Source organism: Protopterus annectens, chromosome 3.part0 (assembly GCF_019279795.1).
Source record: "Protopterus annectens isolate FY-2018-M chromosome 3.part0, PAN1.0, whole genome shotgun sequence".
In the NCBI taxonomy this organism is placed as follows: Eukaryota; Metazoa; Chordata; order Ceratodontiformes; family Protopteridae; genus Protopterus; species Protopterus annectens.
In genome coordinates, this window is record NC_056731.1 from 1,104,989,147 (window position 1) to 1,105,061,235 (window position 72,089).

Sequence of the window (72,089 nt, forward strand, 5' to 3'; positions counted from 1 at the left end):
AGGGGAACAATGACCTCTTTTTTCCTGGATGAGAAACCTTTTGTGATGAGGTGTGCCACATAGAAGGATTTCCTGAATACTGTGGCGATGTGATTATCAAAGGAGAGACTACTGTCCACCTGTGTCCCAAAGTCTCTTATCACACTTTCTGTGTTAAGTAGACTACCACCTATGTGGTAGTTCATGGGTACTGAGTTTTTACCAAAAGGAATGACAATGCACGTTTTGGCATTGAGCTTGAGGCCATGGCTTTGACACCAGGCATCTGTCTCAGCAAGGCCCTTTTGTAGGATGTCCACATCTTTTGGAGTTTTGATTATGGCTCCTAGTTTGCAGTCATCTGCGAACTTCATTAGCCAAAGACCTTCTGTGTTGGCCTGTACTTCAGAGAAGTAGATACCAAACAGGAGATGAGCCTGGACTGAACCCGGTGGTACTCCACTTGTCACTGGTCTGAAGCTGGATTTGGAGTCTGCTACTTTCACAGTGTGGGTTCTGTCAGTGAGCCAGTTGGCAACCCATCTTGTGACAAAGGGATTTATACCTAGTTTAGTGAGTTTATCTATAATTCCAGAGTGGGGGATGGTGTCAAAAGCCTTGGCAAGATCTAGATAGGCTGTGTGAACCACCTTACCCTCATCTACGGCTTTGGTGACTGCTTCAAAGAAGTCTATCAGGTTTAGGAGACATGATCTGCCTTTTACAAACCCGAACTGGGTGGGATCCTGAGTTTGGAGATTACCAATGTCATTGTTTATAAGTTCCATGATGATGCGCTCCATAGCCTTGCAGACCAGGCCCATTAGGCTAATGGGGCGGTAGTTTCCGGGGTCTGTGGTGGCTCTCCCTTTGTGGAGTGGGATAACTGTCACTGTGTGCCATTCAGTGGGCACATTGCCTGAGGTGAGGCTATGATTGAACATGGTACTTAGGTGGGGTGCCAGTTCGTTCTGTAGTTCATATAGAACACAGCCTGGGATGTCGTCAGGTCCCATGGATGCTGTGCTCTTGGCTTTGAATAGTGTGTTTTTTTACCTGTGCAGCTGTGATTACAGGAACTTTGCATTCTTCTGGTATAGAGATGGGCCCTTTAGGGGATGACAGAGGGGTAAAGTTAGCAGTGAACCTGTCTGCCAGGATGTTGGCAATATCCGTTGGTTCTGTATATTTAGTGCCATTGTGCTGTAACTCAGAGCAGATCTGAGTGTTGCCATTGAGATTCTTGACATAGCTATAGAATTCTTTGTGGTTGTCTTTAGAGTCAGTGGCGATTTTGTTTTCATAACTAGCTTTGGAGGATTTTATGAGGGATCTCAGCTTCTTACTGAAGCTGACCAGGGAGTTTCTCGAATCATGGGATTTTACTCTTTTTTGCAACACTTTCTTTCTTCTGTTGTAGAGTTTGTTTATGGCAGGGGACCACCAGATTGGCTTCCTTTTTTTGGAGGATAGCATCTAGGGTTCTGTTAGGGATTGCATGATCCATGCACTCATGTAAGTGCTTATAAAGTGCATTTGTGTAGGATTCAGCAGTCATACCTCTATTGTCCGTCAGCATGGGTGTCGTGAAGTTTGCCACTTCTGTCTTAAGAAGCGTGAAGTTGGCTTTGGAGAAATTTTTTACTGTTGTTTCCCTAATGGGGGTGGGGGAGGGATGTGGATGTCTAGGGTGATTAGCTTATGGTTGGATCTGACCAACGAGGAATTGACCTCTGGTGTGGAGCACCGGTTGCCCATGTTGGTAATAACCAGGTCTAGGATTTTGCTGCCCTGGTGGGAGTGTGGATAAGTTGATCCATGGCATTGGAATTTATGAATTCCAGAAAATGTTGAGCACAAGAGTTGGTACATGAGTAGTTTTCCCAGTTAATAGTAGGGTAGTTGAAATCACCCATTATTAGGGTGTTAGGTTGTACCCTAATATTTTCCAGTGTATTAAGAAATGAGGAGTGGGAATCCTGGGGCATGGTGGGGGATCTGTAGCAAGCTAATATTTGGATTGCGGTCTTGCCCAGAGTTAGTTGCACTTGGATAATCTCGGATGCATTATGCTGAGCAACTAGCCTGGAGATGTGGATATCCTTAATGAATATGGACACACCTCCGCCTTTAGTGTTTCGGTCCAAGTTAGGTGGCCGAAAGGTGTGGTATGAATTATAGCCTGGTAATGCAGGGGTACTCTCTGGAGCCTTGAACCAGGTCTCTGTCACTGCACAGATGTCGATGTTCTTCATTTTAAGGAGTGCCTCGAGAGAGTGCATTTTGAGGTTTAGACTTCTAGCATTGAGTAGCAATACCCTCAGATTCTTCTTGCCTGTACCTGTTAGGGTGGTGAATTTGTCATTTGAACCTTGCCTAAAAAAGGCACTATAGGGGTGGCTAGAGCCTTAGCCAATATCCGGAATCCCAGGGGTGACAGGTGCAAGCCATCTCTGGCAAAGCATCGTGCCTTGTCGATCATGTCATCCCAGGCAGACAGATACTGGATCCCCTTAGAATGACACCAGAAGCTTAGCCAATTGTTGAAGTCAATCATTTTGTCCTTGTACTGTGGTATCATTCTGGGTAATGTCAGGATGCTACTCAGGGCTAGGGTCATACCTGCCTGGGCTACAAGATCGGACAGCTCCTCCATGTCCCTTTTCATGTAGTCCAAGGAGGTACGTCTCAGGTCATTCACACCAACATGGACAATGACAGAGTCATATTTGTACTTGTTGTGGAGTGACCTGAGTGCATGTATTATGTGGCGGATCCTGGCACCTGACAGGCAGCTGACAGTAACTTTCTCCTTGTTTAGCCTGGTGAGTGGAACATCAGTGTGCCTGACTATAGAGTCACCTATGACTAGGGTTTTGGGTACGTTGTTATGCCTTATGGGCTGTGGTTGAGTGGCACACTGAGTTTGTGGGCTATGTGTCATTTGGGTTGTGTTGGGGGGTGGAGGTTGCTTGTGTTTCTGCTTTTGGAGGTCCCTGTTGCTTGGGCAGGTTTTTACTGAGAGCCTCCGTGAATGTAGGTGTGTGTTTTGTGTTTCTATGTGTGTGTTTTGGTGGTGTAGGTTTTGAGGGACTATGTGCTGAGTGTGGTGTGGTGCAAGTGTTTACCTTCTCCTCTTGACTGTCTTGTCCAGTCTTGGGTGAAGAGAGCTTTGCTTCCAGTTTGGCTATATAAGTGCATCTCTCACAGGTTGTAGTGTTGGGTGGTAGGAGGAGAAGGTTGTCTGTGTACATGAGGCAATTACTGCATTGCCCCAAGATGCCCAGATTCATCAGGTAGACAGGAGAAAACACCGGGAGCTGACCCTTAGACATGCCTGGATAGGTACTTATTTGTTAAGTAGTAGAAACTGTTTTCCTCTAGACAGTGAGGAAAGTTGAGTGCTGTAGTAATTTGTAGCTTATTTAGTGCTTACAATAAGTTCTGAACAAGTGCTGAAACAAACAAATTGGCTAGTTCTAAGAAACAAAATTAAGCTAGAAGGCTTCCCTCCAACACAGAAAGGCTCGGGCCCTAGAAGCCTACAAATAGTCCTGGACACAGCAAATCTATATCCAGGCTAGACTACCCACAGGAAAGGCAGGAAACAAGCTTAGAAAACATTTTTTTTTGCTTATGCTTTGTCATTTAAGAGTTATGTTATATTGGTAGAATTTCTTGTTGCTCTGGAAGAACGTAACTCCCAGATATTTGGTTTCTTTAATTTTTATTGTATCTATTAGTGGTATTAATGAGATAAGTTTGTGTGGCCTCAAGGGGAAGATATTAGTTTTATTAAGGTTTAATTTGTAGTTAGACATGATTGAAAATTGTTCAATTGCAGTTATTATTTTGGTTATGTCTGAATTTGGTGTAGTGAAGTATATGTTCAGATCGTCTGCGAAGGCGGTGATATATACTTTGAAGTTATGTGCTGAAGGGAGTTATGATATGTATTTTGTTTAATATATAAAAACGGGTTCTAGGTATAGGTTGAATAGAAAGGGTGATAGCAGACATCCTTGTCTTGTTCCGTTTTTTATCATAATTCTATTTGACCATGTTTTATTTATATATAGGGATGTGTATGGATTGCTATAGAGAATTTGGATTATCTGAATGAAATTGATAGGTATGTCAAAATAAGGTAATGTTTGAAGTAAAAATTTTAGGTTGACAACTGTCAAATGCCTTGTGGGCATCTACTACCATTGCATAGATATTAGTATTCCTCTGATTTGCATCCAGTGTTAGAGTGTTATCGCTGGTCTGTCTTTGTGGTGTGAACCCAGATTGCTCTGGAGGAATTATTTTCTCTATCTATTTTTTTAATCTATTTGCAAGTATTGTGGTCAGGATCTTTGTATCTATGTTTAAAAGGGAGATGGGTCTATAACTATCTGGGTTTTTGGGGTCTGCATGCTCTTTTAATATGAAAATAGTTTTGGAGGCATTGAAGTGAATATCATTTATGTTGCTATTTATTATATAGTTCAGCACATAGTACAATAGTTTAGCAATTAGGGGAGTGAAAGTTTTATAAAATTCTGAAGTAAGTCCATCCGGTCCTGGGGCCTTATGTGATTTTAAATGTTTAATTCTTGTGCTTATCTCATTAATGTAAATAGGTTCTGTTAGTTTTTTTTTTTGTTGATCTAAGTCTAGTTTAGAAAATATTAGTTTTTGAAGAAAACGGTCTCTACCTTCCTTAGAGGTTTGTAATGTTTGTTCTCCATAAATTTGAGAATATATTTGTTCGAATACTTTGACAATTTCTTCATTTCTTGTGTAGTTTTTGTCCCTGTAATTTACTTCTGATATATTTGAGGTGGTTTTATGTTGAGAGAGGATTCTGGCCAAAGCTGTGGATGGTATTTGGGCTTCCTCTGTGTAATTAGCCAACATTCTTGCCTCATAAAATGACAGATTTCTGGTTTCTAACATATAGAGGTCTCTCTGTAGTTTTGGGAGATCAACTTCAGTTTGGTTATTAGGGTTATTTAGTAGTTCTCTTTCAAATCGTTCTATTTTCCCTTTCAATGTATACTCCTCTTTTAGTTGTATTTTTTATAATATGCTGTTTTTTATGACTATTCCTCTGCTTTGTGTTTTGGCCGCAGCCCATTCTATGTCTATTGGGACTTGGGATCTGGAGATATTTGCAAGGGAAGTCTTTAATATGTCTTCAACTTCTTTTATTACATCTATTTTGATGAGCAGGTTAGGATTCAGTGACCAATTATGACCTCTATTTGCTAGCTACAATTTTTTGTCCCAGTTGATAAACAATGTAACTTTGGAATGATCCGAGAAAAATCTAGTGTGTATAATTGTTGTTGGATCCATGTTAATGACTATGTCTGAGATTGAAAAGAAGTCTATTCTTGACCACATTTTGTGGCACTGCTAATAGAATGTGAATTTCCTGGATTTATTATTGTTATTCTCATATTTAAAGGGTTATATAGTTTAAAGTCTTAAGTTCATTTAGAGCTATTGTGGCTTGTTTATTATGTGATTTAATCGGGTTATATTTGTCCTTTTCTGGGTTTTGATATGTGTTCCAGTCACCCACAATTATTAGATAGTGATCTTTAAGTTGGTTTAGAATTGGGTAAAGTGACATAAAAAAGTGATGTTGGTTGCTACAGAGTGCATATAAATTAAGCACCATTATAGGTTTTGGTAATCCAGGGTTGGTGAATGTTACGTAACACCATCTCCCCTCTTTGTCAGCCTTAGTTTTAAGTATCTTATCCTTAAATTGATTTTTAATTATTATGGCAACACCAGCACTGTTTGTTTTACCCCTGTTGCTATGATTTGTCTTATCCATTTTTGTACCAATTTCTGTCCATTGTTCTGCAGTTAAATGTGTTTCTTGTATTAATATAAGATTGGCGTTGGTTTTTAAGGTAAGATGCAAAAATAATTTTCTTTTTTCTTTATTTTGGAGTCCTTTAACATTCCACGTCTCTATTTCTCACATTTATTTGTTACGTATGTTCATTTTATGACTTGTATGTTAATTTGGTTTTATGGTCTTTGTATGTGATGCTGTACAGTGTTTTTGGAAAGCATCTAACTATTCCTGTCCCTTCTCTGTACCTACCCACTATATTCCCCTGATTATTCCTGGTCCAGGGGTAAAGTGAGAATTTAACATATACTTCATTTCCCTCTGATTTTTAGTTGTGTTTTCTCTTTCTGTGTAGGTTTAGAGCATGGTAGCCCCCTTACATTACTATATACAATACGGACAAAGCTTAACAAACTAGTTCCCTAAAAAATACTGTTGCGAAATATCCATAGTCTCTTCCTTTAAACTATTATACAATTATAGTATTGTGGTTAAAGCACAGAACTTATAGATTTTTAGCTTATGACTTGTTCCTTCTAATAATGCATTTTTAAACAACACTTTAGTAATCAAATCCTCAGTTAGCTATATCAAGATATACAACAATGTAGCATGAATTTTAAGTCAGACTTGTCTTGTTTACATTTTCCTTTTTCTTATTCTTTTTCCTTCCCATCTCCTTTAAACAGTTTTTTTCCCCTACTTCGGTGCCTATACAGACTTCTGTGCCAATCTGTAACAGTTTCCCAAAAAAAAAAAAACATTATTGGCACCTATAATCAGAAGTAGGAAAATGAGGGGAAGAGGAAAAAAATCTTTTCAGGCTTAGCCAGATATATATTCTGTCAAAGCCTACATATTTAGGTTATTTTTATGTTTTCTGCAGTCAGATAGGTTATGTTTGTATGTTCTTGCAATTTCCCTTCTCTAAAATGCTTTTACTCCCTACTTACATTTATTCAAGTCAAACATCATTATTTATGTCATACATCCTTAAGATAGACTGATTCTGACAGTCTCTCATCTAGTAATTAAGGTTGGATTACTTATGATAATTCTTAATAAGAGATTCAAAGATTTATTGGTTGTTTTAGTAAAGCTGTACCTTATTCTTCAGATTCTTGCTTTGTAGGTTTCTGATCACCTTTCAATCTGGTTTTACCTTACAAGCTGGTTTAGATCGATTTATGTGTGTTTATGGCAATATTAACTTCTTAGTCTTGCTGTGTCTTCATTTTAGGTCCTTTGGGTTTGTAGTGGAGCCATTGAGATCGAATGGGGAATGATTTTGCATACCAGAGTCCCAAGAGGTGGTTCCTTCCTATAAATCGTGCATTGGAAACGACAGTTGTATTTTAGTTCCTACCTGGTTTTCTTTTCCCTTTCCTGTGTTCCTCATGGCTCCCCTTGTTGATTTAAGGGCCTAGGTAGTAAGAGGAAGCTCTCAGGGTTGATTTCCCATCTACAGTGATTGTGATTCAGTCCGTTTTTCTACTCAAGGCTCATTTACAATTTTTTGTTTTATTTCATTTCTGGAGGTAGAATCTGCTTAAAAACAGTTAGAAATGTCTCTTTTGCCTCTTTGGGGTTAGTGACCATGTATTTAACATATTTAACATTGAAAATTAGTAGATTTGGACATTTCATCTGGAATTTGATTTTCTGTTCTATTAGAAACCTGCAATATGGAGACAGAAGTTGCCTTGCTTGCCTTATGTGGATGGGAAGGTCTTGAGCAAAGGAAATTTTATTATTATTCCAAGTGAGTTTACCATTCTTCTTGGCTTCAAGTAGGATTTTATTTACATCTTGGCAGTTTAATATTTTAATATAGACAGGTCTTGGTCTCAGTGGCGATTGTATTTCACTCAGAGCTCTGTGGGCCCTCTCTATTATCACTTGTTGAGTTTCTTTAGGGTCATCTAGCAAGAGATTTTATTATGAGTTTGATAGTTGGTATTAGATTATTATGTGACACAGTTTCAGGGATTCCCCTGATGATAATATTGTTTCTTCATGACCTTGCTTCAAGGTCTCTTATTTTTGTTTGTAGGTTTTACAGATCTTTGTCATGGGAATCAGTTCTTTGAGCAATATAGTCTATTTTTATTTCATGGTTAAAACCTCATATAAAAGATGTGGAGATAGTACCACCTAACTACTCCATTATCAGAACAGACAGAGCCCAAAAAAAAGGTGGTGGAGTAGCTCTTCTCTACTTATCCTCTCTATGCATTACTCCCTACAATAAAGCTATTCCCCAATTCAACAACGCAGAATTAATTCTAGCTCAACTTCGATTAAATAAACACAAAAATATATGCATAGGCTCCCTTTACATTCCCCTGGCAACAATATCTCTGTACTTGAAGATATCCTCTCCTGGTTTTCTACCAATATCTCTAATGAAACCATCATCATGGGAGACACCAACATTATTTGGTCCTCCATTCAGTCCCCTACCCCCTCCCTTAACATCAACCTGTATAACTACTCTCAACTCCACTACTAGGCCCTCTAAAGACTTTACTAATGGCAGTATTCTAGACTGGATCTTAGTCTCTCACCCCCCACTACTACCCTGAAAGTGGAACTCTTCCTGACTCCCTTAGCAAACACCTTCCCATCTTTCCTAGACGTCTTCATTCTCCCTTACATGTTACCCATAATTACGTCACTTACAGATACCAAAAAAACTTCAATCCAGAAGCCTTCTCTGACTCCCTAAAATCACTTAACTGGGACCCCCTAAAAACTCTACCCCTAGAAAATGCTATCACTCACTTTAATTCTACTTTCCTAAATCTTTTAGATACTCATGCTCCCTTAAAAACCAGAAGGATAAAAAACAAAACTACCCCCTGGCTAACAAAAAGCACACTAACAACCATGCGACTTAGAGACAAAGCCTGGACATGCTATCAAAAGCACAAATCTCCCACTACCCTCAATGAGTACAAAACTCTTCATAACACAGTTAAAAAGCTTATCACAGCAGACCGTCAAAACTACTTCTCCTCACTTCAAAGTAAACATACAACCGACCCACAAAAATTCTGGAAAGGTATAACCACCCTCTTAAAACCTGGTATAACTGAAAACCCAATCCCTAGCCCAAATGTACAAGACAATGATCTTGCCACCCAATTTAACTCTTTTTTCATTGACTGTATCTCCAAACTAACCTCTTCCTTCTCTAACAACTATCCACCTCCTACTTCCACTTGTCCTCTCCCAACGCCCCCCCATCTCCTCTCTATCATTCTATAACCTCTCAACCTACAACCTCTCAACCCCTTACATTCTCCCTGAAACCAATCCCTACTTCTATCATAAAAAACTCCTACAGAGGCTGAAACCATGCACCAATGCCCCCGATAACATTCCCTCATATTTCCTCAGCATAGCTGCTGAAACCATCGCCCTCCCAATCAGTATCCTAATCAACCACTCTATACAAGAAAGTCTTGTTCCACAACTCTGGAAAAAGGCTTTTATCATTCCCCTTCACAAAGGAGGTAATAATACTAACATCACCAACTTCCGGCCCATCGCCATCCTTTCTCCTATTTCAAAAATTCTAGAGAAATGCATCCATCTTCAACTCCTTCCCCGTCTATTAGACAACAACCTACTAACTCCTACTCAACATGGATTCCGACCCAATTATAGCACTATGACAGCCCTCCTATCATTCCTTGAAACTGTTAATAAAGCTCGAGATTCTAGTCTTACTGTATCTACCATCCTACTCGATCTCTCTAAGGCCTTTGACACTATCTCCCATAACCTACTACTTACTAAACTTTCTAAGCTAAACCTATCATCTTCAACTCTCAATTGGTTCACCAGCTATCTCTCCAACAGGCAACAAGCCATCAAGTGGAAAAAAGCCACCTCCTCCTTCATTAACACCCCCACAGGTATCCCACAAGGTTCCATATTAGGCCCCCTCCTCTTCAATATATTCATTAATGATTTTTACCGCTCTATCCCCAATGCTAACATCATCCAATATGCAGATGATTCTACAATCATCTGTGCTGCCTCTCCCATCCCAACTCTCCTAAAGCTGACTCAAGATGCCTTCTCCACCACAGAACAGTGGATGAAAGACAATCATCTTGCACTTAATGCAGCTAAATCAAAACTAATGATATTTATCCCCTCTAAAACCAACACGTTTGATAGACAACTATTCTCAATTACCAGTCAAAATAACACACCACTTCAACTGGTATCTGATACCAAACTACTAGGAATTCAAATTGATGACAAGCTTAAATTTGACTCCCATCTACTACTAAACATTAAAAAAAAACACCAAAAACTTGTCCTGCTCTACCGACACAAGCAATACCTCACCTAAGCTACCAAGCTCACTCTCTCTACCACATTTCTCTTACCCTCCCTTCTCTATGGTGCCCCTCTTTTAACAAACCTACAATCATCTCTCAAAACTAAACTATCCACTTGTTATAATAAAATAGCCAGATTTGCCACTAACAACAAATCTTCAACCCATCACTGTGCACCATTCCACAAACTAAATTGGCTTGAACTTCCCAACTACCTCTCCTATACTCAGCTCACCTATGCATACAAACTCATTTTTCAGCCATCCCTCTGTCCCTCCCTGTCCACTACCTTTAAAATACACCACACACAAATACTTCTCAGATCTACTAATCAAAACCTAATAGAAGTCTACAGACCTCTTTGTCCCCCAGGACAAAACCTCCTGTCCTTTTCCCTAGCACCGCTATGGAACTCCCTCCCTCCCTCCATTCGTACCATCACTAGCCTCCCTACCTTTAAAAAATCACTCCACTCCTCCTAACATCCACATGGGAATGTTCCTGCTCCCATCCCACATAATCATTCTCCATTTTCTACAGTCTTCCATCTCATACATTCTTTATTGAAGCTAGTAATCAATTTCTTAATTATACCTACCAATCTGAAAGCCTTCTGCATCTATCTACTCACTTCCTAATCCTACTTGAACAATGCTCTCAACAAAAAAAAAATTGTAATTTTGTTTTTTAGTATTTTTAATTGTAACCTCAGTATTTTCTTATGTCTTGTAATCAGAAATTGTTTGAAATGTAAATCTCTGTAATCTTTGTGTAATCTGTATTGGAGCTTTTCTCCCCAGGACTCCATTGAAAAAAGGGTTCTTTTGGCCCAATGGACTATCCTGGTTAACTAACTGCAAATAAATAAATAAATAAATAAATACATTTTCTAGTCATTTTGCCTCAGATGTTTCCATTCTGGTTAGTATTTGGTTAAGTGAATCACTAAATGTTTGAAATTGTAAAGATAGTTCCTGTAATGCTTGTTGTATAGGTAGTAAAGCAGTTTTAATGTCTTCCAGGTTAGCTGGCTGGTCTGTCTTGGCTTTATTTGTAGATTTAGTATTGTCTGGTTGTTTATTTGTCCTTTGTCTTTTTGGGGTTGTATCTTTATCCAGTGAGGCTAGTACCGAGAATTTGGTCTTAGTTGTTATGGTGTTCATATTATTTTCTTCTTTTGTCATTCTACTTCTTATTGCTGTTTCAGACTTTGTATATGAGTGCAGGGACTCAGCACCACACATCTTCAGTTGTTTTCTAAGATCTTAGATAATCATGTTGTTTTTAAAAGAAATCTGTTGCTTTTTTCTTCCTTTGATTGCTGCTTGTTATCTGGAATAGATGTTCAGTCTTATTTCTGTGTTTTTTTATTATGTATTGTCTTTTGAGTTTATTTTAATTCAGGGTATTGCAGAGAGCTAGGTGCTAGCAGTGCTCACAGAACAGCGGCCATCTTGAACTCCGAAATATTTGTTGTTGTATTCTTACTAAAACAGGTTTAATTCTTACAGTATTGTTAAGACCAGGTTCAAACTCTGCACATAATCTAATAATCCATTCGTACTCTTTATTTTCAAGAACATTGTTTAAATCACCCCCGGTTCCTTTAGGAACCGGGGGGCTTGACAGTATAAGTAGGAACCCCAGAGGTGAGCCATGGTAGAATTTAATTGATGAGAGGGAGACACTGTGCCAACTTGAACTACCGGCTAATGTGTTCCCTGGTCTTAATTAATCTATTTTAATAGCCAGTACTTTGAGGCTTTTCTCATATAAATTATAGATATATTTTAGGGTGAATGTTTTTAAATACATTTTATGGTTTATTATGTTGCTTTAATGTACTGTTTGATTGGATTTCATGTGATTGAGTGGGTTTTATAAGCTTTCTTTTGTATATTGTAACTTAAGTCTGAGGAAGTAAGTTTTGTTCTGCTGAAAGCGCTTAATCTTGGGTTATTTAAATATTTTTATTTCAGTGTCTGCAACCTTCTTGAGGGCTGCTTTGGTGTTTTATTGTTGAGGTTTCTGGTTATTTTATTTTTTTATTTTTATTTATTTTCCATTTGTTGACTGGGCTAGTCTAACTGGATACATGTCCATTTTCAGTAGAGGCCTGGGGAGATAAGCTCCAAGATCACAATTCAAAGACATTTGCAGGTAAATACAATTTAGCAAATAATAACAGGTAATTCCACAAGTAAATCATAAACCATTCACATACATATAACAAATAATAAGAAAGAAATCACTACAACAAAGGTAGTATCTACAAGAATAAACATCTCTTTGTTATTCAGGAAACTGGATATAGTAGAGAGAGATAGAGTGTAAGCAGTAGCTAGTAATAAAAGGAGGAAGTTAGTCTGGGTTAATACAGGGGCATAGCCAGTGTGTTCTAAGATATAATTTCAGTTTAGATTTGAAAAGTGATATTGAGGATAGTGATACAAGTTCACTGGGGAGTAGGTTCCAGTTGTGCCCAACAGTATTAGAGAACAGAGAGTCTCCAGCCAGGTTTTTGGATTTACATCTTGTAACAAGTAGTTTATTTGAAGAGCATAAGGTATTAAGATTTTTGTAGGGGGAAATGAGGGTTGAAAGTATTGGAGTATTAGTAGGTTGGTAAAGGGTCTTGTGGGCAATGGTAAGTTGGTGAAATTTTAGTTGATTTTTGTAACTCAAGCCATCCTAGCTGCTTTAGATTATAACAGTGGTGGGTTCTAAATGGATTGCCAGTGGCAAATCTGGCAATGTTGTTGTAGGAGTTTTCAAGTTTGCTGATGTTATTTTTAGACAACTTAGTATATATTGGTGAGGCATAGAAGAGTGTAGACATTAGATGGGTATGGGCAATAGTTATTCTGGCTGCTGGAGTAAGGAATGGTTTGATCCTATAGAGGGAGCCCAGTTTTCTATTTACAGTTTTTATTGTGCTGTTAATATAAGTGTCAAAGTTAAGATTGTTGTCAATTGTTATTCCAAGGTGTTTAGTAGTTGGACTGGGAGATATGAGTGTACCATTGTGAGATGTGACAGTGAAATCTACTGTGGAGGACTTCCGGGTAGGAGCGAAGATCAAGAGTTTTGTTTTTTTGGGGTTCAAAAGGAGGCAACGCTGAGTAAACCATTGTTCTACTGTATTAAATGCCTTTTGGGTTAGGGACTGTAGTTCAGATGGTGAGGAGGCTGGGCATATTAGTGTGGAATCATCTGCATACTGAATACAAGTAGCTAGGGGAATTACTGAGTGATGATTGTTAATAAAATTTGAGAACAACAAAGGTCCTAATATGGATCCTTGGGGGACACCAAGGGTAATGAGGAGGTGGGTAGATAGATTATTATCCCATAGCACAGCCTGTTGTCTATTGTTCAAGTAAGAATGGAACCATTTTATAGCCAGTGCATCTAGTGAAAGGGATTTGAGGATATTGAAAAGTATCTGATGGTTGACCATATCAAATGCTTTTGAAAGGTCAATAAAGAGTGCAGAGGAAAGCATACTGTTGTTACGGTTTTTATTAATGTAGTCAGAAAAGGATAATAGGGCAGTGGTAGTACTGTCGAATGACCTAAATCCGTGCTGACATTTAGAAAGCAAGTTATTTTGGATAAGGTGGTCTAGAAGTTGTCTATGGATGCATTTTTCCATTGTTTTTGCCAGAGGAGAAAGTAAGGCTTTGGGGCGATAGTCTGACAATTCGTTGGAGTTACCACCTTTATGTAGGGGGATAATGTGAGAGGTTTTCCAGATAGATGGGATGTTGCCTTTGATTATGGTTCTGTTAATCAGGATGGAAATATGATAGGCTATGGATTTGGCTGTTATTTTGTAGTTTGCCATTTGGCCCAGCATTTATTTCTAAGTAAGATTTTGTGCCTGGTTTCTTTTGTAAGCCATGGGGCTGTTTTAGTCCTAATTCTGATAGATCGGGTTGGTGCATGGTGGTCTAAAATGGCTAGGAATTTAGAATTGAAGTAATTTGCAGCTTCCTCTAGTGGGAGGTATTTTAAGGGTGACCAATTACATGCCCCAAGTTCACTTTGGAAGCCATTTGGGTTAAAGTTTTTATTGGTCCGAGTTGTTCTCAGTGTGGGTGGGAAGGGTATATTGATCTCATGCCTGATGATATAGGTAAGTGGTCACTCACATCATCAGGGAGGGTCCCTACATCATATGGTTGGTGATGGTTATTTGTAAGAATCCAGTCTAAGATAGTTTCTTTTTTATTGGGTTTATTTATCCTGGTTGTGGAAGCAATGGTTTGAGAAAAAACATGTAGGTTAACATGGGTAGTAGGGTGTTCATTGCTACAGCACTTCCAGTCAATATTAAAGTCACTGAGGACTATAGTTTCTTGTGGGAAGTTTAGTGATAGCCAGTTAAGGATATTTTCCAGGGTGTTGGTGTTATTACCAGGCGGCAGATCGATACAGATGATATAGATGGATTTATGAGTATTAAGCTGTAATTTAGCTGTAAGGATTTCGGCATTATTGTCCTGAGGTGGCTTGTAGTCAGAAGAAGTAACTTGAAGCCCTGCTTTGTATAGAATAGCTACCCCCTCCCTTCTTGGCAATACAGTCTTGCCTTAAGATATTGTATCCGGGTGGGATGACTACATTGTCTTGATTGACAGGTTTTAACCAGTTTTCTGTCAGGCATAGGATGTCAAATGAGTTAACATCCAAGAGGGTATGGAGTTGAGCAACTTTATTATTTATGCTTCATATATTGAGATGTGCTATTAAGAGTGAGTTGGGAGGTTTGGTGGGGGTTAGTTTACTAGATGGCTTAGGGCTATGGGCTTGGGTAGTAAAAGTATTCCTTGGACCTAGGTTTGGATGAATGCCTCCATCTATTAATAAGTGGACATTTGATCGAGATTTAAGATTTTGGGATATACAGTGTTGGTTTAGAGACTTCCTAGTTTTTAGATAGTTATACCTAATGTGGGCTAGTCTGTGATACTTTGCTAGTAGGTAGCATGGTATAGATGTTATGTTTATGTGGTTTAGGGAGACAACAAGAGATGGTATGGTTGTTTGCTTTGAGGGATAGTGCAATTGTGGACATAATGGTTTTTCAAAGGAGGTTAGAAAGTAGGCTATAGTTAGAGAAGGTAGAAGTATTATAAAGAGGAGCGGCTTTAAATATCCTGAGGTAGGCAGTTTAGTCATTGGGAGAATTTAGTTGTAAGGTACAAAGTAGAAGGTAAGGAGTAGTAATAAGACTGGTATGTGGAAGGTAGGAGTTTTGGAGGGAGAGGAAAGGATTGGTTAGAAAAGGTGGGGATAGGTTAGGGTCTTGTGGAGTATTTTCTAGTGATTGGTGCAAAGGTAAAGGGGTGTGGTAACCTTGTAATTGGTTGAGATGGGAAGAGGGTGCGGTTATGTAGGATAAGGCTAGGAGTATTGGGGTGGGTGGGAATAGGGGGCAGGGTAGGGGAGTGGAGTGAGCTCGCAGGGCGAATGGAGCAGGTAGAGGAGCAGCTTCAGGAAGAACAATCAGTAAAATGCAGAATACTGAAGGTAAGTTGAGTGTGGGTAAGTACAGAGATAAGTAAATCAGTGGTAGTGAATATCAGGATAGCTGGGTGTAGGCAGTAAGAGTAAAAGGATAAAGCAGGATATCATTAAGAGCTAGTATAAGACATCAGAGATGTAATGTAGAAACACTGTAAGAAAGTGGGATAAGTAAGTCAGGTAGGACTGGAAAAGGTTGCCACCTAGTGGTCAGAAATAATATTACAATGGTAGGTTTTAAAGGGAGTTAGCTGTTCTAGGACTAAGGAAAGAGGTATTTACAGCTAAAAGGAGGCTAGAGTAAGGGAATGGGAATGTACGCCAGTTACAGGACTGAAAGGGGTATGGCTGCTGGCTGTCCTGGCTGGGATGCATGCATTAAACCCCAGAAGCAATAGTTACAAATATAGGTTCTACTGCTAGTTTATGGGACAACACATACTTTCTTCCTTTCGTAAGAGGATACAGGGAATAGAAGGCAGTGTGAAGAGACCTCAGGAACTATGGAAAGGGTCCTTTGTCATGAGGCAGGCAGATTCTTATTTACCACTGCAGTATCAGCAGTTTGGAGAGCAGGGTATTTCTTTTTTCCTTTCGTGAGAGGATACAGGAAATAGAAGGCAGTGTGAAGAGACCTCAGGAATTATGGAAAGGGTCCTTTGTTACCAGGCAGGCAGATTCTTATTTACCACTGCAGGATCAGCAGTTTGGAGAGCAGGGTATTTCTTTCTTCTTTTTGTGAGAGGATACAGAGACTAGAAGGCAGTGTGAAGAGACCTCAGTAATTATGGAAAGGGTCCTTTGTCACCAGGCAGGCAGAGTCTTATTTACCACTGCAGGATCAGCTGTTTTTAGAGCAGGGTATTTCTTTCTTCCTTTCATGAGAGGATACAGGGAATAGAAGGCAGTGTGAAGAGACCTCAGGAATTATGGAAAGGATCCTTTGTCACCAGGCAGGCAGATTCTTATTTACCACTGCAGGATCAGCAGTTTGGAGAGCAGAGTAAAAGTCTTGTACCAAAAGTTATTGGTTTTGTTACTATTGATGAGTTTTGTTTTAACTTTTATCACTAAAAAATGGCATGACCTCTTGTAAACAAATTAACTGATAACATTAAGAGAACAAGAGATGTGTAATTATATGATTATACAACAGATATGCATAGAGTCTTTCTTAACCAGCTAATCAAAGGACAGCGCAAATGCGGTCTGCCACTACCATAAATTATGCAGTTAAGTTTCCCACATTTGGGAAAATCACAGGGGTCAACCCCTTCAAAGTGCAATGGAGGAGCCTTACCCTGGGAGAACAACCTTCTTGATTGTGGTCTCTCCCCTGCCAGGTAAGTAGGAGTTGCTTAGTTATATTATGGCAGATCTACATCTGTACCCTACTTTACAAACACGGTGCTACTTCAAATTTCTTCATCTTTTCACAAATATTGTATAATCACATTAAGCAGAGTTCAGAAGTCTAGTACTACCCAGTAATTAAACTCTGGTGCACTACCATTTCTCATGGAGTAGTTCTTTCTAAAAATCTGCATTGCTTTACATCACATCCTAACAGAAACATAGGCTGCCCTGTTTGTCTTGTCTAGCAAGCCAACAGAGATAGAGAGAGCTAGAGAGAGCTACCAGCAGGAGACATTGTACACACAGGCAAGCTGACAGGCATAGGTTCATAGGTTCATAGGTTTATACTAGGCTATCTGCCCTAAGGCATTTATAAGCCTAGCCCAAAGTTTTGTGGCTTACGCCACCCCTTATATGAAAAAATACTGTGCCCATTAGTTTGTTGTGCCTCTCTCCAGCAGTGACACAGAGATGATTCCCGGGGTAAACCTACGATCTCCCATCCACAGGTCAAGATTTCTCTTGAACAGAGCCAGCGAGGTGCTCTGCCTCACATGGACCGGGATTTTATTCCACAGCATAGGGAGCCTCTGAGTGATAAATCTATCCCTCCAGCACGTCCTATTTATATCCGTGCTAAGGTTTAAGTCGCTTGCTCTAGTGGTTTTGGTGGATTTGGATTTTTTGAGGTGGAGCATGTCCATTAATTCTGGGTTGGACATGGCCTTGTATGTCAGGCACATGTCACCTCTGAGCAGACGGTATGCGACTGAATAGAGCTGGAGTTTCTTCAATCTGGCAGCATATGACAGATTTTTGGAGTCCCTTTATCCATTTGGTGAGGAACTTTTGGGGTCTCTCCAATTGCTGCAGATGTCGGGTGAGATACATCCCGAATGGGGCATTGTACTTGATCATTGGTCTGATAAGTGAAGAGTACAGAGGAACAATGACCTCACTAGATCTGGATGTGAATCCCTTCATGATCAGGTGGGCAATGTAGAAGGTCTTTCTAACCACTTTAGCAACGTGAGTGTCAAAAGAAAGGCCACTGTCAACCTGGGTCCCCAGGTCCCTGATAACCTCTTCTGTGCTTAGTGGATTGCCACCTATATGGCAGCTTGGGGTTACCTTGTTTTTCCCGAAGGGTATGACTATACATTTTTTGGTGTTTAACTTCAGGCCATGGCTCTGGCACCAGCTATCTGTTTCCGTGAGTCCCTTCTGAAGGATATCCTTGTCCGATGCACTTTCCACTATGGCGCCCAGTTTGCAGTCGTCTGCAAACTTTGTCAGCCAAAGTCCTCCCATGTTCACGGCCTATCAGGTTTTCAGTTAGAATGATTTGCATACCACATTCCAGTCCCGGCCCTTTTCTTTGTTTTTTTTTTCAGGGAAATCCTTTCCTGGAAGGAGGGTAGGAGATCCACTGCCCAAAGAAAGGTCTAACAGTGAGATGATAAAATGTATCAGCCACGTGTTCTGCTTACACATGAACTGACTTATATGAACCACAAAGTCATTTCTAAAATGAGGAAATGGATTGACACACACACACACACACACACACACACACACACACACACACAGACACGACTTTTTGTCAAGATTTAGTTATTTTCCAAGCAAGATCTTTTATGGCAAAACAGACACAGTTACATTCACTAAATACTGTCATACATTAGTTAGAAACTTCTAATTTCTCAGAAAATGTATATTCATCCAAGTCATTTTTTCTCTCAGCTTTCACCATGACTACTGCCAGTATGACTAATTGCTTCATATTTAAATCAATATTTAAAATGTGACCTTGATCTGAAGCATTTATACAGCAGTTTTATTACCTCAGTGTGAAAGCAGTAAGCCCTAATCCTTGTGACCACTGTTTTACTTCTCCAGCTTTGTTTATAAGCCATATCAGCCCTTTACTGACTGCGGTGGTGTAGCTGTTAGCACTGCCGCCTCACAGCAAAAGGTTCTCCGATTCAATCCTCGGCTGGGGTGCCTTCTGTGCGGAGTCTGCATGTTCTCCCTGTGGTCACATGGGTTTCCTCCGGGTGCTGCGGTTTCCACCCACATCCCAAAGACATGCTGTAGGTGGAATGGAAACTCTAAACTGGCCCTAGGCATGAGTGAGTGCTTGCGTGTGTGTGCCTTCTGTGGAAGGTTGGGAGCCAGGCTGGCAACTCAACACAGTAAAACTCCACTGCTAATCATTAGCAGATAGGTGATCTGTTGTGACAACCTCTAACCAGGAAAAGCTGAAAGAAGAAGAAGAATAGCCCTTTACTCTCAAGTGTTTCTTTCCAGGGGCAGCCTTGGAGCACTGCCCAGTAAACTCAGCTCTGTGCCTTTTAAAATTCTACGTATTAAGTGAAATCCGGGGAACTGCAGTACTTTAATATTCAAAGCTGTTGTACAATGGACTAGTTCCCTTTCACTAAAGGTACAGTGATCTTGTAATTAGAACATGCAGCCCTCATGCAGTAGTTCAGAATAGCTAAATTTCCTTTAAAAGCACTTTCACTTTTATGCATAAATGTCTCAGTTTTATTATCTATGAGTTGATACTCACAGTATCAGGTTTTGCACTTCTGAAAAAAAAAGACTTAGTTTGCTCAGTCTTACACTAAGCAAATGAGAGAATTATACTGTTGATTACAGGGTAAAAGTTCAAAGTCTTAATGGTCTGTCGTAGGACCACAGTCTGCTTACTTTAAGGGAGAGCCTTCAAACTGCAGCAATCAATGCTACCCCAATTCATAAATACAGTCTCACTACTATGTACATCATATGGAGCAGAATACAAGAATACACCTTACACCTCCTCTCGCAATGTCAAAGGAGCAAATTCTGTATATACCCAATAAATGACATTCAGAAATATTCTAAGTTAACGAACCTCATTACCCACTCCTTGCATAGTCTGACCACAGCCAAAGCTGTTTCACATCCTCTGAGCACACCTGAAACAATATGTCGACCACAGCTTCACCTGAATATCAGCACTGATACACAGGCATCAAAACCGTCTGCCATGGAAGTTCTAACATAAAACACAGCTGTAAATCCTCAAAGTGCTTTGGCACTGCACAGCCACACGCAGAATGAACATGAGAAAGCATGCATTCTTATTACCTTAAAAAAATGGATAGGCATGCTGTGGGTCTTCATTAGGGAAGTACAGTAAGAAAGCTTTAAAAAGTAACAGATTTGTGTTATTCCCCACTGTGAAATGGGGCAAGTTGCAAATTACATTATTGCTCATGTAAAAGGTCCTCAGCGGCCCTTACCCCCCAGCTCTATATCTTTGAGTACACAGCTACTTGTATATGAGAAGGATACTGCTGGCAGCATGGCTTCCCACAATGTACTGTCTTCAGTGACAATTCCCCATTACTTGCGGTGCTCTTGCAATACCGAAACTAATACGGACTTCAATAAGCTACTCCAGTACTTCACTGTGGTTGCCTTCACCAATGCACTACTAGAGAATGTTTCAACATTGTGAGATCGATTCCCCTTTTGGAATCAGATGTAGGGTACTGCCAGTCCTCAATATATGCCAACCAAGGACTGGCATGACTTCTGATTATGAAATCAGGTGTGAGGTAACTGCTCTGTGTGGCATTTACCCAACTCCAGATTCCTTCTGAATCCCAGCCTTGAAGTATAGGCTTCTGAGAAGCAATGTCAACCTGCAGTAGTAACAAATCCTAAGAAGCCTCACTATTGTCTGTAAGGTTTGTTAAGGAGTGTTTCAGACTACCTTTAATTACCTAACTCACATATCCATACACGAAAACAAAGAAATATCTTTTTAGAGTGCTAGACCAATTTCTGAACTTTGACATATGGAATTTGAATAGTTTACCTGTAGCAGCAAAACAAAGCACTACATGAAGCTGTCTTTATTTAAAAAGTAAGCTTTTTTACACAGTCATGAAGTTTCTCTCTTACACATTGCATTCTTATGTAATGTTATGTATTCCTTTCTTCTGAATCTTTTGAAGTATCCTTAACTTTAAAAGTCAGTATGTGCCACTATAGTAAATAAAACAGATTCATATTACTACAGCAACATAACATCATACCTCTCAACTTTCCGGATTTTTTTAGAAGTCCAGATTTTTTATTCATATTTTTGGTCTTTTCCTCAAAAAAAAATAGTTTTTCTGGCAAATCACTGAGGATTGAAGTCGCTAAATAATGACATACATTTGAATTTCAAACTTCATATCCTTCAGAAAATGCAAGTTAACAACAATCATGTTCTAACAAATTTCTGAGTTTATAAGAGAAATATTTAACATCTGTCCCTATTTTTGCTCTAATAGGTTGACAGCCATGCATGACATTCTGCAAATATAAAGATGCAGCCTCATTATGCTACAGTGACAAAACATTTTGGAAGCATAAACACATTTTTCACTATAATGTAAAATTCAACTTAAAGGTGCTAGCAACTTTCTGTCAGTTTCCTCCATGTTTTGATTGCAGCACAATTCCATATTTGGGATTCAGAAAGGTAATATCACAGAAGTCTACTTTACTTGTGAAATCTCCTTGAGTGACATGCCAAGTTTTTAGGAAACAAATGTGTAGCGATATAAGTAACCAACAAATAACCAGAAAAATATTGCACCAGTCAGTCTATGGACTGCCAATGAACTGTTAAGACCATTTTACTAGTCCAAATAAAACTGAAAAAAACATTAAAAAAAATTGATTAAGCTCTTTCATCCTAATTAACCCTAGAACCTCATCAGAAACAATACACTAACGCGACGACTCACTTAAATAGTAGTATGTTTCTAATTAACCAAAAACCTACCAAGTCTTAAAGTGGTACTACATAAAATACCAAATGGATGTTAATATATGTCTTATTAATAACTGCCCATATCCCAGTTATTAAATAATTTAACAGAGTTGAAAAAAGTGTCATAACCCACAATCCTAAAAATGTTAATGTGATAAACCAAGATGCTGCCAGCCCAGCTAGCTGAAAATTCTTTCTATTGTTTGAAACAGAGATAATTACAGGTTTCCAAGCTAATTGTTTTACTCCTTCCAGTTTCTGGCAAGCGTCTACGGGAGAATTATCAGCTTTTAAGAGAGAAGTATTTTTCACAGAGGCATGTTAAATTCTGTTGGTATCTGTTTAGCCTGGGTCAATAGATGCAAGTGTCAAATAGTGACGTCATCTAGCTAACCCAGCAGTAATGTGTATTATTAACTTAAGAACTATCTCAGAGAGAGAGGGCATTTTGTATCTTGTTCTGGACCTGTTAACAACTCACCAGCACTTTGCCTTGCTCTGTAAGTAAGTTATTTAGAACATAGTTTCTCTTAGAGATAGATAGGAATATAGCAAGATTGGTTAGAGATGTTTTCTGTATTTATGAGACTGTCCTACAATGTTATTTTAAAGTATTTCCTGTGATTGTGAACTCTCTGTTGTCATTGTGTTGAGTTAATGAGTATTGTCTTGTGCTTTTTATTTATTATTAAATATATTTAAACTTTTTAATTGTGGCTGGTTTTGTGTAGAGATATTAAAGCTATTAAGGTACTTGCATATGTATTTGGTAATACTGTATAGGCCACTCTAGAACAGCTTTAAAAGTTTGGTCACACTTACCATTTGGATAATAGTAACATTACACAGTGGAATTGGTCACCCTTTGGGAAGGGCCTTATAGTAGCTGATAAGTAGGGGGTTCTGGTGGCAGTGCTAACTACCTTATGGTCTGGGCAGAAGAGGGTATAGCTAGTAAACCTGTGCCTGCCTTCCCCAGGTCTGTGTCTGTATATAAATCATATCTTAAGGTGGGTGTGTCAGCTACTTGGGCAGTGACACAAAGCACTGGTTGGACAGAGAGAGTGCTGGGAGGACTTGGCTTGAAACCCTGGCTAAGGACTCTACTCTATAGCTATGTCAGTGGGGAGTCTTATTGGGGTTCTGGAGAGAAAGAGAGAAAAAACAGCCCCAGACTGACTGTGATCTTTGTGTGCTCTTAAGGGAAATAGTACTTTATTGTGTGTGTGCACTGCTCATCCTCCCAATGTGCAGGTCCCTTCACTGGTGGTAGTGGTGAGGATTGAGGCTCCTTGATTTCTTGGCCAGTGCATGGGCATCACATATTAATTGGTAGCAGTGGTGGGATATCCACATCAAATATTAATTGGTTGATAGTGGTGAGATAGCCACATCACATATTGTTTGGCAGTGTGTGGATACTGAATTTCTGTAGCTTGTGTACAGGGATCACTGAAGGTGTTTTTGTACTCTAAATCAGCCTCGCAGTGAACGTTCAGAGTTCAGATAACAATTGTTTTATTTTCTTTTGTTAGCTTACTTAGTCATGGAGAGCAGGCAAGCATGCCAGCAGAGGAGTATGGCAAGCTGATATGGAGCCAGTTGGCTGAGATGTGCCAGGTTAAAGGACTGGGGCATGTCAACCTGGCTAAGGCAGACATGATTGCAACTTTGGTCACAGCTGTATCAGAGAATAGCAACCAGGACGATGATCAGACTGGCCATGGAGATGTACAACACTCAGAGAATGGACAGCTCAACTTTTCTACAGAGAACTTAAAAATCCATCTGGAGCTAAAGAGACTTGAGTTGGAGGCCAAGCGTTTGGAAATAGAAGCAGCAGAGAGACTGAGGAGAAGGAGAGGCAGAGGCAACATGAAAAGGAGATGATGACTCTTTGGCAGGGTCATGGAGGTAATGGGGAAGGGAGTAACTGAACCTCAGAAGCAACAAAGGTCAGTAAATTTCTTCTGCAGTTTAAAGAGGGGGATAATATGGATAGTTTCATTCATATATTTGAGAGGGTATGTAAACAGTATAATGTTGACCAAGGGCTCTGGTTACAGTTCCTGATCCCCTTACTCCATGGTAAAGCTGTAAATGTTCTATCCAAATTGTCTGATAATTACTTTTTAAATTATAATGTTGTAAAGAACTGTTTGCTAGAATTTTTTAAGCTAACACCTGAAGCTTATAGAAGAAAGTTTTGTGAGCATAGATGCAAGGCAGATGAAAGTGTGTGTGAATATGTTGCTGAACTAAGTAATTATTTTCATAGGTGGGTGAGTGTATGTCAGGTCACCACTTCTGAAGGGCTGGCAGACCTTTTGGTGAGAGAACAGGCCCTTAGCACTTTGCCTGAGGACATGAGGATCTGGTTAGCTGATAGACAATGCCTTACTGTAGAAGAGTTGGGGAAGAAGGAAGACCTATACCTAGCAAGCAGGGCATCCCTGCACAGAAAGGGACACCCGGTGCTGCTCATGGGTCTAAAGGAACCCATGGTGGGCAGCCCAGACTGCACCAACAGAATCTGCCAGTAGCAGGGGAAGCCACTAGTCCAGGTACACATCCAGGACCTAGGGTTAAATGTTTTGAATGCAACCAGTGGGGCCATGTAGCATATATATGTCCATGGAGGCAAAGTGGTGAACAAAAGGTGGGAGAGCCAGTAAGTGGGAAAGACAAAATGCCAACAGTATATTGTCTTGAGACAACAAGAGTACCAAAGTACCATCCTGCAGATGTCCTGATAGGGAAGGATTTTGATGATGCCGTACAAGGTGTTCATGCAGTTACATGCAGTCAGGCTTGGAGACAAGCATGTGGATCTGGTAGCCTGGGGGAGGCCCAGACAGACTGCACACTTGCAGCCAGGACTGGTCAGGTGGTTACTTCACGGAGGGCGCTACCCTGTAGCAGTGAGACCGAAGGTGAACCACAACTGCTTGTTGGTACTGATGTTCCCTTTGACAGAGTGACTGCAAGGGCAGATGAGAGCTGTCAGAGGATACCAGACTTCTTGTGGAAGGGGAACTGGGAAGGGTTACAAAGAGAGAGTTGAGACAGGCTCAGCTCTCAGACCCTACATTACAAGGACTGATGCAGGTAGCTAGTGAGACACCTGATTTTCAAGGGAAGGGGGATTCTGTATACTGGGACAAAGGGTTACTATACAGAGAGAGTGGACCCCTGAGGGAGGGACAAAAGGTGAGAAGATATGCCAGTTAGTAGTGCCTAGAGCCTACCGTCTGGCACTTCTAGCCATAGCCCATGATATTCCCTTTGAAGGTCATATGGGAATAAAACATACCAAGAGACATATTATGCAGAACTTCTATTGGCCTGGAATTTCCAGAGATGTAACAGGGTACTGCAGGACCTGTGAGCAGTGCCAAAAGGTAGGCAAGGCAGGAGACAAGGTGAAAGCTCCTTTGATGCCTTTGTCTGTGATTGAGGAGCCATTTCAGAGGGTAGCAATGAATATTGTGGAGCCTCTGAGCACCCCACGTTCCACAGGAAAAAAGTATACCCTAGTGGTAGTAGATTATGCTACAAGATACCCTGAGGCAGTGGCTCTGTCCTCCATTGAGGCAGAAAAGGTGGCAAATGCTTTATTAGACATTTTCAGCAGGGTAGGTTTTCCAAAAAAAATAATACTGAGTGGCAGAGGTGCCAATTTCATGTCAGACCTGCTGGCTTGTCTGTGGAAGTACTGTGGGGTGATGCACCTAAAAAACACCCATACCATCCCCAGACTAATGGTCTTGTTGAGAAGTTAAACTCTATACTCAAGTCCATGCTATGGGCATTTGTAGACCAGTTTAAGAGGGAGTGGGACAAATATTTGCCCCATCTGTTGTCTGCTTACAGAGAGGTTCCCCAGGAATCCACAGGTTTCTCACCCTTTGAGTTGCTGTATGGGCACAGGGTGAAAGGGCTTCTAGATTTAATTCGAGATGAGTGGGAGAGGGATTGTGAATCCCACAAGGAGTCTGTTGTGCCATATGGCCTAAACCTCAGGACAAGGCTCAGGGAACTCATGGGCTTGGCCCAAGAGAACCTGGCAGAAGCCCAACAGCAGAAAAAGGTCTGGTATGACAGAAATGCTGAAGCTAGACAAGTAATGGTTCTCATTCCTGTCAGACACAACAAGCTGCAGGCAGCTTGGGAGGAACCCTAAAATGTGGTAAGGAAGGCCAGTGATGTTAACTACATGATAGAACTGCTAGGCAGGAGGCAGGGGTACAAATTGCACCATGTTAGCATGATGAGACCTTACCATGATAGGGAGGCTATTGTACTATTTGCCATCCAAGGCAGGAGGAGTCTGAGGGGGATCTATGGCTACAGGGAGCCAGCCACAAAAATCCCAAATTACTATGGTGGAGCTTAGGGTTGCAGGCATATGATGGGATAGTGCAGCATGGTACATGTGTCAGCAAAGCCACGGCAGCTGGAATCTCAAAACAGGGAATGGGGTAAGGTATTCCTAGCTAGGCTCAACCCTCTCAATCAATGTTTCTCAAGGGAAACTTGAAAAACTAGCTTGAGTTCTCGCTGGGGGGAGAAATGTGATAATCTGAGATGCTTCCAGCCAAGGTAGGTGGAAATTCTTTATATTGTTTGAAACAGAGGTAATTACAGGTTTCCAAGGTAATTGTTTTATGACTTCCAGTTTCTGGCAAGCTTATAAGAGAGAATAGTCAGCTTCTAAGAGATAAGTATTTTTCACAGAGACATGTTACATTCTGTTGGTATCTGTTTAGCTTGGGGAGTAGATGCAAGTGTCAAATAGAGATGTCGTCTAGCTAACCCAGCAGTAATGTGTTTTATTAACTTAAGAACTATCTCAGAGAGAGCGGCCATTTTTGTATCTTGTTCTGGACCTGTTAACAACTCACCAGCACTTTGCCTTGCTCTGTAAGTAAGTTATTTAGAACATAGTTTCTATTAGAGATATATAGGAATATATCCAAAAAACAAGAAACAGCTCCAACGCTGAATAGACTCCCGTCACGAAAACCAGCAATAAAGTATAACACAAAACGGAGGTCTAACCACGATCAAAAGATCCCTATCAAGAAGTCACTTACGAAACTCCGTGGTAAAAACAAAAAGTAATTTATTCCATTGACAAACAGATGAGCGCTTTCGCTTAGTGAAACCTACGCTTCTTCAGATAATAGAGGCTACAAGACTCTCCCTTTTTATACTAAATTAGGCAGGAAGAGTATCATTAATTAACAAACAATTGACTAATGACACAATTCATCTAGCTGCCACACCTCCCTGACAGTGGAAATAGCTTTAAAAAACAAACGTCCAAACAGAGAAATCTGCACCTAATAGTTAAATAAATAAAACAACTACTACTTTAAGCTAGTAATGTTAACAATAAATGTCTTGTATATCATGGAGATGTTTTTAAAATATACATGTCACTGCAGATCACTCAATAGTATCCTGATCCTTAGTGTATAAATGTTAGCTTCTCAACAAGTGGTAGTCACTGAATGCATAACCGCATTACAAGTAACTCAAAAGCAACAGCCATTATAGCGAAGCATTATTTTGCAGTAAATATTATTCATTATGCACATCTCTCTTTGTCATTAAACAACATATGACTTAAAAGAAAAAAGGAAAATGAATATGTATCTTTGTGGCAATTAATCTTAATTACAATGTCTTTTGTTTAATTGTAAATGGAAGCTTGAAGCACAGGGTATTGCAGGCATGAGGCATGTCAACAAGCACTACAACATATGCATCGCCGTGCACCTCAATATGGCACATATTCATCCATAAAATCAAATAACCAGATATGTATAAAAAACTATAACATCACTAACATGCTGCATGTTTGCAGCCTGATTCTTTACTGACTCTGGACTTTGCGAACACCAACGAAACTGTCACAGTTTCCAACAATGGTGAGAATTTAAGTGAATTCTATGCTTTATGTAAAACATTTGAAGATGACCTATATAGACTGCAACGTTTTGTGTGGCAGAGGCTACATTTAGAAGCCTGTCTACATTTTCGGGTGGTCCCAAGGGGGATGTGTATTTTTTGCATGCCCACTTATGGGGATAGCCACCCGACCTTGCTAAAACAATGGCAGGACTTGAATATTGACCTTGGCTTCAGATACATGAAGCTACTTATACAATACTTTCAGCCACTAGAAACTGAACTACGCAACAAAGCAGATGCAGCCTACAAGGAGCTAATTGAGCACTTCAATTCAGACTTTTGCTTGAATAAACTGAACAATATTTGTACGCAAGTCAATGCTTTCAGCATAAGACTAAAACAGATCAAACAAAAGAAGTTAATGAGAGACCATAATGATTTTCAGTGTGGCCAGATTTTTGTTTGGCCTAGAACTCACAACACTGGAACTAACAATGAAGATGTTTCATCAGCCAGTAATTTAGCCTCAAAAAGCAAACAAAACACCCCTATTATGACTCCATCTTTACGAAGTGCTTCGTTTCCATCTATTTCTAATTCATTGGGAAATAAAGAATCTGTGCCAGCAACACAAACTGATACTGGTGGTTTTGCAGACTCTGTGGGTATTGATACTCCTCCACCTAATCAGTTAGCACTTTTAGACAAACAAGTTGCTTCTGTACTTGGTGCCATACCCAAGGTCTCCACCCATGACAATGCCCGTTTTTTACCTTATCCGGTCAAGCAGAATTATCAAAACAGGGGGTGCTCGAACAGCAGAGGCCCAAGAAAAAGAAAACCATCAGGGGAAAGGTTCAGAGAGACAAGGAGAATGAGGCATTGACTGACTTGGTTTTTAACTTTTCTGATATTATATTGGATAATATATAAGTCAACATTTTAAACAAAGGTCTTAACTTCATTCCAGCCTGTCCTGGGGTGTTGAGTGAAACACTTATTGACTTAAGACTTTTTTGTCGCATGCTTTCTTTGAAATTACTTTTCAAAGATCAACAACAAGTTAATATGATTGATAGAAAGCTACTCCAGTTCAAACGCAAAAGTAACTTTATGCCAAATATGCCCAGTCATGTAGAGTGTTTCTTAAAGCTTTGTGAGACAGATTTTTACAATCTTTTCTCCAATAATAATAACAAGGTAACATATTACAATTTAACTACTCTTGAACACAGATCCCACAATGATTTTAAACATAGAAAAGATATACTCATAAAAACGGCCGATAAAGGCGGTGGGGTAGTTGTATTGAACACTTCAGATTATACAGCTAACATGCTCTCCATGCTAAATTATCAGGATACATACAAAGAAATACATATTAATGAGGTCAGCAACATCATTTATAATATTCATGACACTTTGTATGACTTAGTCATGTGTAGGCAGATCAGTAAAGAGATTTATGAATTTTTCTATATTGAACATCCAGTCCTACCCATTATAAAGGGTTTGCCCAAGATTCATAAGAATGTAGTCCCCATACCAATGAGACCAATTGTATCTGGGGAGAATTGGGCAACTTATAATGTATCTACCTTTATTGAGTATTTGCTGAAACCTATAGTTGAGTCGTTTCCATCTATATTGAGAGATACATACCAGTTGCTAGAGCACTTGGGCAATATAACACTAAACACTGAACAACATGGTTATCTTCTCATCACTTTACATGTAAAGAACTTATTCACTTGTATACCTAATGATATAGGTATACAATCCATACGTGAGTTACTTACAAGTGCATCACCTTATAGTAGTGACAGGAACATCTTGATCTGCCAACTACTAGATTTGGTGTTGAATAACAATGTTTTTGTGTTCGGTGAGAAATGTTATTTGCAGCAGTGGGGTGTTGCCATGGGCACACCCTGCGCTAACTCATATGCTAACCTAGTGGTTCTAGAATGGGAAAAGAATTATGTATTTACTCACCCTATGTTCAATAGAGTGAAAATGTACAAACGCTTTGTAGATGACATCCTAATTATTTGGGAAGGTACATCGACAGAATTTAATATATTCTGGTCCAATATAGAATCCACCACTCCTTTTCTCTCATTTACTCGAGAGAGTTCTGAAACATCCATCCCATTCTTAGATGTGTTGCTCAAGATCAATGAATGTGGACAGGTTACATCTTCCCTATACAGGAAATCAGTTTGGAAAAATACGTTACTTAAGTACGAGAGTATGCATCCCAGATACATATTCTCTGGCATTGTTAAAAGCCAATTTATGAGAATCAAGAGACTCTGTAAAGAACAGCATTCATTATCAATAGAAGCTGATTTGATGGAATCCCTATTCAATGACAGAGGCTACAACTCCCATATAGTGAAGGACATTAGAGCCACGGTACTGGGTCCTTGGTTACCCGATACTCATAATGTTAATACTCATTACAATTACAGAACTCACTTTAATACACATAATCCAGGTAGGTTACTTAAATACACAATCAAATACACGAGTGATGTGAGGAGTATTCAAGGGGTGATCTCTCGCAACTGGGATGTCCTTATCATGGATGGTGCAACCAGAGAACTTGTAGGGGAAAGACCTAGATTTTTATACAGAAATTGTAGTAATTTAAAAAAGCTTCTATGTAATGATTCACTCTCTAATATAACAGCCATCGCCTATAACAGGCCTAATCTAGGAACGTACCCCTGCAATAATTGTAACAGATGTGGCCACATCACTACCATCCAGGAATATCATCATCCCAGTATGAATTATAGTTTCATTCCTAGGTTTATTGCTACATGCGACACGAAGAATGTAATATATCTTGCCAATTGCTCAGGCTGTACAGCATTCTATGTAGGTTTGACAAAAAGAAAACTCAGTGACAGGATTTACAATCACCTGTATGACATCAGAAAGGGCAATGAGAACAATGCCCTGGCAAAACACATAAAGGAATATCCCATACATGTTTCTTTTCAGTTTCGAGTGCTAGAAATAGTAGCTCTGAACCCAAGGGGTGGTGATGATGTAAATAGGCTAGCCAAGGCTGAACTAAATTGGATACTGAAATTAGGGGCACATTTACCTCCAGGCCTTAACAACTCCATCTCCATCAAGCCTTTGCTAGACTGCACCAGAGTCTATTAATAGCCAAGGACGGCTCTACTTTTATGGTTCTCTATGTAAACACATTGTATTGATGTATACAGTTTTGATATATGCACAGTCAGTGTGTTATATTATTCCATACCATATTTTCATTGCACAGTCAGAACATGTTCAACATGGTTTATCCATAATTTCAGCATTATATGTAATGGTCAATATTTTGAATAGTTAAAACTGTATTATACTGAACTTCACATAAATTCATAGGTATCATTTAACAGTTTTGTAATTCATAGACTTTACTTGTGGTATTAACTGTTCATGTACTTGGGGCTCTATACACTTGAATTTGCACATTTATATGGTTCACGTATACATAATAGCATTTTCTACAGCAGGCATGCATACACGCATTCGCGAGTTATGAGCCAGATTCATGCCTCTCATATATGCACATACACATGAGTTTATAGCCACTTGTCGCGTTTATTATTGACTATATATATTTTTTCGATGATAATATTTCATGTTTTGTAGATGTCGTGAGATAAAGTATGCATTGTTGGTACTTACCTATTTAGATAGGATTTATATACTTTTTATGGTCGCGATTTATATCAGGCTGCAAACATGCAGCATGTTAGTGATGTTATAGTTTTTTATACGTATCTGGTTATTTGATTTTATGGATGAATATGTGCCATATTGAGGTGCACGGCGATGTATATGTTGCGGTGCTTGTTGACACGCCTCATGCCTGCAATACCCTGCGCTTCAAGCTTCCATTTACAATTAAACAAAAGACATTGTAATTACGATTAATTGCTACAAAGATACATATTCATTTTCCTTTTTTCTTTTCAGTCATATGTTGTTTAATGACAAAGAGAGATGTGCATAACGAATAATATTTACTGCAAAATAATGCTTCGCTATAATGGCTGTTGCTTTTGAGTTACTTGTAATGCGGTTATGCATTCAGTGACTACCAATTGTTGAGAAGCAAACATTTATACACTAAGGATCAGGATACTATTGAGTGATCTGCAGTGACATGTATATTTTAAAAACATCTCCAAGATATACAAGACATTTATTGTTAACATTACTAGCTTAAAGTAGTAGTTGTTTGATTTATTTAACTATTAGGTGCAGATTTCTCTGTTTGGACGTTTGTTTTTTAAAGCTATTTCCACTGTCAGGGAGGTGTGGCAGCTAGATGAATTGTGTCATTAGTCAACTGTTTGTTAATTAATGATACTCTTCCTGCCTAATTTAGTATAAAAAGGGAGAGTCTTGTATCCTCTATTATCTGAAGAAGCATAGGTTTCACTACGCGAAAGCGCTCATCTGTTTGTCAATGGAATAAATTACTTTTTGTTTTTACCACGGAGTTTCGTAAGTGACTTCTTGATAGAGATCTTTTGATCGTGGTTAGACCTCCGTTTTGTGTTATAATATATAGGAATATAGCAAGATTGGTTAGAGATGTTTTCTGTATTTATGTGAGACTGTCCTAAAATGTTATTTTAGAGTATTCCCCATGATTGTGAACTCTCTATTGTCACTGTGATGAGTTAATTAATATTGTCTTGCACTTTTATTATTTATTATTAAATATATTTAAACCATTTAATTGTGGCTGGTTTTGTGTAGAGATATTTAAACTCTTAGCGTACTTGCATATTTATTTGGTGATACTGTATAAGCCACTCTAGAACTGCCTTAAAAGTTTGGTCACACTTACCACTTGGATAACAGTAACATTACACAGTGGAATTGGTCACCCTTTGGAAAGGGCCTTATAGTAGCTGACAAGTAGGGGTTCTGGTGCCAGTGCTAACTATCATATGGTGTGGGCAGCAGGGGGCATAGCTAGTAAACCTGTACCAGCCTTCCCCAGGTGTATGTTTGTGTATAAATCAAATCTCAAAGTGTGAGTGTGTGTGTGTGTGTGTGTGTGTGTGTGTGTGTGTGTGTGTGTGTGTGTGTGTGTGTGTGTGTGTGTGAGGTACATGGGCAGGGACATGGAGCACTGGTGGGACAGAGAGAGTCTGGGATGAAATGGCTTAGAACCCTGGCTAAGGACTCCACTCTATAGCTGTGCCAGTGTGGAGTCTTATTGGGGATCTGGAGAAAGAGAGAGAGAAACCAGCCCTAGACTGACTGTGATCTCTGTGTGCTCTTAAGGGAAATTGAACTTTACTGTGTGTACTGTTCATCCTCCCAATATGCACATCCCTCACTGGTGTTAGTGGTGAGGATTGAGGCTACTTGATTACTGGGCCAGTGCACAGGTGTCACAGTTAAAAACATGTTAAAAAACACATGACGGCTATCCCTGAAAAAAGATATTAGTATTGTGGGCTTATCTGGTGAACAAAACAAAATCTAAATAAATAAGCAAACACTCCAAATTTAACTCAAATCACAAAATTGTCATGCATAAATACTACAGATAAAGGGCACCTTCTTAATTTATCAATTTAGAATAAAGCATACATTCACTTTGGAGGTATTCTATGTGAAAACAGAAAAAGACTTGTATTAATATACACTCTCAGAAAAAACAAAATGTATAACATCATTAAATCAATGTATTAATCACTGATTTACCATAAAAAAAACTATGGTTTTACTAAAAAGACTGATCGGATGCAAAATCAGGGAAATATCTGAGGTATGAAAGTACAGTTCTTCAAGTTACAAATCAATCACTAGTTAATAAACAGAAATTCATGTATAAGCAGACAGATGCCTCTCTCACTATACTACCTTGCTTCTAACAATTTCTTGGAACCCGTATCCTTACTTCTTTTTGAACACACAACCATGGTACAAACAAAGGGGCTGTATACTGAATGTGTCATGGAAACCATTCTTGGTGAAAACTCAGAAGGATAAGGTTACTGACAACTTGCCTATATGTACAAGATCTCTTGTTGGCATCACTCTGCCCTTCCTCTCTAGTCACTAGAGAGTAGACAACAGACGCATGTTTCTGACTGGATAATCTAAACTAAAGTACATTTTAAGAAAGCATAACCCCACTGCAAATTGTAACCAGAATTTTTTATTTCCTGGATAATATTAGGCTTCTATATTAGAGAAACCATCTGTGACAGTGAAGCATGAGTGGCAAAGAAGTTAGGAGAGCAGCACTGAATACAGAGAGATGGCAACAGTTGGCACAACACCCCGTCCCAGTATAGAAAATGGGGAAAAAGGGGGTTGATGATAACAGCTAGGCCTCTACATTCTACATGTCTCTGTATGAATCATTCTTACCTGGTAGAGGAGAGACCACAATCAAGAAGGTGGTTCACCCAGAGCGAAGCCCTTCTAATTCACTTTGGATGTGTTGACCTCTATGTTTTCACCAAATGCAGGAAACTCATGGTAGTGTGTGTATGTATGTGTGTTTCTGCTATCCCCTGATAAAATGCCTAAAACATTTTTTATGCACATATACTATATTTGGTTGCTGTTCAAGCTGCTTGTTGCCAGCTGTATGAAAAACTACAAACACAGTTGCAACTCCTTGAGTGTTTATGTTTGAATACACTTCATTGTTGTGTTGCAACTCATTTTAATCAGTGATCAGGATGTGACATCATTAAGCAATGAGGTGAAATAAAAACATGTCATAATAAAGTGCTGGGGCAACAACGTCAAAGAAATAAACATCTGATAGCAGAAAATGCTTTTTGCAGTTGCAGAGTTTCCAGATTTCCAGGCAAGCTAATCTATTCAAAACAAGTTCTTGGCTTATAATCAGGCATTTTATTCACTTTCACTTTAAAGTTTGATTTATCACATTGTACGGTCACTTACTAGTCTGTTATAGGCACTTCCATCAAACACAAAAGCATACAAGCAATGTCTCCATCTCACAGCTCCATAGTCTAAGATTCAGTCCTGAGCTCTACTTTATTGCCAGGTTTTGCATGTTCTCCCCTTGTCTGCTTGCGTTTGTAGTCTCCTCCCATCTTCCAAAATCTTAATATGTTGTATTTATTTTATATGTTTTATATAATTTTGACCTTGTGGCCAGATCAAAACACTCTAAGGACTTGTTCAACGTACATGATTAAAAAAGACAAAAATTAAATTAATTTAAAAATTAGTGCTTCATAATCAAATCTTCCAAAAGAAAGGTTGATTGCTTTCTTAAAAGTGGACTCTTGTCACTGTTATTAGTAATAGACTCTTTAAAAATACAGCAAATTATCAAGATTTAGAAAGACAATACAACACATTGTAGAATACAAAGGGAGGGATTCATAAAGTTTGTAGAAGCTATTTATGGACAGTGCAACACTCCGAAGGAAGACTTCAGTGCACCAGCTACAGACACAATTTCAAAACATAATGAAAGAATTCTGGATACTTAGCTATTCAGGATAGGATAATTACAGATTCCACACATGCATGTCTCACTCCTAAACACATCATTTGTGCTCAATGCAACCTAAATGCAACAAACTGCAATGCCGTCTCTGTTGCAAAATCCTTGCTGTATGTTATACAGATCACAAGGAACAGAGGTTACTATTGTGGATCCTGACATATTCCATAACAACACCAAAAATAAGAAAAGAAAAATCCAACCTGCAGTGAATGGACTTCAACAGGTTGCAGTGATACAAGCCATAAATAAGGATGTGGCTTGTGTGCCCTAGAAGGCAAGTAGCTAGAATCAAAGCAAGGCTGCAACTAAACCAGTTGTCAGACCAGCAAATAATTGACAGGTACCAACTAGACAGACAACTGGTGCAAGCTTTCTGGAATGTGTGCCCCACACATGTCTATGAGTACTCTGCAAAGAACCCCCATTCCCCTTGAAACCAAACTGTCCCTCAGCCTGGGTATACTTGATTCTGAGACATTCCAGAGGCACATGGGGGATGCTCTGGGAGTATCACAGACAGCTGTAAGCTATATCCTGGCAAAATTCCTGGCAGCAATGTGCAGCAATGTGGATGACGACATCCACTATCAATCTACCACTGTGCAGTACAGAACTGTAATGCACCAGTTTTACAGCACTGTAAACTTCTCACATTTACTTAGTGCAATAGACTGCACACACACACATACCTATCAAGACATAAGTACATTCTGAAGCAGACCAATACATAAACAGAAAGGGCTGGACATCCTTGAACTGCCAGGTCATATGTGCAGCAGATGGTAGCATAAAAAACATCATGGCAATACACCATGGAAGTGTCCATAATGCTGCCATTACACTCCAACAAGGTGAAGTACCTTAGGGACTACTACTGGGCAAGTACAAGAACTCAGCTAGGATGTAAAACAAGGATAACCCTCCCAAAAATATCCATGCTGGCAAAATGTGTGTTTACTCCCCACAACGGGGCTGTTGTTATCCACTTGATCTGTGGCTAATGACCCACACAGTGAGTCATCCAACCCTGTAGAGGGGGTCTATAATAGAGCACACTTAATCAGAAACACCACAGACTGCTTGTTTAGTGCACTGAAAGCTTGGTTCTGATGTCTGGACACATCGCAATGCACTTCAATATACAAATGAGAAGGCAGCACATATGACAATGGTGTGTGCCATGCTGCACAACAACTACCTAGTGCAAATAGCAGTCTTCTAGCTGGAGGTGTGTGTGAACTACACCAAGAACACCAGATGTCTGAAGATGACATTCCACAGGTATCAGAGGAGCAGCAGGAGGACTTAGGGGGCAGAAGACATAGGCATAGGCAATGTAGGATGCAGCCACAAGTGCAGGCCCAGGCAACATGGCAGCATCTGACCTACAGCTTTGAGTCATTGTAAGCCACACATGCATGAGTACAACACTGATGTTCAGGTGTTGCCCCACCACAGCAGCATGGATGGCATCTAATGGCAATTACTTATTAGATGTACACACTCAGCATCAGCTATAACAACACAATCATATATAACATTAAGAACATTTACACATTTGTTACAACACGGACCAACTGAAGGCACAACTGACACAGGTATACATACAGACTCAGATTGTCATATTAGTGTATGACACACAATAAGGGACAAACACCAGAGCAACACATCCCTATCTCTCAACTATAATAAGCTTAGAAAAGAAAACAATGCAGGACTTAAATGCAGAATTTTTAACATCACAAGCCAAATATATCACTGCGAAGTATGGATAAAGTAATATAATAAATGGAGTAGGCTATGTTTATTAAAACTGTTGGACTAACATGGCATCAAACATGTCAACGAACACAGACAGATAACATTGTCAGTGTTCTATACGGCAATCATCATCGACATGGGGTGAGAATGACACTACTGGACAGACTAGATCGACTGTCATTGTTACTCTAGCTCAGTCTGAGGCACCTACACTGACAACTCATACCATGGTCTGCTAAGCCCCTAACACATACGGAAAAACTTGGCCCAAGTTGCTCCACAGAGAAGACTGATGGGGTGACACCACCATGTGGAGATGATGAAGCACAACTGTGACTTGAATGGTCAGGACTGGAGGGACCATAGCTGATGGACCAGCAAATGGAAGTCTGTGTATGATGGAGCAGAGACACTGATGTCTGATGGGCAAGGTTGGTTATGCTCAGAGGGGACCTGCCTCTCCCATGTGCCAATCAGCTAACCAAAGTCAGGGCACAGAAAACCCTGCTTACAGTACAGTGTGGCTGTAGTACTGACAGGCCATGGTTTATACTGACCATGCCACGAATAACATACTTTCATTTTGAGGAGCCAATGATGCCATTACCTCACTGTGTCTGTGCTCTTGTTTTTCATGCAGCTGGTGTGCAACATGATCTGTGGCACAGGCAAGTGCACATATGTCAGATCCATGACATTGCTGGGAACGTTAATTTGCCTGCAAGAGTAAACAAACATCCTCTTGACACCTACCCATGCACACCATCTGCACACCTATGTCTACTGCAGTGGCCAGTATTAACGTGTTATGAGAAACTTGTCAATATCAGTAGCAGTCTCAACTTGGGTCTGCTGTTCACTGGTCTCACCCTGTCGACCATCTGATGTCCCCTCATTGTCATAATGACCAAAGAAGTTTCTTTCCACATCTAAGGCTACTGCTGCATCCACATGACTATCACCATCTTGTCTGGACTGTATCACCATACCACTGTCCTGTGTGGTAGAGGCCATACTACCATACTGAGACACATCAGATCTTACATCAGGATCACTGGATGGGCTAATGGAGGATATAGTCAGTTGCTGAGCTAAAACAAGAAACAGATGACACAGATCAGGACAATATACTTACATCACATGCTGGATATCATTAAAGACAAATGACACATGTCACTGCAATGTTACACATAATAATGACTCACCATGAGGTTTTGTCTGTGGATGGGTCAATGAATCTACCCAACAGGGAGCAGACAATGAAGCTACATAGTCAACATACATAACATATGTGAATAATACAAAAAAAACAAACATCTGAGAAGTCCTCCTGGGAAGACAGTGTGGGAGAAGAGGGATGAACTTCAACTATTGTAGAGAAAAAAGTAATCATTAATCACATAACTGCCAGCAAGAACCATTCAAGCAGTGTTAAAACATACACTGGGTTTTACATAGACATACCACTTATTTGTGCACTTGATGATGTAGTCTGGCCTAGGAAGGGGTAGTAGGACACAGTACTAATGCAGGACACCAACCGGAGTAACACCAATGACAAGTATGAAAGACAGGTAACAGCATACTACTGAGACTCACACTGCTGAGAATTTTTTGTGTTGTAATGTGGATCTTGCAGTGGGAAAGTAAAGAGAAAGACAGCATAGTCATGTATGCAGGCAACAGAATACAGACAGCATAACATACATGACACAGTAACAGGGGATGCAAATACTCACGTGACGGACATTGCACCTTTTGGCCAGATGTCCCAGTGATGAAAAACAGTGATATTAATGTTATGTATCATAGGTTGCTACACATTCCTGCAAACTATGAACCTGTTACAGTAACAAACTGGTCTGTCTGTACTTCCACCTGCACAACTTGGGTCCCCGCTAGATGTACCTGTAGTGTATAATGTTAGGGAGATACCAATATGACAGTAAAGAGCAGTGCCATGACATGAGGCTGAGGCAATACCGGCTAGTGGTCACAGTAACACAGTATGGATACACTCACCTGCCATTCCCTGGTGATGTCCAGAAGTATATGGACCTGTGAATATTAATGCAAACAGCATTACACATCCTGGTTGTACTGTTCTAGCTGTACTGCAGCTGTATGAGTACATGTCATTACACTTAAGTTCATCCTCATCACCCTGTGTGAATCTGTGTGCGTGGTTCAATTCTGCTGCTGTAAATCCAAAATGGCAATTCATGAATGTGTAAGCAGCAGCAATATGCAATGATTGACTCTACAGTCATCCATACCATGCAAAGTAAGTCATATATACTTGACTTAGAATTCCTGATTCTATCCCACCCCTAGTGATGCATCTCTTCCCATTCTCTGTATTCTGGGAGCCAAATAATACTGTGATCTCATCAGGGGGGGGTCAATGGTTGTCCAACACCGGTGGCATCCCTCGCTCTCTCATACAGTCATAACTTGTTGGCTGCATGGAGGACCATGACAGAACAGTGTCATCCACAGGTCTCTTGGGATCTATTGTGACCTCCAACCACATAAATCATGTTGGTGATGTTGGACCGCATATCATTTCTCCATACTATATTCCCTGCATATCCAAGGAGTCTCCCATCCATGTTGTCGCAGAGCATCTAGTATGATGTCATTTTTCTATGGGGAGAAATTGTCACCACTAGGTGTGTTTCCTATCTGAAAGAAAGTCATACGCACATGATCATATTCCTGAGGGAGCCCAGTTATGCAAATGATTATGTGGAAAGCGCATGTCACCATAAACAGTATGCATTCCTAAAGTCTAAAAAACAATGACTGTGACAAATAATGATGCAAAATATAAAAAGTAACCAATTCCTGCATACATAACAGTTGCAAAATCAATACAATTTCTGATATAAATAGAGGCTGCCTGCTGGGTTAGAAGTCCTTACACTACATACTTGTTAAAAGGAGGTCCAAAGACAACAGTATTATGTCACAGGAGAATTTGCATTCATTTCATATTAAAATAGTACATAAAATAACAACTGGACAACTTACGGAAAGTGTTGGAAAACCTCAGTATCCATAAGCAGGCCACGGAGAGTATGGTTCCTTTTAATATACAGCCAGTATTTTTTTGCCAGCATGAACCATTCAAACAGTGTTAAAACATACAGTAGGTTTGTACTACTAATTAAGGCTTGTGTTAAGAGCCATCAGTGAAGAAATATCCGTTATAGCAAAGGAAAATAGTACATACGGATAATGTCAAAATCCATAGGTTTCTGTACGTATACCACAGAGTGTATGGAGTTTACAATAAGACATATGGATGATTCATAAATCCGTCTTTATGTACTTTTGATATGTAAATCTGTCTATACAACTGCATATGGGAAATTACTGCATGTCCTTAATGAAGATGGCAACACCTGTATGCACAAAGGTAAGTTAAACATCACTCCATTAAGTTATAAGCATTTCTCTTAAAGCACACATTTTCAATAAAAATAAACCTAAACAGGCAGCTTTGACAATGAGTAAGGTTAACAGAAAAAATATTCCCCAAAACAGAAATGCTAACAAGTGGCAATTTATCTTCTCAGCTGCGTCTAACAAAGGTACCTCTGAAAGTAAGAGCACCTAATGTACCCTCATCTTTAAATACCATTTGCACCATACATAATTAATGAGGTTTATTAAAATTCTAGGTTTTAGAATTCAATTTAAGCATATCTGCATAACTTCTCTAAATTCGGCATAACACCAAAGTGCTCCACACAAGTATTCATTTGGTACTAATAGATGGTAATATGTGTGGCATGAAGCTGTTATCTTCCAATGATCTGTTAACTTCGAATGTTCTAATATCGAACCCTATTCAGCGAAAGCTGAAAATATCGAAGCAACAGAAAACCAAATTTTTTCTGTTGCTTTGGTATTTTCAGCGCTGTGGTGGTAAGTTACAGGTTAGGTTCAGGTAAGTGTGCGATTGAGTGCGGGCTAGGTTAGTTAGGTTTAGGGTGTGGGTTAGGTATGTGTGCGATTGTGTGGAAGTGAGAGTTAGGGCAGGTTAGGTGAGTTAGGGTTAGGGCGCAGGTCAGGTAAGTGTGCGATTGTGTGGATGTGAGGGTTAGGGAGGGGTAGGTGAGTTAGGGTTAGGGCACGGGTGAGGTGAGTGTGCAATAGTGACGGACCTTAGGGTTAGGGTTTGGGTTAAGATAAGTGGATAGTTAGCGGTGTGTGTATAGTTTAGTGTAGGGTTAGGTGTAAGATTTTAGGTGTATGTGTGTGGATTGCTGATTGTTTGGTGTGCTTGTGTTGTGTGTATATGTTTTTGAACAGCAAATTTTTTCCCTAGGAAAAAAATTTGCTGTTCTGTATGTTCGATGTTTTCAGCTTTCGCTGAATAGGGTTCGATATTAGAACATTCAAAGTTTTGAAACTTCGATGTTCAATATAAACCCATTAACATGACATAAGCATTACTTTTAAATACTGATTGTGATACATTTACAAATCAGACCATTGCTACCTGCAAAATGATGGGACCTCGGTGAGCATTTTTCCATTTATAATACATTTTCCATTGAAGTATTGAGATGCCTACTTCCAAGAGGCCAAAACGTGTCTAGGCACCCAACTGGACTGAGGAGGAGACCAAGCAGATGCAAGACCAGCTACGCTGGAGGGGAGGACTGGATGACAGCCAGGCCAAGGAACTTCGTGATAACTGACATTTGGAACTGGATTGTGAGGGAGCACCAAAGATATACGAGGATGTACCGCAGTGGAATGCATGTTCAACACCACTATGGTGATATGCACTGAAGTAATGCAGAGGGTTGCTGAGGTGTATAGACAGTGAATCCCTAAAGTAAGTGCTGCAATCCTATGTATAGCTGAATATTCCTATGGAATTTAGAGATATGTCACAAATATATCAGACAGATGGCCAACAGAACAGGAGTAACACATAAGTTAGAACAGGTCAGTTAAGGTTAATCATCTGTAAACTGAGGGGGTGGAGCTAGGAACTAAACTTTCTATTTATGGGGTAAAATAAAACATTTCAGAGCTTTACAGAAAAGGCTCACCCAGACTCTGCTACAGTTTGCTGTGAGGGAAAAGTTAGTTTGCTTTTTATTTGTTGTATTTTGTGTTACTTTATTGCCTTTTTCTATTCTGTATACTCTGATTTGTTTTCTTTACACTGTGTTGTATTCTGCTTTTAACTGCATATTAAAACTTGAAAAGAAACCACAGCTCTGTCTCTCGTGAGTCAGAAAGAAAAATTTCCCACCCTCCTACCTGGTTACTGCTGTGTTCTTAAACACCACTGTCTTTCTAGTTGCCTGCCCCTTATGTTAATTTGACCATGTATCTCATTTCCTCTCTGCTTTTACTAACTTGTGTAAGCACAAAATTATCATTTTGTGAAATCAATATCCTTCAACTATTTAAATTTATTGGCCATCCTACTGTATTCCATAGTGCCAGAATACAAAAGTGATCACCCCCTTTCCATCTATCTTGCTGTTTTTAAAATAGTGACTCTCCACTAAAACTTAACTTTTTAGACAGGTGAAACTTAAGTTACCTACTTTCACATCTAATTCCTCTAGTGCACAGTGTAGTGTTTAGGATAAACCATTTTTTTCATCTTACCGTTAAGTATCTATTGCAAGACCACCTGTTATTAGAGAGCCCACATTCTGCCTCTCAGTAGTCATCTTGGGATTAGTGCTTCTATTTTCTCTTGGTAAGAGAAGGAGTGCAGTTACATTATTTCCTGGAGACTGCTGATCAGCAGAAGGCTTAATAACTGCTTTATAGGTGACAGCTTGGAATCTGTGTTTATATTCTGATCCTGGTGAGAGTAGCAGCAGAGTGCATTGATTCCTGACTCTTTCTGGTTGGAGAGTGAGTGTCTGTGCTTAACATACCTGATTGGTCTGCTTTCTATTTGAGGCATCTATCAGAAAAAGGCTACAAGCCTGCAGACCCTTGCATCATCTGGGACAAGACTGTGGACCGAAGGCCTGCTTCTCTTCTTGGGATTGGTGTGAACATTTTGCTTCTGGTGAGAGAAGAAGCAAAGGAGTATTGTATCCCAACAGAGTGTAGCTGTGCTGAGACCAGCATTAGCAGTAGCCAAGAAGTAGCCATTCATGCGACTCCCCTCTTTTCATCAATCTTGACAAGCTAATTCATTATTTTTCAGTAAGTACTGCTTGATTTCTTTCTAACTTCAGAATATCTGCTTAAATACTTCATCCTTAAATTTCAGGGCCTATGTATTAGTTTCCCCTCAAGTGTTTGGCAGTGCTCTGTATAGACTCAGACACCCTGAGTGATATTTTTACCTGTAAAAGGAATATATAAGGAACACCTTCAGTACTTAGTAATAATGACCATCCCTCCTGACATGTCTAAAGGTCAGTTCCCTGTGACTTCTCCTATTAACCTGGTGAACTTGGGCATTCTGAGGCGCTGTAGCAACTGCCTCATGTATACAGACAACCCTCTTCTCTTACCTCCCAACCCTCAAGACTCAGAATTGTGAGAGATGCGCTTATACATCCAAATTGGAAGACATGCACTCTCAAGCTAAGACTGGAATAGCTGGTCAAGAGGAGAAGGTCAACACCTGCACCACACCACATGCAACGCATAGCCCCTCCAGAACACCCACCATCATAGCTCTCACATAAAAACACAAACCACACACCCACCTTCATGGAGACTCTCAATATAATTCTACCCAAACAGCAGAAACCTCCAAGGCAGAAACTCACTCGACCACCACAACACAGCACAAACCACAAGACACATAGCTCACCTACACAGCGTGCTCCTCAACCTAAGCCCCTAATGCAAAACAGCTTGCCTAATACACTAATCATAGGTGACTTCATAGTGAGGCACACTGATGTTCCACTCACTAGGTTGAATAAGGAGAAGGTAACAGTCAGTTATCTATCAGCTGCCAGAATCCGACACATAACACACACACTCAGATCACTCCACAACAAGTACCTGTATCACTCTGTCACTGTCTATGTGGGTGTGAATGACCTAAGATGCACCTCTCTGGACTACATGAAAAGAGACATGGAGGAGCTCTCGGATTATGTGGCCCAGGCAGGTATGATCCTAGCCCTGAGCAGCATCCTATTGTTGCCCAGAATAATACCGCAGTACAAGCAGAAAATGATTGACTTTAACAATTGGCTAAGTTTCTGGTTTTATGCTAAGGGGATCCAGTATCTGTCTGCTTGGGATGACATGACTGACAGACCTCGATGCTTTGCCAGAGATGGCCTGCATCTGTCACCCCTGGGTTTCCGGATATTGGCTAAGGCTCTTGCCACCCCTATAGTGCCTTTTTTTTTAGGCAATGTTCCAAAGACCAAATTACCACCATAACAACTGTAGATAAATGCAATCTGAGAGTCATGCTGCTCAATGCTAGGAGTCTAAATCTCAAGATGCATTTGCTCAAAACACTCCTTAAAATGGAGAACATCGACATTTGTGCTGTAATGGAGACCTGGTTTAAAGCAGCAGAAAGCACCCCTGCACTACCAGGCTATAACTCGTTCCACACATTTCGGCCCCAGAACATGGACCGAAGCTCCAAAGGTGGTGACATCTCCATATTCATAAAGGATATGCACACCTCCAGACTAGTAGCCCAGCATAATGCATCTGAGATACTTCAGGTACAACTAACATTGGGTAAGCCGATGATTTAGGTCATAGCCTGCTATAGGTCCCAAACATGTCCCTAGACTCTCACTCCATGCTCCTAAGCACCCTGGAAACTATTAGGGTCCATTTCAACACTCTCATACTAGGTGACTTCAACTACCCCTCCATCAACTGGGAAAACTACTCATACACCAGTGCACTGGCCCAATGCTTCCTGGAATTCATCAATTCCAATGCTGTGGACTAGCTCATTCTTACCCCCACTAGAGGAAGCAACATCCTTGACCTGGTTATTACTAACATGGGTAACCGTTGCTCTACACCAATAGCCAATTCCTCCCTGGTTAAATCCGACCACAAACTAATCACCATGGAAATCCACATCTCACTCACACCCCCCACAAAGGTAACCACCATAAAAAAAACTTCTTCAAAGGTGACTTTGGGCTCCTAAAAACAGAGGTGGCTAACTTCATGGCACCCATATCAATGGAAAATAGATGCATCACTGCCGAATCATACACCAATGCACAGTACGAACACTTACATAAATGCATGGAACTAGCTATACCCAACAGAACCAAGACACTCTCCTCAAAAAAAAAGGAAGCCAATCTGGTGGTCCCTTACCATTAATAAACTCTACAACAGAAGGAAGTCCAAAGACTGGAAAAACTCCCTTATTAGTCTCAACAAAAAGTTGAGATCCCTCATCAAAACCTCTAAGGCCAGCTATGAAGGCAGAATTGTGACAAACACTAAAAACAACCACAAAGCCTTCTATAGTTATATCAAGAATCTCCACGGCAATACCCAGGTTTGCTCTCAGTTACTGCATAATGGTAACGCCTATACCGAGCCAACAGATATTGCCAACATACTGTCCGACAGATTCATTGCCAACTTTACCCTCTCTCCCCTCTAAAGGACCAATCACAATGCCGGAGGAATGCCAGGCACCCAGCATTATTGCAGCACAGGTTAAAACTGCATTGTCCCAGGCCAAGAATACAGCTTCTATGGGACCAGACAATATCCCTGGATGTGTTCTACATGAACTACAAAGTGAACTGGCACCACATCTGTGTGCCCTGTTCAATTACATTCTCACCTCAGGCTATGTCCCTACAGAATGGCGCACTGCTACAATCATCCCTCTATTTAAAGGGGACATGACTACAGACCCTGGCAATTATCGCCCCATTAGCCTGACAAATCTGATATGTAAGGCTATGCAGCGCATCATCATGGACCTAATTAAAAAGGATATAGGGAATCTCTAGATCCCATGCAATTTGGTTTTGTGAAATGTAGATCATGCCTACTCAACCTGGTTGACTTCTTTGAGTCAGTCACCAGGGCTGTGTATGAGGGCAAGGCAGTTCATACAGCCTACCTTGATCTGGCCAAGACCATTGATACCATTCGCCACTCAGGAATTATTGACCAACTCACCAAACTAGGCATCAACCCTTATATCATTAGGTGGGTTGCAAACTGGCTCACAGATAGAACCCACAGTGTGAAAGTAGCAGACTCCAAGTCAGACTGCCGACCAGTCATGAGTGGATTCCCATGGGGATCGGTCCTGGATCCCCTCCTGTTTGGCATCTACTTCTCAAAAGTCCAGGCCAACACAGAAGGACTCTGGCTGACAATGTTCACAGATGACTGCAAGCTGGGAGCCACTATTAACTCCCCAAGTGATGTAGACATTCTACAGAAAGGCCTCACTGAGACTGACAACTGGTGTTAAAAACCATGGCCTTAAGCTTAATGCCAAAAATGCGTCATCATCCCCTATGGGAAAAACTCAATTACCACTAATTACCACATCAATGGGAGCCCACTGAACACTGAAGGCATTATAAGAGATCTTGGGACACAGGTTGACAGCAACCTATCCTTCGACCACCACATTGCCACTGTGGTCAGAAATATCTTCTATGAGGCACATCCTATCACCAATGGTTTTGCATCCAGGAAGAAAGAGGTCATCATTTCTCTCTCTACTCTTCCCTCATTAGGCCAATCATCGAGTATAATGCCCCATTTCACATGTACCTCACTAGACACATGCAAAAGCTGGAAAGGCCACAAAAGTATCTCACAAAGAGGATCCTAGGTCTTAAACACATGCCTTACATGGACAGACTAAAAAAACTCCAGCTATTCTCTTATCTACTAAGAGGCGATCTCTGCTTGACTTACAAAGCCATGTCTGACCCAGCTCTGTTAAAAATGCTACATCTAAAGAAATCCCAATCCCTCCACACCACATGCTCCAGAGAACTCAACCTCAATACCACAATCAACAAAACGTACTGGAGGGACAGGTTCATAACCCAGAGACTGCCCATGCTCTGGAATAGACTTCCTATACATGTCAAGCAAAGCACCTCACTGGCCCTCTTCAAAAGAAATCTTGATGACTGGATGGGAAATAGAAAGTCCACCCCGGGATCACTCCAGTGGCTCTACTTGGTAGAGGCACTGGGAACTAATGTTGGTTGGCACGATGCTAGGGCACTTCTATGGGTTAGGCTTATAAAGGCTTCAGGGCCATTAGCCTAATACACACCTATGAACCTATGGCATTTATAACCATTAAGCAGCTGTGGTGACAGTTAGCTCATCTGCTAATTAAGAAGACATGGTGACTGCTCTCCACATAAACATGGGTTCTATTCCCATGCTGTTAATTTATTTACTAATTATTATAATAATTTTGAACTTTGTAGATGTACATCTGTTTTTCAGCATATAACAACATAATTTCACCCATCGACTGTAGTAGTGTATCACTCACACCTATAGCACTTAGGCCACTGATGACTATGCATTTCATAGTTATCTGTTACAGTACGGACATACCACCTTCTCTAGCAGTATATGCCTGAACAGTAACGCCTACATAACTTCTTTACTTTATTTCTCATGATAAAGTGAACATTCTTACTACAGTTCCATTTGTTTAAGCCAATAGGAATGCCTGTTCAACTGGTTATGCATATGTTTTCAGTTATGTGCTGACAGCTTCTATTTCTTTAGAGTATAATGACCAAAAATGTCAGAAAGTTCCATATTCATCTCATTATCTGCAGAAATTCAGATTAATACAAGCAGTACCTGTTTGTTAAGAAGAAATGTATGTTGCCAGCTAGCTTGGTCTGTAAGGCTTGTAATTATATGCCATTGGTGAATATCAAAATGATGTGTTACAAATGCATTAGAACTGTATCTCGTGTATATCAAACTGGTTTGTATAGACATGTGTTAAAAAAGTTATTTTATAAAGTGCTTGTGCTTAAAATGTGACCCCACTGTGTCCTACTGGAAAAGAACCGAAATGTACATGCACTATTGTATCTCTTTACATGTATATATTTTAACAGTTGAAACTGGAATACAGGAGGTTAACTTCAGAAAATTAACTGAAATGAAATTACTTTATGGCTACAGTATAAAATGGTAGCTTTCAATTTCAATGCAGAAGGAGACACAATGTCTAACACTAGCTAGGTTTCTGTATTATCTCTGGGATTAAATAATTACTAGTCTTGAAATGTGAAGGAATGTAATTGTTTTATGACTTCCAGCATCTGCCAAAGATCTGAGGTCTATGTATTTTCCCTGGTAGATGCTAAATACTGTAAGCTTCCAGCAGTGCGGGTTTCACCTGGGATAGAGTCAGATGACAAGAAATGATGTCATTCTGCAAGCTATCCCAGCAGTAATATTTGAGATATTAATTTGAGAAGTATCGCAGAGAGACAGGGCATTCTGTATTCCGTCTTAGACCTGACAAGAACCATTCACCACGCATTTGCCTTACTCTGATGAAGTAAGTTTCTATGGAACAGTAACATTTTCTTGGACATAGGAATATAGCAAAGCTTAGCTTTGATATTTTTCTTCATTTATTTGAGACTGCCTGCAATGTTGTTTTAAATATTTCCTGTGATTTTGAACTCTGATGTCACTGTGAATATACTGAGCATTTTCCTGTTCTTTTATTTATTATTAAATACATTTAAACTTTTCATTGTGGCTGATCAGTCAAAAGATATTTAAGTTTTGAGAGTACTTGCATATTTATTTGGTGACGCTGTGTGGGCCACTCCTAACAGCCTTGCTCTTGGTCAAACTACCATTTGTATTAATATTAATATTACACAGTAAGACTGGACACCCTTTGTTAAGGGCCTTAATTTGTTAAGGTGTTGGCTGGTGGCAGTGATAACTACCTTACAGTCTGGGCAAAAGGAGGCATAGCTAGTAAATCTTTGCCAGCCTTCCCCAGGTGTGTGTGTGTGTGTGTAGGTAAATTATACTTTAAAGATTGTGTATGTCACCTAATTGGGCACTAAGCACTGGCTGGACAGAGAGGGTGCTGGAGGTCTTGGCTTAGCAACTCAGCTGAGATCTCAACTCTATAGCTGTGCCAGTGGGAAGTCTTACTGGGGATCTGGAGAAAGAGGGAGAAACCAGCCTCCGATTGAATGTGGTCTCTGTGTGCTATTAAGGGAAGTTGCATTTGATACAAAGGGCTGCATCTGGAAATACATTGTGTGTAACTGTTATCCTCCCAGTGTACATACCCCACTGGTGCCAGTGGCAAGGATTGAGGCTTCTTGATTACTGGTCCAGTGGTGGGTCATCACAGTTTGTTTCACACTTAGTTGAATATTCTTCTCTACATAACTGCTTCTTGATATTAATGTTATTTTTGTGCATGTGAATATGCTTGGAATCCATAAATGTCCATTTACAACAGCTGTTTAAGTGCATGGTTAGCAAAGTGTCCTACAGATTATCTGACAATATGGGTGATAGTGGATGATAATCTTACATTTGAACTGCATATACAAAATTGAATAAGAAAAACTCATCAAAAACTAAGGATGCTATACAGAGCTAAAAACCTTCTAAATTATGCAATTAAACTATTTTTGCCATGACTTATCTCCTCCCCATGGTTCTTTATAATGCTCCTATACTCACTCACCTCCAGGCTTCACACAAATTAAAACCTGAACAACGCTATAACAAAGTTGTTAAATTTGCGGCAAATATCCCATTCAGAACCAACCAATGTTAGAACTTCATCAACTAACAGACACAGCTTCTTACCACCTATAAAAATATTCAGTATCTCTCTGCCTGTTCAGCACTAAAAAGCATTCTATATGCTCCCAATTGGTCACTGTGATCCAGTGACAAAAACTCCTGTTCGTCTACAAACCTACCATATCTGCTGGGCATTGTCTATACTCATACAAGGTTGCTAACACCTGTAACTCCTTACCTGTATCCATCAGGTCAATATCCTGTCTCCTATCTTTCAAAACCACTCTGAAAGATTTTCTAGCTAAAATTTGGTTCAATTCTTGCTCAAAACCCGAATAAACTTTATCACTAAATCTCAACACATACATTTAATTCCTTATACTTCCTTATTCTCCCTTCTTTATTTATTTCCTTACATTTATCAAATTCTCTTCCCTGACTTTCTCTCTAAATATCTAACTTACGTTTAATTTCTCTACAAACTGTCTAAAATTTCTCTATATATTAAATGTCATAACTTTATCAATTCTTAACCAATGTTTTTAAATAATTATAACAAAATAGACATAATATAAACTGTAGATGTTTTTGTTTTATTTCTGAAGACTGTAAACTGATTGTTCTTAAAATGTTTTGGAATAATTTGGAACTTTTCTCCCCAGGCCTCCGCTGAAAATGGGCTTCTACGCAGATGGACTTTCCACATCATCAAATATTAATAAATAAATAAGAAATATGAAACAATTTAGAAACAGATATACCTTCAGCAGTAAACATTTGCTGGGAAAAATTCATTATGCTGGTACCCTGTTATAAACCATACGGAAAGAAACAGCAGGCTTTTTATTCTGTATCAGTACATAGCTCCTAGGAAAACTTCATGTCTGTGGGTATCAAAACAGTAGACCTTTACTGTGAAATAGTCACTGAGAACTGTAATCGTCACACAAAAGTCTTTTGGCTTTTCCCGGTTAGGGGTCACCACAGCGGAACTCCGGTCCACTAATGATTGGCAGTGGATTTTACGGTGTTGAGTTGCCAGCCCGATGCCCAACTTGTTTTTAAACATCGTACAACCGTGGGGAGGACATGCATACTCCACACAGAAGGCGCTCCAGTCAAGAATCAAATAGGAGAACCTCTTGCTGTAAGGTGACAACGCTAACTGCTGCACCACCGTGGCCAAGAACTGTAATCACTAATATGCTGAAACTACCTCAGGACATGAGACACAAAAGGCACTCAGTCTCATGGAACTGGTTTGGTAGCCATCTGCCAGTAAGGTTAATTCAGTCTGAGAGAGAGAGCAGTCTCAAAACTGCAGTGTGAAAAATAAACTAGTACTTCTGTGAATAATAATTTTATGTGACCTTCTAAAAGTTATGCAAGAAGATGAAGCATGATTTTTTTTCTTAAACTGCATTACCAGTATCAATTTTTCCGCATCTTTCTCGGTGTTTTTTCAGTCTTTTCCATGTCAAGGGCTTCTGTTGATTTTTGCATCATTTTGCAAATATTGTAAAATCTCATTTTGTGTTTTTCTTTGGTTCATAATATGTGTTCATTCAGTTTTTATTTAGCTTTGTGACTATATATTCCTCAGTGTCTGAAGTACCGTGTACAGTTTGCAGGTTTAGCCCTTTCAGAATAAAACTGCATAGTGTTTAGTAGTAAACCTACCGTACTACTTAAATCTGTTACATATTGCACAAAACAATTAATCAATTAAGCATACAATTCAAATCATATACTTCCAATTACATTCTTTGTTGAGTCCCTGAGGCTCCAAAGTACCATACTTTAAAATCAGTAGGGTTTCTTTTTTTAAGAGTTTGTTTCTTAAAAACACACATTCACCTATGCCAACTTGCAATTTTTCCAAGACACAACCCCTAAGAGAATCAGGGTTAGAGTTGTGTGCTGTCAAAAAATGACTCCCAAGGGGACTCTCTATTTTTTTTATGTCCCTAATATGTTCCTGCAACCAGACCCTAAAATTTCTATAAGTTTCCCCTGTGTAAAACTTCTTACATCCACATCTCAACACATACACTAACCCCTCCGTATTACAACTGTATTCATACCTAGCTGTAAACTTGATGCCATTAATACAGGGAAAAGAGCTTACTACATATTGACAGATGGAACAACCATCACATGGAGCAGTGCCTTTATTTATGTTTAAGCTCTGACTGACATTAACATCTGGTAAACAAAATTCGTTATGTACCAGAATGTCAGACACATTCCTAGCTCTTTTATATGCAAGAGGGCCCTAGGTGAATGTGTGTCTTTAAAAAAACAAACTCTTAAAAAAAGAAACCCTGCTGATTTTAAATTATGGTACTTTGGAGTCTCAGGACTCTACAAAGAATGTAATTGGAAGTATGTGATTTGAACTGTATGCTTAATTGATTAATTGTTTTGTGCAATATGCTGTATATAAGCAAACAGTATTTTGTAGTGATTTTACTCTTGGAAGGCTGTGTAAGCCGAGGCGCTAAGTGTTTCATTAAATTCGATTACTTCTTGGATCGCTGGTCTTGGTGGTATATTATTAATTAATCAGAATGTGTTTGAGAGGACAGGAAACCTCAGCGACCAAAGCAAACTAGGAGCCCAGGATAAAAATGCCAAAATACTTCTATTGCAGATCACTGAATGTTAGACAACAGATTGACTTACCGGAGTACTAAATAGATTCTGTAAAGTTTTTATTTTTTTGTTTTTTTTTCCATCAGAAATAATGTTCTCCTTTTTTATCACCACTAAATAAAGCCATTAATGAGTTTCTTTTTCATTTTTGTCATTATAAAATGTCATATTGATAATAATCCTGAGAACAGTTTTTTGGGGCTTGACAGTATAAGTAGGAACCCCAGAGGTGGGCCATGGAAGGATTTAATTGAGGAGAGGAAGACATTGTGGCAACTTAAACTCCGGGCTAATGTGTTCCCTGGTCTTAATGAATCTATTTCAATAGCCAGTACTTTGAGGCTTTTGTCATATAAATTATAGAACGTTTTTAAAAACATTTTATAGTATGTTGCATTAAATGTGTATTGTTTGATTGGATGTCATGTGATTAATTGAGGGGGTTTTATAAGCTTACTTTTGTATATTGTAACTAGATTCTGAGGAAGTCAGTTTTGCTCTACCGAAAGTGCTTAATCTTGGTTATAAAATATTTTTATTTCATTGTCTGCAACCTGGTTCCATCCGGCTGCATTGGTGTTTTATTGTTGAGGTTTCTGGTTATTGGTTTTGTTACCATTGATGAGATTCACTTTAAGGTTTAAAACTATAAAATGGCATGTCCTTTTGTAAACAAATTAATTGATAACATTAAGAGAACAAGATGTGCAATCACACGATTACACAACTGTTTGCATAAAGTCTTTCTTAACCAGTTAATGAGGGGACAGCGCGAACGCAGTCCCCCACTACCACAAATTATGCAGTTGAGTTTCCCGCATTTGGGGAAATCACAGGGGTCAACCCCTCCGAAGTGCAATGGAGGAGCCTCACCCTGGGAGAACCACCTTCTTGATCGTGGTCTCTCCCCTGCCAGGTAAGTATGAGTTCTTCATTTACATCATGGCAGATCTACATCTGTACCTTACTTTACAAACATGGTGCTACTTCTAATTTCTTCATTTATTCACAAATATTGGATGATTGCACCACACATTTGTATGGCAACAAGCAGAGTTCAGAAGTCTAGTACTACCCAGTAATTAAACTCTGGTTACACCACCATTTCCCATGGAGTAGTTCTTTCTAAAAATCTGCATTGCTTTACGTCACATTCTAACAGAAACATAGGCTGTCCTGTTTGTCTTGTCTAGCAAGCCAACACAGAGAGAGAGAGAGAGAGAGAGAGAGAGAGAGAGAGCTACCAGCAGGAGACATTGTACACAGGCAAGCTGACAGGCATCACAGCCTATCAGGTTTTCAGTAAGAATGATTTGCATACAACATTTCAGTCCGCAGCCCTTTTGTTTGCTTTTTCAGGGAAATGTTTTCATGGAAGGAGGGAAGGAAATCCACTGCCCAAAGAAAGCTCTAACAGCATCAACAAGATGATACAATGAATCAGCCACGTGTTCTGCTTACACATGAACTGATTTATATGAACCACAGTCATTTCTAAAATGAGGAAATGGACACACACACATACAAACACACACACACACACACACACACACACACACACACACACACACACACACACACACACACACACACACTGACTACACAATGACATTTAGTCAAGATTTAGTTCTTTTCCTAGCAAGATCTGTGTTTCTATGGCAAAACAGACACATTTATTTCACTAAATACTGCCATACATTAGTTAGAAACTTCTAATTTCTCAGAAAATGTATATTAATCCAATTCCTTTTTTTCTCTCAGCTTTCACTGTGAGTACTGCCAGTATGACTATATGCTTCATATTGAAATCAATATTTAAAATGTGACCTTGATCTCAGGTATTTATACAACAGGTTTTTTGTTTTTACCTCAGTGTGAAAGCAGTAAGCTCTAATCCTTGTGACCACTGTTTTACTTCTCCAGCTTTGTTTGTAAGCCATATCAGCCCTCTATTCTCAAGTGTTTCTTTCCAGGGGCAGCCTTGGAGCACTGCCCAGTAAACTCAGCTCTGTGCCTTTTAAAATTGAAATCCAGGGAACTGCAGTACTTTAATATTCAATGCCTTTGTACAATGGACACGTTCTATTTCACTAAAGTTATGGTGATCTTCTAATTAGAACATGCAGTCATCATGCAGTGGTTCAGAATAGTTACAGTCCCTTTAAAAACACTTTCACTGTTATGTGCAAATGTCTCAGTTTTATTATCTATGAGTTGATAATCACAGTATCAGGTTTTGCACTTCTGAAAAAAAAGACTTTGCTCAGTCTTACACTAAGCATATGACAAGAGAATCATAATATGGATTACAGGGTGAAAGTTCAAACTCTTAATGGTTTGTCCTAGGACCAGAGTCTGCTTGCTTTAAGGGAGAGTCTTCAAAATGCAGCAATCAGTGCTACCCCGACTCATAAATACAGACTTACTACTATGTACATCATATGGAGCAGGATACAAGAATCCACCTTACACCTCCCCTCGCAATGTCAAAGGAGCAAATTTGGTATATACCCACAAAATGACATTCAGAAATAGTTTATGTTAACGAACCTCATTCCCACTCCTTGCATAGTCTGACCACAGCCAAAGCTGTTTCACATCCTCTGAGCTCACCTGAAACAATCTGTCAACCACAGCTTCACCTATATATCAGCACTGATACTGCAGGCATCGAACCTGTCTGCCATGGTAGTTCTAACATAAAACACAGCTGTAAATCCTCAAAGCGCTTTGGCACTGCACAGCCACATGCAGAATGAACATGAGAAAGCATGCATTCTTACTATCTTAAAAAAGGGGATAGGCATGCTGTGGGTCTTCAGTGGGAAACTACAGTAAGAAAGCTTTAAAAAGTAACAGATTTTAGTTATCCCCACTATGAAATGGGGAAAGTTGCAAATCACATTATTGCTCATGTAAAAGGTCCTCAACTGCCCTTCCCCCCAGCTTTATGTCGGAGTACACAGCTACTTGTATATGAGAAGGATACTGTTGGCAGCATGGCTTACCACCATGTATTGCCTTCAGTGACAATTCCCAGTTAATGGTGGTGCGCTTTCAATACCATAATGAATATGGACTGCAAAAGGCTACTCCATTACTTCACTGTGGTTGTTTCAACATTCTGAGATTGATTCCTCTTTTGGAATCAGATGTAGGGTACTGCCAGTCCTCAATATATATCAACCAAGGTCGGGCAGAACTTCTGGTTACGGAATGAGGTGTGGGGTAACTGCTTGGTGTGGCATTTACCCAACTCCAGATTCCTTTCTAAATCCCAGCCTTTAAGTATAGGTTGCTATGAAACAATGCCAACCTGCAATGGTAACAAATCCTAAGAAGCCTCACTATTGTCTGTAAGGTGTGTTAAGGAGTGTTTCAGGCTACCTTTTATTAACTAACTCATATATCTATACACTAAAACGAAGAAATACCTTTTTAGAGTGCTATACCAATTTCTGAAGTTTGACAGATGGAATTTGAAAAGTTTATCTGTAGCAGCAAAACAAAGCACTACATGAAGCTGTGTTTATTTAAAATTTACTCTTTTTTACACAGTCATGAAGTTTCTTCATGAATTCTTATATAATTTTATGTACTCCTTTCTTCTGAATCTTTTGAAGTATTCTTAACTTAACAGTCAGGATGTGCCATTATAGTAAATAAAACAAATTCATATTACTACAGCAACATAACATAATACCTCTCAACTTTCCAGATTTTTTTAGAATGTCCAGATTTTTGCCTCATATTTTTGGTCTGTTCCTCAAAAAATTCTTTCTCTAGCAAATCACTGAGGATAGAAGTCGCTAACTAATGACATACATTTGAGTTTCAAACTTCATATCCTTAAGAAAAATGCAAGTTAACGCAAATCATGTTGTTCTAAAAAGTTTCTGAGTTTATAAGAAAAATATTTAAAATCTGTCCCTATTTTGCGCTAATAGGTTGACAGCCATGCATGACATTCTGCAAATGTAAAGATGCAGCCTTACTATGCTACAGTGACAAAACATTTTGTAAGCATTAACACATTTTCACTATGGTGTAAAATTCAACTTAAAGGCACTAGCAGCTTTCAGTCAGTTTCCTCCATGTTTTGATTGCAACACTATTCCACATATCATACACGTCTACTTTACCTGTGAAATCTGCTTGAGTGACATACCAAGTTTTTAGGAAACAAATGTGTAGCAATATAAGTAACCAACAAATAACCAGAGAAATATCGCACCACTTAGTCTACAGACTGCTAATGAACTGTTAAGACCACTTTATGCCATGCTAACATACTGAGACACATCAGATCCTACATCATGATCAGTGGATGGGCGAATGGAGGACATAGTCAGTTGATGCGCTGAAATAAGAAACAGATGACAAGAGATCAGGACAATATACTTACATCACATGCTGGATATCATTAAAAGACATATGACACATATCTCACTGCAATGTTACACATAATAATGACGTACCATGAGGTTTTGTCTGTGCATCGGTCACTGAATCTACCCACCAGAGAGCAGACAATGAGGCTAAGGTCAACATACATAACATATGTGATGAATACAAACAAAACAAACATCTGATAACTCCTCCTGGGAAGACAATGTGGTATAAGAGGGATGAACTTCAACTATTCTAGGGAAAAAATCATCATTAATCACAAAATTGCTAGCAAGAACCATTCAAGCAGCCTTAAAACATACAGTGGGTTTCACATAGACATACCACTTGTTTGTGCACTTGATGATGATGTAGTTTAGCCTAGGAAGGGGTAGTAGGACACAGTACTAATGCAGGTCACCAACCGGAGTAACACCAATGACAAGTATGAAAGACAGGTAACAGCATACTACTGAGACTCACACTGCTGAGAGTTTTGTGCGTTGCAATGTGGATCCTGCAGTGGGAAAGTAAAGAGAAAGACAGCATATTCATGTATGCAGGCAACAGAATACAGACAGCATAGCATACATGACACAGTAACAGGGGATGCAGATACTCACGTGACGGACATTGCACCTTTCGCCAGATGTCCCAGTGTTGAAAAACAGTGATATTAATGTTATGTATCATAGGTTGCTACACATTGCAATTGACAATGAGGGACATCAGATGGCTGAAAAACACTGGAAACATGAGCCATGGAGAATCATAGAAAATGATGAAGTTTACATCACGTGGGATCACCCAGTACCAAAAGTCCAAAAGATAGATGCTAGAAAACTGGATATAGTGGTCCAAGAAAAGAAGACAAAAGTAGCATTGAGTAGTAGATCAACCCAGCTCCAGGACAAACAAAGGCTTTATTGGACAAAACACTCGAAACAGCAAGAACGAACAATGAACTAGCAATCTGCAGATAAAATTTCATTTAGCGCTTTCACCCATCATACAACTTGGGCATCATCCGAGTGAAAAGTAAAGTTTAAAATTTCAGTTCTTAAGTTCACTCAGAACACACTAAGTGAGACCAATCACAAAACTAAAACAATTAAACAATTAATAATTCAGCTGTTAAAACTATAAAAATAGTAGTGATTAAATATATATTAAATATATACATACATATTAATAACAACAAATTCATTGTGCATTCAACAATAATCTAAATTGCATTGCTTTATATAATAAAAACATCTAAAACTAGCATTCAATATAAAAATCTCGCAACCTAATAAAAACCATGTGTCTAAATTTGATTGTAGCTGAGATAAACATACCTATTATACATTTTGTTTAGTTTCAAAGTGATGTTAAAGTTATTTTAAGAAATACTTACTAATCATAAATTAATACATCACTATTCAGTCGGTTATTTTGAATAAATTGTAACTGTCATGTTAAACACAGTGAGACCTGTGTTTTAAGATACTAGACAGTGAAATATGGTCATTAATCCCTGGTGACTTGGATGCATCAAACCTAAGCTGCCACAAACACTCCTTAATTTCCAATAAAATCTTAGCATCACCACCTCTGTCGTTATGTGGAATTCTATCCACCACAAAGAATATAATTTTTTAAAAATTAATGCAACTCTGACTATGTGTAAAAAGAGCATTAGTTGTTTTTTATTCATAATGTCTCCTACGTGCTCCAAAATTCTGAGTCTTAATTTTCTAATAGTTTTTCCTACGTAAAAAGTAGGACAGCTTAGACATGTAGCAATGTACACAACCATTTTGGTATTACAATTGCAGTATCCCGGACATCTAATAGTCCTACTAAAATTGTGCACTACTACATAAGGACCATTATTGATATACTTGCAAGTACTGCACAAACCGCATTTGCTCATTCTGGAATTCCTATATAAGTCTGAGTTAGTTTCCATCCATCAATTCCTTCAAGTTCTTACCTCTACTGTAAGTGAAAACTGGTGTTTCACCTACAATAGTAGTGATATCATTGGTAAGAACACTTCGCCATGTGTCATATATAATAGTCTTAATTTGTCCAGCAACTTCATTGTATGGTGAAATCATAGCCCCGTCCCTTGTTGTTTCCTTCAAGATCTTCATTGATATTGTCAATATTGGTGGTGTTATCCCTAATATCCTTGACTAAGCCTCCTTTTAATATTGGTTTAAAGACTGTGTCTTTTCACCTCTATCGCTAGCCATATTTTCATCAATGTATCATGAGGGTAACCTCTCTCAATCAACATGTCCACCAGTTTTAATAATTCAATTTCAAACTGATTGTCGTCACTAATAAGTCTCGACAACCTGACCATTTGTCCTTTCGTAATATTCTTTTTTTGAAAAAAGGGTGGCAACTCTGAAAATGCAAAAAGGAATTAGAATATGTCTTTTTTTTGATATATGCTAGATTTTAAGGTGACTTCATCTTTTTCCCTATACAATAATATATCAAGAAAATCACAACTTTCACCATGTATCCTATGGGTAAATTTTAAAAATGATGTAGTTGTACCCAAATAGGAATGAAATCCTGGATTTCTTCCACAGTCCCCCTCCAAAAATCAATATGTCATCAAGGTAACGCAAGTATAATATTACCTTCTGCATATAATCAGAGGCAAACACCCACTGTCTCGCCCAATCCGTCAACACCAGGTTGGCATAGACTGGTGCACACCTGGCGCCCATGGCTACGCCAGTAACCTGCTTGTAGTGTTCACCTTCAAACATGACAAAGTTGTACACAAACCGGAGGTGGGCACAGGGGAACAACAGACCACAATAAATAGGGATGCCCCACTAGTTTCTTATTCCACCTTTATAACAGCAATACAAGGCAGTGATGTCCAAGACCTTTCCCTACTCGACTGTCAGACAACTTTTGATTCAGTTAATGATGATGTGGAATTATTCCACTAATATGATATTTTAAATTAATTTACAAACATGAATGAGGTTTTTGTTGCCAAGAGAAATTGTACTGTTGACACAGGCGATGTTGGTGATGGTGGTGGTGATTTGGATATGAATTTTGAGAGCATTGATGAATTTGATACAACTGGATTAGTTTACAATTTAACTAGAGATGGCAGTGTTTGTATTTACAACTTTACTTGTTTAGAACTAACTGACAATTATCTTGCCTTGTTTAAAAAGGGCTTTACATTTGTTCCTGCCTTTAAGCACGAGACAGCTAAAAATTTAATTAATTTTAAACTCTACATGAGGCAATTGAATCTTAAAATGTATTTTTATAACAACCCTTGTCCCTGGACAGGCAACACTACAACACTTAAAAGGTCGAGCACATTTATTCCCCCTGTTAACTCTACTATACACATCCATAAACTCCAAGGAAGGGGTGCCACAGAACCAAGAACCAGTAAAACCACAACAGGCACCCAAAGAGGCAGGAGGTAATAATAAAACACAAGCCTGTAGGTGTAAGCAGCATCAGGTTTAATCGTATAAACGCCACACAATACAAAGTGTTTTCGTCCACCAGACTTCTTCAGATGTAAAATAAATGAATGAAGGCTGAGCCTGCTTATATAGACCTCCCAATTTAATTAATAGTTAAAACAATTGTTTAATTGACACCAATTAAATCCTATAACTAAAATATTCATGAAAACCTACCAACTTGCCACAAATACAGATGCAAATAAATAAAAGCATGCACATTTTTTAAAAAGAACTTTAAAATAAATATATGAATACTAAAACCATCACAATGTGTTGGACAGATAAATAAACTTGAATCAAAAACCAACAAAAAGAACTTGCAAAACAATATATGCACTTATTTTATAGTTTTGCAGGTCTCATTTTTAAAATAGGGGCAATGGATATGTATTCATTCAGCCCTGGGAATCTATTGGCTTCCAATAACAACTGCCAAAATATTTCTCTCACCTCTATCCTATTTTCTCATGGGCCCCCCCTCACATCACATGGAACCTTCTCTATAACAAAGAAGCCCCATTTTGCTTGGGGACATGTCAGTGTATGTTTAAACAAGGCAATTTTAATGTCTTCAACTCTAATACCATATAAATGCTCAAAAATCCTCCTTCTGAGTTTACGAGAAGTTTTTCCAATGTAAAATGCACCACAGGTTTTGTATAGTGCTAAATAAATCAAGCCTTCACTATTACAATTGGAAAAACTACTACTCTGAATCTGAGTCTCTTGACAGGATGTGTACAGAATCCTGTCTAAGTATATATGGGCATTGGGCACATGCCCCACATTTGTAGGTTCCCAATTTCTTACATGAAACAATAGAACCATTATGCTCCAGCAAATCCTTGAGATTCCTGCCTTTTTTGTATGTGAATCCTAGGGTGTTGGTAAACAAAACGTCCAACTCTGAATAACACCTAAACTTGCTCCAATGTTGAGTTGTTATTGGAAGCCAATAGATTCCCAGGGCTGAATGAATACATATCCATTGCCCCAATTTTAAAAATGAGAGCTGCAAAACTATAAAATAAGTACATATATTGTTTTGCAAGTTCTTTTTGTTGGTTTTTGATTCAAGCTTATTTATCTGTCCAACACATTGTAATGGTTTTAGTATTCATATATTTATTTTAAAGTTCTTTTCAAAAAATGTGCATGCTTTTATTTATTTTCATCTGTATTTGTGGCAAGTTGGTAGGTTTTCATGAATATTTTAGTTATAGGATTTAATTGGTGTCAATTAAACAATTATTTTAACTATTAATTAAATTGGGAGGGATATATAAGCAGGCTCAGCCTTCATTCATTCATTTTACATCTGAAGAAGTATGGTGGACAAAAACGCTTTGTATTGTGTGGCATTTATGCAGTTAAACGTGCTGCTGCTTACACCTACAGGCTTGTGTTTTATTATTACCTCCTGCCTCTTTGGGTGCCTGCTATACAGAATTTTGAGCAGATGTGTGAATCACAAATAAGGAGGTTGTTTAAGGGGACGAGAACATTTACTGACAACTTAACCCCAGGTGAGAGATTTTGTCTCCACGAATTAACATCCACCAAACTTTATAGGATGATGAAACCTGATAAAGGAGGAGGGGTTGTGATTATGTCTAACATCGATTATTCCAACAAGATGTTAAATCTTTTGAATGATACTACAACTTACACCAGAGTTTCAAGACATGAAGTCAACAGAGCCTACACCAAGATTGATTGGCGGTTATATGAGTGGTTAATGGAGGAGGTTATTGATAAGAATGAATATGACTATCTCTTTGTTGATTCACCAGTAACCCCCTCTATTTTTGGGATTCCTAAAATCCACAAAAATGCAAACAATCCACCATTCCATCTGATAGTTTCGGCGAAGGGCTCCAAAATGGAAGCTATGGCTTCTTTTGCAGACTCCATTGTAAGAATATTTTAAAACAACTGCCACACATCCTGATGGATTTTTGGCACTGCCTGGATGTGATCAGGAGTACACAGTTAGAAGAAGAATTTTTGATGGTTACTATTGATGCTATAAATCTATTCTCCATCATACCCCAGGAATTGGGACTTTATATGTTTAACAATTGCCTTCAGAAATTCAGTGGCTTTCACATGGTTAAACGTAGTCTAATTGTGGATCTAACAGAAATTATATTGTCAAATAACTTTGTCATGTTTGAAGGTGAACACTACAAGCAGGTTACTGGCATAGCCATGGGCGCCAGGTATGCACCAGTCTACGCCAACCTGGTGTTGGCGGATTGGGAGACACAGTGGGTGTTCACCTCTGATTATATGCAGAAGGTAATGTTATACGTGCGTTACCTTGATGACATATTGATTTTTTGAAGGGGGACTGTGGAAGAAATCCAGGATTTCATTACCTATTTGGGTACAACTACATAATTTTTTAAAATTTACCCATAGGATACACGGTGAAAGTTGTGATTTTCTTGATATATTATTGCATAGGGAAAAAGATGAAGCCACCTTAAAATCTAGCATATGCTGAAAAAAGACATACTCTAATTCCTTTTTGCATTTTCAGAGTTGCCACCCTTTTTTTCAAAAAAAGAATATTATGAAAGGACAAATGGTCAGGTTGTCGAGACTTATTAGTGACGACAATCAGTTTGAAATTGAATTATTAAAACTGGTGGACATGTTGATTGAGAGAGGTTACCCTCATGATACATTGATGAAAATACGGCTAGAGATAGAGGTGAAAAGACACACAGTCTTTAAACCAATATTAAAAGGTGGCTTAGTAAAGGATATTAGGGATAACACCACCAATATTGACAATATCAATGAAGATCTTGAAGGAAACAACAAGAGACGGGCTATGCTTTTACCATACAATGAAGTTGCTGGACAAATTAAGACTATTATATATGACACATGGCGAAGTGTTCTTACCAATGATATCACTACTATTGTAGGTGAAACACCAGTTTTCACTTACAGTAGAGGTAAGAACTTGAAGGAATTGATGGATGGAAACTAACTCAGACTTATATAGGAATTCCAGAATGAGCAAATGTGGTTTGTGCAGTACTTGCAAGTATATCAATAATGGTCCTTATGTAGTAGTGCACAATTTTAGTAGGACTATTAGATGTCCGGGATACTGCAATTGTAATACCAAAATGGTTGTGTACATTGCTACATGTCTAAGCTGTCCTACTTTTTATGTAGGGAAAAACTATTAGAAAACTAAGACTCAGAATTTTGGAGCACATAAGAGACATTAGGAATAAAAAAAACAACTGGTGCTCTTTTTACAGATAGAGTTGCATTAATTTAAAAAAAATTATATTCTTTGTGGTGGATAGAATTCCATATAACGACAGAGGTGGTGATGCTATGATTTTATTGGAAATTAAGGAGTGTTTGTGGTAGTTTAGGTTAGATGCATCCAAGTCACCAGGGATTAATGACCATATTTTACTGTCTAGTATCTTAAAACACAGGTCTCACTGTGTTTAACATGGCAGTTACAATTTATTCAAAATAACCGTTTGAATAGTGATGTATTAATTTATGATTAGTAAGTATTTCTTAAAACAACTTTAACATCACTTTGAAACTCAACAAAATGTATAATAGGTATGTTTATCTCAGCTACAATCAAATTTAGACACATGGTTTTTATTAGGTTGCGAGATTTTTATATTGAACACTAGTTTTAGATGTTTTTATTATATAACGCGATACAGTTTAGATTATTGTTGAATGCACAATGAATTTGTTGTTATTAATATGTATGTATATATTTATTTAATTACTACTATTTGTATAGTTTTAACAGCTGAATTATTAATTGTTTAATTGTTTTAGTTTTGTGATTGGTCTCACTTAGGGGGCGTGTGCTCTGAGTGAACTTAAGAACTGAAATTTTCAACTTTACTTTTCACTCTGATGATGCCCAAGTTGTATGATGGATGAAAGCGGTAAGTGAAATTTTTATCTGCAGATTGCTAGTTCATTGTTCTTTCTTGCTGTTTCGAGTGTTTTGTCCAATAAAGCCTTTGTTTGTCCTGGAGCTGGGTTGGTCTACTACTTACTAGTTTACACGACCGCTTTTGACCTGTGAAAAGTAGCACTGATCACTGAAATCGCCACACCTAGTGACTACAGTGTCTTGCATACAGAGAGACACAAAGTCATAAAAATACCTCAATCTGCAGGGAGAAATGAGAGCCATGTGGAAGAAAGATACCCAGACAGTTCCAATAGTAGTAGGAGCAGCTGGTCTTATAAAAAAGAATTTACAATCGTATTTAGATATGTTAGCAGTTCTTGTAACACCATACAAATTGCAGAAGGAGTCATTAGTGGGAACATTGCAGGTGCTGTGAAGAGCACTTTTGGCTAACATCAAAGAGTGAAACAATACTAATTTCATGAACTTTAATCGTACTTTGACTTAGGAATGGAGTCTATTCTGGTCATGGTATTAGAAACCCAAAAGACTTGGAGAAATTAAAAACTGCAAACTATGATGAACTTGTTACAGTAACAAACTGGTCTGTCTGTACTTCCACCTGCACAACATGGGCCCACACTGGATGTACCTGTAGTGTATAATGTTAGTTAGATACCAATATGACAGTAAAGAGCAGTGCCTTGACATGAGGCTGAGCAATAACAGGTAGTGGTCACAGTAACACAGTATGGAGACACTCACCTGCCATTCCCTGGTGATGTCCAGAAGTATATGGACCTGTGAATATTAATGCAAACAGCATTACACATGCTGGTTGCACTGTTCTATCTGTGCTGCAGCTGTATGAGTACATGTCATTACACTTATGTTCATCCTCATCACCCTGTGTGGATCTGTGGGCGTGGTTCAATTCTGCTGCTGTAAATCCAAAATGGCAATACATGAATGTGCAAGCAGCAGCAATATGCAATGACTGACTCTAAAATCATCCATACCATGCAAAGTAAGACATATATGTTTGACTTGGAATTCCTGCTTCTATCCCACCACTCCCCATTCTCTGTATTCAGGGAGGCAAACAATACTGTGATCTCATCAGGGGGGTCAATGGTTGTCCAACACTGGTGGCATCCTTCGTTCTCTCAAACAGTCATAACCTGTTGGCTGCATGGAAGATCATGACAGAACAGTGTCATCAACCCCACCGCCCGCTACGTACTACCTACCCAAACAAAATAAAGAATCTACACTTCACCCCTACATCCCATATCCTAATCAAACATTCACTACAAACAAATGTATCTAACTATAAACAAACAACACTCAACTATGGCAAAAAGTGTAATTTACGTATATATTCAGCTACAGAACTATACCACTATATATACACTTAATGTAATTCTACTTCTAACCCTAAAGTGTAGGTTGCATGTATTACTATATATGCACTTACCTTAACCCTAACCCTAAAGTCAGTAACTATTGCACATTTACGTTAGGGAGCTATACCGGATAAGGGACAACTATGGCATTTTGATATTTCGAATTTTGTGCCCCAGGACGTTTGGTGTTCTTGCGGTTCGCTATATATGTGTCGGCGTTTAGGGATTCGCGTAAGTGAGGTTTCAGTGTTTTAATATAGACCCGCAAAATCAACATAATTTCTGATATAAATAGAGGCTGCCTGCTGGGTTAGAATTCCTTACACTACATACTTGTTAAATGGAGGTCCAAAGACAACAGCATTATGTCACAGGAGAGTTTGCATGCATTTCATATGAAAATAGTACATAAAATAACAGCTGAACAACTTACAGAAAGTGTTGGAAAACCTCAGTATCCATAAGCAGGCCACGGAGAGTATGGATCCTTTTAATATACAGCCAGTATTTTTTTGCCAGCATGAACCATTCAAACAGTGTTAAAACATACAGTAGGTTTGTACTACTAATTAAGGCTTGTGTTAAGAACAATCAGTGAAGAAATATCCGTAACAGCAAAGGAACATAGTACATACGGATAATGTCAGAATCCATAGGTTTCATACACCACAGAGTGTACGGAGTTTACCATAACACATATGGATTATCCATTAATCCATCTTTATGTACTTTTGATATGTAACTCTGTCTATACAACTGCATGTGGGAAATTACTGCATGTCCTTAATGAAGATGGCAACACCTGTATGCACAAAGGTAAATCAAACATCTCTCCAATAAGTTAAAAGCATTTCTCTTAAAGTACACATTTTCAATAAAAATAAACCTAAATAGACAGCTTTGACAATGAGTAAGGTTAATAGAAAAAATATTCCCCAAAACAAAAATGCTAACAAGTGGCAATTTATCTTTTCAGCTACCTATGACTCTGAAAGCAAGAGCACCTAATGTACCCCCATCTTTAAATACCATTTGCACCATACATAATTAATAAAGTTTATTAAAATTCCAAGTTTTAGAATTCAGTTTAAGCATTTCGGTATAACTTCTCTAAATTTGGCTTAACACCAAAGTGCTCCATACAAGTATTCATTTGGTATTGATAAATGGTAATATGTGTGGCATGAGGCTGTTATCTTCCAATGATCTGTTAATATGACATAAGCGTTACTTTTAAATACTGATTGTGATACATTTACAAATCAGACCATTGCTACCTGCAAAATGATGGGACCTCGGTGAGCATTTTTCCATTTATAATACATTTTCCATTGAAGTATTGAGATGCCTACTTCCAAGATGCTAAAACGTGTCTAGGTGCCCAACTGGACTGAGGAGGAGACCAAGCAGATGCAAGACCATCTATGCTGGAGGGGAGGACTGGATGACAGCCAGGCCAAGGAACTCCGTGATAACTGATATTTGGAACTGGATTGCAATGGAGCACCGAAGACGTACGGGGATCTACTGGACTGGAATGCATGTTCGACACCACTATGATGATGTGTACTGAAGTGATGCAGAGGGTTGCTGAGGTGCAGAGATGGACAGTGGACTCCTAAAGTAAGTGCTGCAATCCTATGTATATCTGAGTATTCCTACGGAATTTAGAGATATGTCACAAATATATCAGACAGATGGCCAATAGAACAGGAGTCACACTTAAGTTAACCACTCTTAACCATATTTAACCACTTCTACACTTACAACTAATACCTACTTGTTGTTCATGACTAACTACTATGGATATTTTTCTACTTTAAATTGTTATGTTGACACTGAAACTTTTCTCCTCAGTCTCCGACTGAATTTTAATTGTCATCTACTCAGGTTTTTACATCAAAATCGTATTTGTACTTGTATGTAGCCGTATTATACTATATTAGTTTAGTTTTATTTGTATAGTTAGTATTACTAGTGACTTTATAAACTGTAGTGTATTTTAGTTTCTGATAGTGGAGCTTTTCTCCTCGGGCCTCTGCTGAAAATGGACATGTATCCAGCCAGACTAGCCCGGTTAACAAATGTAAAATAAAATAAAATAAATAAATAAAATAAAGTTAGAACAGGTCAGTTAAGGCTAATCATCCGTAAACTGAGGGGGTGGAGCTAGGAACTAAACCTTCTATTTAAGGGGTAAAATAAAACATTTCAGAGCTTTACTGGAAGGCTCACCCAGACTCTGCTAAAGTTTGCTGTGAGGGAAAGGTTAGTTTGCTTTTTATTTGTTGTATTTTGTATTACTTTATTGCCTTTTTCTATTCTGCATATTGTGGTTTGTTTTCTTTACACTGTGTTGTATTCTGCTTTTAACTGCATATTAAAACTTGAAGAGACTACAGCTCTATCTCTTGTGAGTCAGACAGAATTTTTTTCCACTCTCCTACCTGGTTACTGTTGTGTTCTTAAACACCACTGTCTTTCTAGTTGTGTGCCCCTTGTGTTAATTTGACCAATATATCTCATTTCCTCTCTGCTTTTACTGGCTTGTGTGAGTAAGCACAAAATTATCATTTTGTGAAATCACTCCCCTTCAACTATTTAAATTTATTGGCCATCCTACTGTATTCCATAATACCAGAATACAAAAGTGACCACCCCCTTTCAATCTATCTTGCTGTTTTAAAAATAGTGACTCTCCACTAAAACTTACATTTTTAGACAGGTAAAACTTAAGTTACCTACTTTCACATCTAATTCCTCTAGTGCATACTGTAGTGTTTAGGATAAACCATTTTTTTTATCTTACCTTTAAGTATCTATTGAAAGACCACCAGTTATTGGACAGCCCACATTCTGCCTCTCAGTAGTCATCTTGGGATTAGTGGTTCTGTTTTCTCCTGGTGAGAGAAGGAGTGCAGTTACATTATTTCCTGGAGGCTGCTGATCACCAGAAAGCTTAATAACTGCTTTATATTTCCTGGAGGCTGCTGATCACCAGAAAGCTTAATAACTGCATTATAGGTGACAGCTTGGAACCTGTGTTTATATTCTGATTCTGGTGAGAGTAGGAGCAGAGTGCATTGATTCCTGACTCTTTCTGGTTGGAGAGTGAGTGTCTGTGCTTAATGTACCTGATTGGTCTGCTTGCTATTTGAGGCATCTACCAGAAAAAGGCTACAAGCCTGCAGACCCTTGTGTCATCTGGGACAAGTCTGTGGATCACAGGCTGAATAAGGAGAAGGTAACAGTCAGTTGTCTATCAGGTGCCAGAATCCAACACATAACACATGCACTCAGACCATCCCACAACAAGTACAAGTATGAATCTGTCACTGTCTACGCACCTCTCTGGAATACATGAAAGAGATAATGAGGAGCTCTCGGATTATGTAACCCAGGCAGGTATGATCCCAGCCTGAGCAGCATCCTACCATTGCCCAGTATAATACCACAGTACAAGCAGAAAATGATTGACTTCAACAATTGCTTCTGGAGCATTTCTCCCCGGGCCTCCGCTGAAAATATGATCTGTGGAACCTAGTCGGACTTTCCCGGTCAACAAATGTTAAATAAATAAATAAATAAATACTAAATAAATTGGCTAGGTTTCTGGTGTTACTCTAAGGGGATCCAGTATCTGTCTGCTTGGGATGATATGACTGACAGACCCCGATGCTTTGCCAAAGATGGCCTGCATCTGTCATCCCTGGGTTTCCGGATACTGGCTAAGGCTCTTGCCACCCCTATAGTGCCTTTTTTAGGCAATCTTCCAAAGACCAAATTACCACCATAACAGCTATAGATAAATGCAATCTGAGGGTCTTGGTGTTCAATGCTACAAGTCTAAATCTCAAGATACACTTGCTCGAAGCACTCCTCAAAATGGAGAACATCAACATTTGTGTTTTTACGGAGATCTGGCTTAAAGCAGCAGAAAGCACCCTTGCACTACCAGGTTGTAACTCATTCCACATCTTTAGGCCCCAGAACATGGACCGAGACTCAAAAGGCAGTGGTGTCTCCATATTCATAATGGATATGCACACCTCCAGACTAGTAGCCCAGCATAATGCATCTGAGATACTTCAAGTACAACTAACATTAGGTAAGATGGCGATTCAGGTTGTAGTCTGCTATAGGTCCCCAACCATGTCCCTAGACTCTCACTCCACGTTCCTAAGCACCCTGGAAACTATTAGGGTCCAACCCAAAACTCTCATACTAGGTGACTTTAATTACCTCTCCATCAACTGTGAAAACTACTCATACACCAATACACTGGCCCAATGCTTCATGGAATTCATTAATTCCAATGCCCTAAACCAGCCCATTCTTACCCCCACTAGAGGAAGCAACATCCTTGACCTGGTTACTGCTAACATGGGCAACCATTGCTCTACACCAATAGTCAATTCCTCCTTGGTTAGATCTGACGACAAACTTATCACCATGGAAATCCACATCTCACCCACACCCCCCGCAAAGATAACCACCATGAAAAAGTTCTCCAAAGCTAACTTCATGGCACCTATATCAATGGAAAATAGATGCATAACTGCCGAATCATACACCAATGCACTGTACGAACATCTACATAAATGCATGGAACTAGCTATACCCAACAGAACCAAGACACTCTCCTCAAAAAAAAAGGAAGCTAATCTGGTGGTCCCCTGCCATTAATAAACTCTACAACAGAAGGAAGAAACTGTTGCAGAAAAAGGTGAAGTCCCAAGACCGGAAAAACTCCTTTATTAGCCTTAACAAAAAGTTGAGATCAATCACCAAAACCTCTAAAGCCAGCTATGAAGGCAGAATTGCAGCAGACACTAAAAACAAACACAAAGCCTTCTATAGTTATATCAAGAATCTCCACGGCAATACCCAGGTTTGCTGTGAGTTACTGGATAATGGTACCTCCTATACAGAGCCAACATATATTGCCAGCATACTGGCCGACAGATTCAGTGCCAACTTTACCCCTCTCCCGCCCCCCAAAGGACCAATCAGAATACCGGAGGAATGCCAGGCACCCAGCATTACTGCAGCACAAGTTAAAGCTGCATTGTCCAAGGCCAAGAATACAGCTTTCATGGGACCACACAATATCCCTGGTTGTGTTCTACATGAACTACAAAGTGAACTGGCACCACATCTGTGTGCCCTGTTCAATCACAGCCTCACCTCAGGCTTTGTCCCTACAGAATGGTGCACTGCTACAGTCATCCCTCTCTTTAAAGGGAAAGTGACTACAGACCCTGGCAATTATCAACCCATTAGCCTGATGAGTCTGATATGTAAGGCTATGCATCGCATCATCATGGACCTAATTAACAAGGATATAGGGAATCTCAGAACTCTAGATCCCACACAATTTGGTTTTGTGAAAGGTAGATCATGCCTACTCAACCCGATTGACTTCTTTGAGACAGTCACCAGAGCTGGGGATGAGAGCAAGGCAATTCATACAGCCTACCTCAATCTGGCCAAGGCCTTTGATACCATTCTCCACTCAGGAACGGTTGATAAACTCACCAAACTAGGCATCAACCCCTATATCACTAAGTGGGTTGCAAATTGGCTCACAGATAGAATGCACAGTGTGAAAGTAGCGGACTCCAAGTCAGACTGCCAATCAGTCATGAGTGGAATCCCACGGGGATTGGTCCTGGGTCCTCTCCTGTGTGGCATCTACTTCTCAAAAGTCCAGTCCAACACGGAGGGACTCTGGCTGACCAAGTTTGCAGATGACTACAAGATGGGAGCCAATATTAACTCCTCAAGTGATGTAGACATCCTACAGAAAGGCCTCACTGAGAACAATGACTAGTGTCGAAACCATGGCCTTAAGCTTAATGCCAAAAAATGAGTCGTCATCTCCTATGGGAAAACTCAGTTACCACTAATTACCACATCAGTGGGAGCCCACTGAACACTGAAGGCATTATAAGAGTTCTGGGGACACAGGTTGACAGCAACCTATCCTTCGACCACCACATTGCCACTGTGGTCAGAAAGTCCTTCTGTGTAGCACATCTCATTACCAATGGTTTTGCATCCAGGAAGAAAGAAGTCATCATTTCTCTCTCTCTCCTTTTCCCTCATTAGGCCAATCATCGAGTATAATTCCCCATTTGGCATGTACCTCACTAGACACATGCAACAGCTGGAAAGGCCACAAAAGTACCTCACAAAGATTTTCCTAGGCCTTAAACACATGCCTTACATGGAGAGGCTCAAAAAGTCCAGCTATTCTCGGTCTCATATCATCTACTAAGAGGTGATCTCTGCTTAACTTACAAAGCCATGC

At 39.2% G+C, this 72,089-nt stretch overlaps 2 non-coding genes and 1 pseudogene across 2 annotated transcripts; 1 reads left to right on the plus strand and 2 right to left on the minus strand.

Moving 5' to 3' along the window:
- Window positions 1–16,917: 16,917 nt before the first annotated feature.
- On the minus strand, window positions 16,918–17,077 carry LOC122797400. The gene has a single exon (XR_006364121.1). It is a non-coding gene; the product is annotated as a U1 spliceosomal RNA (small nuclear RNA).
- Window positions 17,078–34,244: 17,167 nt separating this feature from the next.
- LOC122797423 lies at window positions 34,245–34,395 on the plus strand (annotated as a pseudogene).
- An 18,915-nt stretch (window positions 34,396–53,310) lies between these two features.
- LOC122797363 lies at window positions 53,311–53,474 on the minus strand. The gene has a single exon (XR_006364086.1). It is a non-coding gene; the product is annotated as a U1 spliceosomal RNA (small nuclear RNA).
- Window positions 53,475–72,089: the final 18,615 nt, after the last annotated feature.